General features: G+C 52.9%; 4 protein-coding genes across 6 annotated transcripts in view; 1 reads left to right on the top strand and 3 right to left on the bottom strand.

Annotated features, from left to right (window-relative positions):
* Nucleotides 1–5,131: 5,131 nt before the first annotated feature.
* Nucleotides 5,132–9,489, bottom strand: SLC39A3 (solute carrier family 39 member 3). Its single transcript, XM_033136719.1, has 3 exons — nt 9,413–9,489; nt 6,330–6,624; nt 5,132–5,941 (listed from the first exon to the last, which is right to left on the bottom strand). Exons 2-3 carry the CDS (start codon nt 6,534–6,536, stop codon nt 5,192–5,194), a joined length of 957 nt encoding a protein of 318 aa, XP_032992610.1. The 5' UTR covers nt 6,537–6,624; nt 9,413–9,489; the 3' UTR covers nt 5,132–5,191.
* A 5,242-nt stretch (nt 9,490–14,731) lies between these two features.
* On the bottom strand, nt 14,732–21,837 carry SGTA (small glutamine rich tetratricopeptide repeat containing alpha). The gene is made up of 11 exons (XM_033136671.1): nt 21,715–21,837; nt 19,576–19,705; nt 18,775–18,878; nt 18,458–18,542; nt 18,019–18,118; nt 17,246–17,350; nt 16,923–17,061; nt 16,398–16,460; nt 16,106–16,143; nt 15,778–15,867; nt 14,732–14,852 (listed from the first exon to the last, which is right to left on the bottom strand). The coding sequence occupies exons 2-11, from the start codon at nt 19,673–19,675 to the stop codon at nt 14,738–14,740; spliced, it is 939 nt and encodes a 312-aa protein (XP_032992562.1). The 5' UTR covers nt 19,676–19,705; nt 21,715–21,837; the 3' UTR covers nt 14,732–14,737.
* Nucleotides 21,838–24,157: 2,320 nt separating this feature from the next.
* THOP1 (thimet oligopeptidase 1) lies at nt 24,158–35,684 on the top strand. Its single transcript, XM_033136649.1, has 13 exons — nt 24,158–24,250; nt 25,122–25,325; nt 26,007–26,155; nt 28,398–28,505; nt 28,908–29,010; nt 29,669–29,829; nt 30,329–30,464; nt 31,127–31,493; nt 32,304–32,505; nt 33,206–33,392; nt 34,113–34,241; nt 34,666–34,802; nt 35,474–35,684. The coding sequence occupies exons 1-13, from the start codon at nt 24,235–24,237 to the stop codon at nt 35,630–35,632; spliced, it is 2,058 nt and encodes a 685-aa protein (XP_032992540.1). The 5' UTR covers nt 24,158–24,234; the 3' UTR covers nt 35,633–35,684.
* Nucleotides 35,685–41,086: 5,402 nt separating this feature from the next.
* Nucleotides 41,087–50,590, bottom strand: part of LOC117039587 (serine/threonine-protein kinase PLK2-like) — a 15,514-nt gene continuing 6,010 nt past the window's right edge. For 2 of the 3 annotated variants that reach the window (XM_033136751.1, XM_033136749.1), the window contains 12 exons: nt 50,545–50,590; nt 48,672–48,759; nt 47,419–47,514; nt 46,921–47,119; nt 45,908–46,046; nt 45,199–45,266; nt 44,364–44,460; nt 43,545–43,616; nt 42,425–42,587; nt 42,154–42,283; nt 41,765–41,875; nt 41,087–41,666 (listed from right to left, as the gene is read on the bottom strand). The exon at nt 50,545–50,590 is cut by the window's right edge and continues 84 nt beyond it. In XM_033136751.1, coding sequence (XP_032992642.1) covers nt 41,478–41,666; nt 41,765–41,875; nt 42,154–42,283; nt 42,425–42,587; nt 43,545–43,616; nt 44,364–44,460; nt 45,199–45,266; nt 45,908–46,046; nt 46,921–47,119; nt 47,419–47,514; nt 48,672–48,759; nt 50,545–50,590 — 1,398 coding nt within the window. In that variant the 3' untranslated portion in view covers nt 41,087–41,477. The remainder of the gene's footprint in view (nt 41,667–41,764; nt 41,876–42,153; nt 42,284–42,424; nt 42,588–43,544; nt 43,617–44,363; nt 44,461–45,198; nt 45,267–45,907; nt 46,047–46,920; nt 47,120–47,418; nt 47,515–48,671; nt 48,760–50,544) is intronic. The other variant, XM_033136750.1, reaches the window with a different exon arrangement.

A 50,590-nucleotide genomic window follows, 5' to 3' on the forward strand; every position in this document is an offset into this window, starting at 1 on the left:
GCTGCCATGGGGCTATGGCAACATGTCCCTAGCCCTGCACATGGGTCAGGCCACACGCTGCCCCTTGCTCTCTTGACGAGACAGGGTGATCTGGAAATGGGGGGTGTTGACGCCAGTACCTGGTCATGGCCAGATCACTTTGTGGAATCATAGAAGCTCTTCTTGTTAGACCTTGACTGCTGTTATAGCAGATGAATCTCATGGGGGTCCAGTCTAGCCCTGTTGTGTTGGATGAGTTTCAGTTCGTAAGGCCTGAGGATGTGGACAAGGTGCCTGGATCAGTCGGAGCGACCGCTTGCGCTCTAGACCCCTGCCCCTCTTGGCTGATAAAAACCAGCAGGGAGGGAACAGCAGGCTGGTCCAGGGAGGTGATCAATGGGGTGGTCCCTGCCTGCGTGAAGGAGGCCGTGGTAAAACCACTTCTGAAGAAACCTTCCCTGGATTCGGAAAACCTAACTAACTACCCTTTCTTGGGCAAGGTTCTAGAGCAGGTGATCACAGACCAGATCCATGCACTCTTGGAGGGAACTGATTTTCTGGATCCATTTCCATCGGGGCTTAGGCCCAGTTTTGGCACAGAAACTGCTTTGGTCACCCTAAAGGTAAAGGTAAGTCCAGTTACAAATGACTCTGGGGTTGTGGCGCTCATCTCGCTTTACTGGCCAAGGGAGCCAGCGTACAGCTTCCGGGTGATGTGGCCAGCATGACTAAGCCGCTTCTGGCGAACCAGAGCAGCGCACGGAAACGCCGTTTACCTTCCTGCCAGAGCAGTACCTATTAATCTACTTGCACTTTGATGTGCTTTCAAACTGCTAGGTGGGCAGGAGCTGGGACCGAGCAATGGGAGCTCACCCGGTCATTGTGGGTATTTGAACCACCAACCTTCCGATCGGCAAGCCCTAGGCTCAGTGGTTTAGACCACAGCGTCACCCTGCATGATGACATTTGTCAGGAGACAGACAGGGGAAATGTGTCCCTCTTAATTCTCCTCAACCTCTCAGCGGCTTTCGATTCCATCAACCAGGGTCTCCTTCTAGGATTGCTGTCTGAATCTGGGGTGGGTCGCACTCTGCGGTGGCTCCAGTCCTACTCAGATGGTCGTTCCCGAGGGTGTTACTTGGGAAATGCTTTTCAGACCCATGGAACCTTCAATCCTACCCCCCACATTGTTTAACATCTACAGGAAACCGCTGGGACACTCAGCTCTACTTCTCCTTATATCTGCAGGTGAGGCAGTGGAAGTGCTGGACCAGAGTCTTGCCTCAGTCACAGACTGCATGAGAGCCAAGAAACGGAAGCTCAATCCAGATAAGATGGAGGCACTGTTAGTGGGGGGTTCCCTAGACCAGATGGGCAGGACCAGGTATGCCCCACCCTGCATAATTGATCACAAGACACAGCGTTTGAATATCCATTACTTTATTGTGGGGACCAAAGGGACCTTGGCCCCCAGGAAGCGGCTCCTATACGCCAGGCTGAGAGGCGGCAGCTGGCCCCCAGCGCCACCCCAGCGGTCCCCCATCTCCAGCACTAACCACTACACCCCACTGCCTCTCAACCCCACTTTCGTGCAAAGTGTGGCAACTGTGACTTAGGAAAGGCTTCCCATGCGCAAACTGTGCCCCACTGCATGGCTCTTCCCTCCGCATTTCATCCCCACAACAGATCTGCCAGGTAGGCCAGGGTGAGAGGCAGCAACCGTCCCGCACCCACGGTCACAGCCAGGGAGTGTCAGGGCCGAGGAGATGCAGACGCTGGTCTCTCGCGGCTCCCAGCCCAACCCACCTTTTACTTGGTATCATAGCACTGTAGAGTTGGAAGGGACCCCCAAAGGTCATCAAGTCCAACCCCCGCAAGGCAGGGTGTTGCTGGACTAAACAGTCAGGGATGATGGGATTTGTAGTTTAAGGGCACCAGGGTTGAGAGAGGCTGCACCACTCTGCTCTTCCTAAAACCCCACTTTTCTGCCGGAATTTGGACTCAGCGGGGCTAAAAAAAACAACTAATGCAAACACTGATAAAACACGGAAAGCTAAAAACTTAGAACAGGTAAGAGTGAAGAAGGGATTGAACGGCCACGGAAGAAAACCGTCTGCACCTCCAAGAACAAGGAAGGTTCCTGCCTAGTTTCCCTGGGCAGGGAGTTCCAAAGGTGCCTGGGAGCTAGGGAGTTGCTGCTGCCAGCCAGTGTGGGCACTTCTGGTAGCCACCTGTCATGGATGCTTTAGATGAGATTCCTGCATTCCACAGGGTTGGACTAGATGACCCTGGGGGTCCCTTTCAGATTTCAATTCTGAGATTCTATGGTGCTTCTGCCAGGCCTTCTGCCCTACTCTCCTTCCCCCTTGCAGTAACCGTTAGGCTGCACTGCCTTCCCAAACTGGAGAGGCAGAGGCCAGACTCTGGGGATACACTGTACCTCTGCAGAATTCCTCCCAGAATGACTGGAGGCAGGGTGACTCATGCAGCCAATTAATTAATATCTGGGTTCGTTATTAATATAGCAGCCGGCTGTGGGGAGCAACAAGGAGCCCCTACCCCCAAGAGGCAGAGGACAAGGCGGCCCACTGGTCTGATCAAAGCCCCCTGCGTGACTCCTGTGTTGGGTGTCAACAGCTCTGGAAGCCAAGTGGGGAGTGGGCAGAGCCATACTTGTGTACGCGCAAGGAACATCTGCAACCTTCCAGATGTTGTCCCTGACTGTGCCGTCTGCTGGGGATGGAGGCAGAGGGGGTGGGCCCTGCAATCTCTGGGTGCCCCTGCTTCCCACTGCCTCGCAGGGTTGTTGTTCGCAGTTCCACCAAAAAGGTTATCAGGATGAAGGTTTACTTCAGAGAAAGTGTCCTTGGTGGGAACCGGCTCCAGCAGATGAATAAAGATTTGACAGAGGCTCTTCCTGTGCTCTTATGGAGCCTTCAGGCCCAAAGGCAGTCTATCTGGATTCCCGAGTTCTAAGGAGAGCCAGATGAGACCCCAGAGCCCCCCCTCAAGAAGCAGATGGCAGAGACAGCCAAAAGGAAGCGGTGCAGCTCTCTCCGACAGTCACTTCCACAGGGGGTGGCTCAGAATTTGCAACCCCCCACAAAAACTGCAGGACCCCATATATTTAGGCTAAATTTCGCTTTCCATTGTGCTCAGGATGGTGTTGGGGTGCCTCAACAGAACCCCCACTTTTTATGCATTTTGTGGTGTAAATTTAACACATTTTGAAATCTCTTTGCACATGCAAAGTTGTTGGGGTGCTCAGTAACTTCCATGTGCAACCTGGTATCTTTTCAACCAGGCCACAGATGCTCCGGTTTATTTTTCTGGCCCCCCCCCCCCCGTTTTCGCTGCAGAACTGGACCATTTAAGCCCATGCAATAATGGGGTCACATTGGAGGGAAGCATTGCAGGAAAATGAATAAAGCAGGTTGGAGTCTGGACAGTCCAGTGTAAATCCACCACTGTTGCACTTATTCCTGCACAAACAACATCTTGGAGGAAATCGCCCTGCAAAGAAGAACCCAAACCTCTCCGGAGTTTGGGGGTTTTATACTTGCAAAAACTGGCCTGGAACAGAGTACAGCTTCTCCCCCACCCCCAAAAATAAACAGAGCCAGAGAAAAGGGGCGGAATTTGAAAGGTGTTTTATTTAAAGAGCGGCTGAATAAAAGGCCGGTTACTGTTATTATCATTTTTTAAGCACAGTGGAGATTACACTGAATTATCAAAATAAAATAAAACACCCTGCCCCCAGAGCAGAATGCAAAAATATCACGTGTGCAGAATTGCCTCTGCGCTAAATTAAAAGTCCTGGTGGGGGGAAAGGATGTGGATTTAAATGGAAAAGCAGAGCCAACGTGTTCTGCTGGGTAACTTTTCCCAGCATGAAGCCCCAAAGAGTCCAAGGCTCCCTCTCTCCCCCCACCCAAGGAAAGCCAGGGAGTCAGGTAGGCATCTGGACCCCCTGCAAAAGGCCGAGATGCCCCCACCTGGGCTGCAGCATATCCTTTGCAGAAAGTGCACAGCCAAGCCGAGTCAACGCAGGATACCTGAAGACTTGGTTTGGGGGGCGGCGATAGAACCCTAATCCCAGACCCCTAAGACAAAGAGAGAGATCTGCCAGAGATACGGCTGCTCTTTCATTTGGTGGGGCCAAAGGACAGTGCAAGCTTCCGGGTCACAGCAGGTCCCCTCGACTGGAAGGAGAGGCTCAGGTGTCGTCTGGTGTCTGGCTCACCTGCACACTCAGGCGCAAAGAGGGAGAGGAGAAGCAGCCAGAAGGAGAAAGCAGAAGGAGACTGCAAGTGGGGTTGGGGACTAGGGGGTCGGCTTTGGCAAGGTGGGCATCAAAGGAGAGACAGAGACAGACTGGATTTGGGCTTCCTGGCAAATCTGCTCACAGCAAAAGAGAAGGAAAAAACGAGTCTTTTGGAGAGAGGGGAAAGCGAGCATTTGCAGAGAGAGAGACTGTGAATTTTGGCTTCCTGGCAGCTGGTGAGCTTTGGTTGGGCCAGACCACCGGCCAACCGCTGGCAAAAGCCCACAAGGGGATCTCCTCCCGGCAGCCCCTAAGAAACCCAACAAACGACCCAGCAGGATTTTGCATCCACAAGAGCAAAATCGGTGAAGAAACTGCACAGGCCTGGAGGGAAACTCTGCGCAGCTCTGTCTCCCTCTTGCTGCCACAATCCTCACCTCCAGGAAAGGGGGGGGGGGAGCCACAGGGGAAAGAGGCCCTTTCTGTGCCCGCCACAGATTAGCCGGCTGCCACAAGAGCTTTGCCAGGCGGGCAGAAAAAGGAGCTGGAACTGATCAGGCCCAGGTCCTGTTGTGGCTCTGCCACCTTCCGTGGCCCTTGCCACCGTGCTCCTGACTGGTTCATGCCTTGCAGGAGAGGGTTGCCCAGGATCTTGGGAGGAGGAAAGCATGAGTGCCAAGCTGCCTCAGGGACTCGGGTCTCCTTGAGAGAGAGGGAATCTGAGCAGGGCAGTGCCATGTCCCACCTTGGTCCCTCTGGCATGGTCCGGAGTGCGTGTGTCTAAGGGGGCAGTGGGAAGCGTCCTGTTTCCCCACCGGGCCTCGAGGCCACGGAGCCAGTGCCATGTCATGCCAGGGAATCTGTGTGCGGCCCCTCGAACCCTTTGGCGTGGCTTGGTGCATGCGGCTCAGCGGTGGGGAAGAGCTTCCCTGCCTGGAGGCCACGGCGTCACCACTTGAAGAAGACGAGGGTGGCCATGACGGCGTAGCCCAGGACGAGGAAGAGCACCTTGAGGAGGCGGTTGTTCTTTTCCTCCAGCTCCTTGGCCAGGATCTCAAAGAAGGTGACGAAGAGGAAGGTGCCGCTGGCAATGCCCTGCAGCAGCACCGAGGCCACGCTGGAGGCCACGCTGTGGCGGCTCTCGATGCCCATCCCGATGACGATGCCCAGCGGGATCATGATGCTGACAGCGCCCGCCAGCTTGGCCGCCTCGCGCAGGGTGAGGCCCGTCTTGGTCATGGTGATGCCCAGCGCCACAGCCACCAGTGTTTCGTGGATGGCCACGCCCAGGAAGAGGCTCATGACCTTGTGCCCTTCCTCCTGCAGGCCCAGCGCCAGCCCCTCGAAGATGGAGTGGGCCGAGAGGGCAAAGACCAGGCTGAAGAGGCGCAGCGGAGTTGAGCGCGAGAGTTCGTGGACGTTGAGGCCGCAATCGCTGGTGCTGTGGCTGGTTGAGCTGCCCTGGTGGTAGTGGTGGCACTTGGATGGGGGCTCCAGGAAGGGGCTCTCGAACTCAGAGTCGCTGCCCGCGTCCGAGCCAGCATTGAAGGTCTCCAGGTCAATGAGGGACGGCTGCTCCTTGCGCACCGTCAGAACCAGCTGCTCCACAAAGACTGTCATGAAGAAGCCCAGCAGCATGATGGTCTCAGCCAGAGGGTAATCCGTCACCATGTTGCCCACCTTGAGCACCTCCTCCAGCTGCGGAGGGGAGAGGAGAGGCTGTGAAGCAGCGGAACTCCCTGCCACAAGGAGGAGGCAGCATACAATTGTAGAGTTGGAAGGGACCCCTGAGGGTCATCCAGTCCAACCCCCTGCAAGGCAAAGATCTTTTGCCCAACATGGGACTTGCACCCACAACCTTGAGATTAAGAGGCTCATGGTCTGCTATCTTCCCAAATATCCCCCCTGCCCAGCTCAGTGGAGATCAGCTTGGCTGGATCAGGCCAATGGCACCCTGAGACCTGGGGCCTGAGACCTGGGGGCCTTAGGTTTCCTGATGGGGAAGCCTCAGGCCCCGGGAGGCTCAACGTGGCCCTCAAGGTCCTCTCCACATGGCATAGCCCTGCCCCCACGATTTGCGCCCCACCTTCTCTCGCACAGCCGGCAGCAGGGCATTGAAGATGGTGCCCAGGAAGACGCCGCCTCCGAAGGAGTTGCAGATGGAGATGATGCGCTGGGAGCGCTCTGCCTTCTCGCCGTCGGTGGCAATGAAGCGGACAGGCAGCAGAGACCCCCCCAGCATCAGCCCAAAGACGCCCACCAGGCACAGCACCTTGGTCACCAGGAGGTTCATGGTGGCGTGGCGCCCGGGGCATCTGTTAGGAGGGTGCCAGGGGCTCCGGGTGGCAGGAGTAGGGGGCGGCCGTCAAACCCATGGAACTCTGCAAGGGGGGAGGAGAGAAAAACAGATGGGATTGAAACCCCTTGGCAGTGAGACTGTGGAACTCACTGCCACAGGAAGAATAGTTTGGATTTGATATCCCGCTTTTCACTACCCGAAGGAGTCTCAAAACGGCTAACATTCTCCTTTCCCTTCCTCCCCCACAACAAACACTCTGTGAGGTGAGTGGGGCTGAGAGACTTCAGAGAAGTGTGACTGGCCCAAGGTCACCCAGCAGCTGCATGTGGGGGAGTGGAGACGCGAACCCGGTTCCCCAGATTCCCCAGATTACGAGTCTACCACTCTTAACCACTACACCACACTGGCTCTCATCCTGGGTGGCTTTAAAAGAAGACGGGACACATTCCTTTGTTAATGCTGGAGGGTTTTACGTCTTACTATTCTGTGGCTGGGGCAACACAGTCAGATGGGTGGCATAAAATAATAATAATAATAATAATAATAATAATAATAATAATAATAATAATATAAAACTGAGGAGGAGGAGAGGGCTCTGAGAAACTCCTTTTTCTGGAGAGAGGGAACCAGGATGCAGATTTTCCTGCAGCAAGAAAACAGATCCTTTCTATGAATAGAAAAAATGATTACTCCTGACTGTTACAGTTTTTGAACGTAAGAAGTTCCGGAAGACTGTTCAAGTTCTGAAATGTTCGAAAACCAAAAACTCAGTAGCCAGCAGCTAGGCCTCAGGATCTGGCACTCACTGGAAGCCGCGTGGCATGTTCGACTTCCGAGTTGTGTTCGAAAACCGAAGCATTTACTTCTGAGTTTACAGCATTCAAAAACTAAAATGTTTGTCAACGGAGACGTTTGAAAACCGAGGTACCACTGGATTATTATTAATATTAAAATCTGTACACCTCCCTAGACCCATAGATCTCAGGGCAGTTCACAACATCAAATTTCAGTATAAGAAACACAAAACACAATAAAAATTAGAAGAAAAACAACCTAATAACCCCGTAGTACTACTGAAGTCTTGTTTATGTAAAATACTTTAAAGCAGACTTTTGGGGAATGCAGCCCTCAAGACACAGGAGAAACACACCAGCTGTGAAATATTTGTCCAGGTTCAATTGAGCTCAATGCAGGCTTGGCCCCATGTGCACCAGATGCATTTGTAATAACTCAATCAGTTAGTATGGCAGCGCCTAGACTTTGGAACTCCCTGCCTCTTGATAGCAGGCAGGCATCTTCCCATTTAGTCCAGCCTGTTCGGATGCTTGGAAAGTGGGGGTAATTTGAATCTGTTTTAGTACTTGAAACAAACTTTTGTTTCTTTTAAAGCGGGGTTGTGTATTTTTCTTGGTTTTATGGCGTTATTATTTTGTAAACTGCTTTGAGGTTTGTTTGTTTTTAACTATCAAGCAGTGTATAAATTTTACTAAAACATAAAACTAATGTATCAATAATAACTAGTTATTATGATGACTATTTCATGAACAGGCTGCCTGTCAGTATGCTTTTTGTTATGTTTTTATCCTTGATGTTCTGTAATGTGTTTTTAATGCTGAACACCACCTGGGATCTTCTGATAAAGGGCAGAATATAAATTATTATTATTATTATTATTATTATTATTACTACTACTACTACTACTATTATTACTAATCCATCTTCAAGGACAATCCCACAAAGAACAGACTGTGATACTCTATCCAGGGTGTAATTCAAGAGAGCACCAATAATACTAATATTGGAAAAGCAGAGAATCACTCAGCGCTCTAGGAAGGCTTCAGAGCAGAGTCACATACATTCAAAGCACATTCAATGGCATTCAGAGCACATGGCTTCCCCCTTGCAAAAGTATCCTGGGAATTGTAGTTTGTTAAGGGTGCTGAGAAATGCAGCTCCCAAGAATCTTTGGCAGGGGGGATTTCATGCTTTGAAGGCATGGAGTGGATCTATGCTCACAAATGCATTTCTTTGTTATTCCCGGGCTTCTCCTTCCTTGGAGGTCTTTGAACAGTTTGGGCAGCCGCCTGTTGGGGATCCTTGATCTGTGATCCCTTGGGTGCCCTTTGGCTGACCCTCCCAACCCTACAATTCTATGATTCACTGGAGGGTTTTCAACAGAATTTGGATGGCCTTCTGTTGGGAATACGGGTACTTTAGCTGTGTGATTCCTGCATTGCAGAGGAGGTTGGAGAGGATGACCCTTGGGGGATCCAAACCTTCAAATCTAGGATCCTACAAATCACTGGCGGTTTTTAAGTGGGGTTGGGATGGCCACCTGTTGGGGATCCCTGTGTTGCAGGGGGTCAGACTCGGTGCCCCTTATTATTATTACTGAGTTACACCCCAGATAGAGTACCACAACCTGCTCTTCATGGGGCTGCCCTTGAAGACAGTTCAAAGATGATGATGATGAAGTTCCGACCCTTCCAAACCACACAAGCTGGGTTTCTCTCTCTCTCTCCTCTGCTGGAGGCTGTTCAGCAGAGGTCCGTCTGCTGGCAATGCTGGAGTCCTGCGACTGCTTTGTGCCAAAGTGGGGGCTGGACTAGATGGCCCCTGGGGGGTCCCTTCGATTGCACAACCCTATGAGCCTGCTCCTCCTCCTCTCATGCCCCACACCCCGACGGCGCATCACTGGCTGCACTTTGGCAAAGCCATTCGCAAACCCAAGCGGCTAGTCCTCACGGAGGAGGCGAAGGGGAGGAGCCCCGCCCCGGCGCCCAGGCCCCGCCCCCTCCAACGGTCCTCAGCGCTGGGACCCCCGGGGGGGCAGGGGCCCATCTCCTATTTCTCCCCCGCCCCCTCCTCACCTGCGCGGCCGCTTCCCGTCCTTCCTCCTTCCGCCCCTTTCCCATCTCGCCCGCCTGCCTTGGCAACCGCGGCGAACCGGCGCCTATTGGCTACCACTGACGTCATGGCGGCTCCCGTTGGCTGAACAACCCGCCCGTCCTCCGTGGACCCCGCCCCTTAAGCGGGCCTTTTCCTCCCTCTCGCCCCGCCCCTCTAGAGCCACCTTTCCGCTGTACAGCAAGTAAGGGTGTCCTCCAACCTTCAGGGGAGTGGCTGTGCGTGCGGAACGGCGGCCGGTGCGGAACAGCAGCCCCCACATGCCTGGTTCCGACGACTTTTGAGTGTGCGGGGAGAGACCCACCCTTACCAATAATGCGATTTTATATTAATTATATCATATTATTTATATTTCGGACCCCGCCCACACACTTTTCTTCAAATAAACATGGGAGAAACGACATGGTCCTCCCTCCATGAGACCTCTAGCCCCTCCCCTTCCCATCCTCACAACAACCCTGCAAGGTAGGCCTTCCATGAATTGGCGGGAAGACTTGAACCAAGGCCTCCTCCAGCCATAGTCCCAACACTGTTATGCTGTGGGGCAGGTGCCCTGATCTGATGTCCCCAGCCCCACAGGAGCTAAGCGAAACTTTCCTCAGTGTTACAGGCAAGCTAGTCTATCTGGGATAGCTGAGTCAGTACAGTATGAGGCTCTTAATCTCAGGGTCACAGGTTTGAGCCCCACATTGGGCAAGATTCCTGCATTATGGGGGCTGGACTAGATGACCCTCATAGTCCCTTCCTACTCTACAATTCTGTGAATTCTCTAAGATTCCTAGGAATATATATTTGTTTTTTTGAATATATATATATATATGTTTTATATTAATTTATAGTCTATCCTGACCAGGAGCCATGAGTTAAATAAATAAAACCTCCAGGCCAACAGGCAGTCTACCTCGGAATAATTTGAACAGATAAGAGATCAAGATGAGTCAGATATAAAAGCAGTGTGGGAATACTTTGGCAAATATTTAAAGAAATATAACAGATAAGCTTCCAAGTGGGGTTAGATATAGGAGTAGCAGTTAAAAATAAGCAGAAGAGAAGAGGGGTGGTAATTAAGGAGATGCAGCTAAACAAGGACTAAGTTAGACCCCCACCCCCCGGGAGGGATGTGTGTGGAAGCCAAAGAGTGTACGAGAAACATTGACAATTATGTAACAGATGTATTAAGATGTGTAAAATGCATTTTTAAAAACCACACACACACACACACACACAGACAGAGGGAAGTGGACAGGTTGGTGCTCCATGGCAGTGCACCTGCTTGGCATCCAGAAGGTCCCAGGTTCAATCCTGGCAGGGCTGCAAATCCCCTTTGCCTGATGCCCTGGAGAGCCGCTGCTGCTGCTGCCAGCCAGTGCAGAGGACACTGAGCTGGATGGCTCAAGGGCCTTACTCTGTCCCAAGCAGCACCCTGTGTTACGGGGCAGGGATGTAGCTCAGCAGGATCTGAGCTCTTCTACAACCTCCTATTCCTAGAGCCAGGTTAGATAAAAGTTTGCCTAAAGTAAAGGAATGAACGGTCATTTCCAAATATTTTGAAAAAAGGTCACCCCAAAAGCAATAAAGCGATTTTTTGCTATGGAACTGCATCATGTATGGTGTCATATGCATAGCATGCATTACAATACAGGGAAAAACAGAGGTTGCAGGTTTTCTAATACTAGTATATTCTTTTGTACGTTGCACAACCCACTTTACTGCTTGCAATCAACCGAGGTTGCAGTTTGCTGCGCCTTCTGTCCACCGATCCCTTCTTGGGATCTGGAGGGCGGGTGGCTCCTGCTTCCAGGGATTCTCCCAAACCCACAATGCTTTTTTGCAAGGTTTCAACATTTCTGACAAGTTCTTGAAGTCATTTTCATGGAGTAGTAAAGTTACATAGTACAGCGATTCCAACTGTTCCTTTTGGGGTCCCTTTTTCAGTGCCTTTCAGAGAAAAGTTCAATACAGGTTTGTTTGTTTTTTTACAGGAGTAAAAAGGGTTATAACCCTAATCCACATATCCTGCTTGCAAAAAAGGGTTGTGTCCTGGCAGCTTCCCCAAATGAGGCTGGGAAGGGGCAGGATTCTCCTACGGTACTATCCCTGCTTAATCCCCATCCCAAGACATCACCGCCAAACAACACGCCCATGAGGACTGGCACCTTTCTTTTCATTTTAATGCAGGAGTAGAGCCCAGGGCCATCTACAGCTTCCCCAGGAAGGGCAAGGGAAGAGAGTGCCCAGGGAGCCACTGCCAGTCAGAGCAGGCAGCATCAGGCAAATTGGGGAGAAAGAAGCATTGATCAGGAGGTGGCATGGGTTTGGACTAGATGTCCCCGGGGTTCCTTCCAGCTCTACAGGATGGTCAGTTAAGAGCGCTCCCAGTTCAGGGGCATTCTATCTTGAAGCACCGATTCCTGCAAAGAAACAGCTCCTTCCTGCCCTCTCTCCAAACTGGGCTGTTCCCAGTTGAAACCAGGATGCTGAGCAGAGAGCCAGTGTGGTGTAGCGGTTAAGAGCGGTAGACTTGTAATCTGGTGAACCGGGTTCGCGTCCCCGCTCCTCCACATGCAGCTGCTGGGTGACCTTGGGCCAGTCACACTTCTCTGAAGTCTCTCAGCCCCACTCACCTCACAGAGCGTTTGTTGTGGGGGAGGAAGGGAAAGGAGAATGTTAGCCGCTTTGAGACTCCTTCGGGTAGTGAAAAGCGGGATATCAAATCCAAACTCTTCTTCTTCTTCTGGCTCTGAGCCAGATGTTCGTTGGATTTTTAAAAAGGGCCGTGCCAGAAGGGATTCCAAGAACCACCTAGTCCAACTTTTCTGTGGCTAAGAAAAGGACGCCCCTTCCTCCCAGAGGGAACCGTGGCTTGCTCATTTTCATGTATGCTAACTCGCCTCCTGCAGCTTGCAGAGGGTTGAGCTGGAGGACCTTTGGGGTTCCCTCCCAACTCTGCAGCTGTCAGTTGCTGCTCATTCTTTTCCTTGTGACTTTTCTCTGCAACCTCCCCCCTCAAGTTGTGCTTTTAATATTTCATTGGGTGCCGCCCAGTGCAGCCGGGGCAACCCATTCAGACAGGCAGCATATTATTATTATTATTATTATTATTATTATTATTATTATTATACCCTGTTTTAGGTTAGACAGGGGCCAATCGAGAGGGGGACAGCAGCAAGCAACAGTGTCCAAAGGATTTTTTTTTCTACATTAAAAAAAGGAAAACGGAAACAGTGCCAATTTCTTTAATAATAATAGTAATTAAAAAAACAACACATTTTTGAAGGAATCCAAAGAAATGCTCTTAGGGGGTGGCAGAGGGGGTGGAGGTCTCCAAACCCCTTCCCCCCCTTTTAGCCCCCCAGGGATCATTTATTCCCAAAAAGGCATCTCAAAAATTGTCATTGCCCCCCCCCCCCGTTTTGAGCACCCCCTTCTCCAGATGTGGGGTACCAAGGAGGTGGGATAGAACGGCAAGTTTCTGGGTGCCCATTTGCCCCCACCCCTAATCCTGAAGATGGTCTGTGGAAGGGAGGGTTGCAGGCTGGGCAAACCAGGAGCAGAAAAGTGGGGTTGGGGTGTCGCTGGAGGCCCCCAACTGGAAGAGGAAGCCCTGACCTGGCCTCGCAGGGGGGAGAGGAGGAGAGGGTCCTCCTTTCCGCTGAGCCACTCATCTTTAGAAATCAAACCCTGTTTCTAGAAATGCAGCTTGGGGGTGTGCATGTATTCTAATTGGGGGTGGGGGGCAGGAAGCTCGTCTGTCCATCTATCCCAGAGACCTTGTAAAATATTGAGGGCAATCCTCCCCCCCCTTGCAAAGCAACTTTCTTGGCACCGGATTCATGGCGACCCTCCGTGGGGCAGGTGGGGGTGCTCAAGGGCGACGCTGGGGGGGCATTCAGACACCCTTCCTACACTAAAGCCAACTCAGCCCCCCCCCAAGATAAATTTCCTTTTGCTAACAGCTCACAAACATGCAAGATTCCCCCCCCCCACAAAAAAATTTGAATTAAAAACTATCTGGAAGCCAAAAGGGGGGGGGGCCAAGACATTGCTAACCTTTGCTCCCTCTGCAAAGAGATCTACGCATATCGCCATGATCTTTTAAGAAAGAGAGGAAACAAAGAATATCCTATTTTTCACCTTAGCTGCAATTTCCCAAAGTCGTACCCCCCCCCAAACACACATGATCCCATGCAAAAATCCCCCCCCCGGGTTTTGCCCTGTGCTAGAGATCCCAGACAAAGGCGCCTGAGAAGAGCCTGGCAAAGGGAGAAAGAATCAAAGACACAACCCAGGGAGGCGGACACAGAAATCCTTTTTGGATTTTTTTTTTTTTTTTTTGCAAAAATAAAGAAAGAGAGAGGGCTTGCTGCTGCAGCCCCCCCCCCCATCACCAGAGAAGGCCGTGGTTCTGGAGTGAGGCTTCTTCCCTGGTAACACAGCATTTCCCCGGGAGAAAATGGGATTTAAAAACTGTCGCGCCCGTCATGGATCTTCCCCGGGGTCTCAAGGGGGGCAGGAGGAAGAAGAGGAGGAGCAGGAGGAGGAGGAAAGGGAGACTACTTAAGGTGGGAGGGGCTGCCTCTCTAACATGCAGGTTTGGGAGTCCCATCCTGCTTTCCTCCCCCCCCCCCCTGCACTCCATGAACGGGAGAAACAGCAACACAAACATGGCTTTTCCAGTTTCAAATCTTCTTTCCTGTCCCGCAGAGGAAGGAGGTCATCTTCCGACAAAGGGCAGCCCTGAAAGGAAAGCAGGTGGTTTTGTTCATTAAAAAGGGACGTTCCCCATAGAACCGAAGAATCCGGATAGACTGCCTCTGGAGCAGGAGGCTCCACATGTACATGAACGGAGCGTGGGCTGTTGATTCAGGTCCAAAGGGAATCCATCCAGTCCAGCTTCCTGTCCTTCGAGTGGCCAGGCTTCCCATCCTTTGGATCAGGCCAAAAGGGGCTCACCTGACCAGGCTTCCTGTCCCTGCAGGAGTCCGGATAGACTGCACCCTGCACCTGGAGGCTCCACAGTAAGAACCTGGGTGCCGCATCAGGTGCAAGAGGGCACATCCAGCCCAGCTTCCTGTCCCCACAACGGCCTAACGCTCCATAGGACCTAGGAGCCCAGGTAGACTGCCTCTGGAGCTGGAGACCCCACCAGAAGCCTGGCTGCTGTCCGCTCCTGCGTCTGATCATTTCCCAGAACGCCAGAGACCGTCTCACCCTGCGACAGCTAGCACATCGGCCCCCTCCCCAGGGAGCCCCGCACATGGTCCCCGGCACACACCTTCCAACCTGCCTCATTCCTGCTGCTCCTCGTTGCTGGCGCTGGGCGTCCGGCTGCGGATCTGGCTGCGCAACTGCTCTATGAGCTCCGGGTTCTGCTGCTGCATCTGCTGCGCAAATTGCTGGCCCCTGCAGAGGGAGAGAGGCGCATCAGGGGGGGGCCCTGGTCAGGATGTCAGGCGTTTTCCCACTGCGAAGGCAATCGGATCAATTTAATAAATCCATAGCCGGCCAACTGCCCTGGGGTCTTCGAGAGATTTAATAACCGTAATAAATCCACAGATTAATAAATGGACAGAACGGAGAGAGAAAAGGACCCTCTGCACAACTTGAATTCCCTACTGAAGGGTAAAGAGTTCATACCACAAACACAGGCAGAGACTGCAATATTGTGACTTGAATTCAGAGACACCACCTGCCGAAATATTTGAATGGGAAGCATGTATTTGTGGTCAAATTACTGCAGGTTCATCTTATGAAAATAGATTTAAAAATAAAAGGGAGCAGCAGTTCTCCAGGGGTGTGGCGGGAAGTTTCAGGGGAAACCCAAGAAACATTATTTTATTTTATTTTATTGATTTATAAACCACCCTTCATCATAAGATCCCAAGGCGTTTACCATTCAAACATTTCAGTCTAGGAAACTACCAAAATCGTGTTTTCATTGCAGAATATGGATGGATATCTTTTCAAAATTAAGACCATCTTCACTGTGTTTTCCAACGCGTATCTTACCAATAAAAAAGTCTGGTTTGGTGCAAGCAAGTTTTTGTTCTGCAAATGTGGCCCAGAGAAAAAAGTTTGGGCGCGGGACTGGGACCTGGGAGAGACCAGGGTTCAAATCCCACCCACTTGGGACTCAGGGGTCAGCCGCTACCTCTCAGCCTAACCAACCTCGCAGGGTTGTTGTGAGGGGGGTTAAATGAGGAGGGAGGGAGAACCAGCTGGAGATCCTTGAGAAGAAAAGCGGGGAGGCAGATGCAAGGCTGCTGGCCAGGTGCTGTTGCTCAGAGCTTTGGGGGGGGAAGACCCCCCCCCCGGCCTTTGTACTCACGCTTGGATAAGGCTGGCGAGGTCATTGGGGGACGCGCTCGCTCCTGGCGCTGCCATGGGGTTGGTGCCACCCGAGATCATCCCAGACATCCTTCCAGCAAAGAGGGCAGGAGAAAAGAAAAGGGGTCATTGCCACAGGTTGCGAGAGGCGGAAGGGACCCCCCAAAGGTCATCCAGCCCAACCCTCGGAGGCTCTTCTGAATGGCGAGATGGCTCTCCTTCCAGCAATTCTGAAATCTGCAGGGACCCTGCCATTTGGGGGTGTCAGAAGAAGCTTTAAAGAAAGACCCCCACCCCTTCCCTAAAAATCAGGGGTTTCACATACTTACAATTGCTGTACCTGCGGATTGTTCATCAGGTTCGATGCCTGTTTTTTAAAAAAAATTAAGGTGAAAAGTGGAGGGGAGAGAAAAAGAGAGAGTTGTTGGGGAGCCTTCTTTTTACTATTAAATTTTTATTATGAATTCTGTATTTTTTCTATTGCAGTTTTATGTTTCAAAGTGCCCAGAGATCTAGAGGGCAGCATACAAATTTTAACAACAACAACAACAACAACAAGAAGAAGATCCTTGCCCCTCCAACAAATCAAAACAGCAGCTCAGCATGCAGGGCTAGACTCACCATGCTCATGAACCCGGGGTTGTTGAGCAAGCCAGCTAAGTCGAAGCCTCCAGCACCCCCTGTCTGAAAGGCAAACAGAACCGCAGAGTCGGAAGGGACTCCCAAGGATCATCTAGTCCAGCCCCCCGCAAAGCAGGAACCTTTCGCTCAATGTAAGAGCAAAAGGAGGATTTACACACCACTGTTCCCTCCTAGGAGCTGAAGGTGGTGTGCACAGTTCTCCCCTTCCACTGACATCCTCACAATGACCCTGCAAGGCAGGCGGGGCTGAGAGGTGGCGATTTGAGCCCTGGCCTCTCCCCGTTTAATCCCCACAGCCACCCTGCAAGGGAGGCCAGACCAGGAGAGGCAGTGCCTGGCCCCCTAGGTCACCCAGGAGGCTCCATGGAAGTGGGTGGGGGATGTCTCAACCCTCCCTGCTGTTTCCCAATGCTATAATAAGGGAAAGGTTGACAGCTATGACTCCCTCGTGGGTCCTGGCCCAGGTGCTCTAACCACTGCACCACTGCTGCCTCTCCTTCTCACCGGGCTTGGAGCCTCCTTCATTTTCTGCTCCGTGACTTTGAGGTTGGACTTGTACGTCTCGTTATCCGGGTCGAGCTCCAGAGCTTTTCTGTAGTAGACAATGGCGTCCGAGAGTTTGTTCAGGCTCGACAGGGCTAAGCTGGAAGCAGGAGAGAGAAAGAGAGAGAGAAGGTAGGGATCTCCACCAGGTTGCCTGACCGAGAAGGAGCACCCTGAGGTCCAAAAGGCGTTCCCCGGCTGCATCCTGGGTCTCCCACTTAGGCTGGAGAGGCCAGTGGGGAGGGGGGGATTACCTCTCCCGCCCCCCCCCCCAAGATGCTCACCCCATCCTGCCATAGGCCTTGCTGTATTTGGGGTCGATGTGGATGGCTCGTTCGCAATCCCGGACGGCCCCGGTGTAGTTCCCCAGCTTGCTGTAAGCGGCAGCCCTGCGGAGGAGAGAAGGAAAGACGCTCAGCACTCACGCAAATGGGACCCTGGAATCGTGGAGTTGGAGGGGACCTGGAGGGCCATCAAGCCCAACTCACTGCTGTCCAATGCGGAAATCGAACCCGCAACCTTGGCGTTCTCAGCACCACACTCTAGCAATGGAGCCCTCCAGGCTGAGAGGAAGGGGGAATAGAGAGAGAAACAAACATACAGAGAACACACACACACACACACACACACACACACACAGGTAAAGGTAAAGGGACCCCTGGCCGTTAAGTCCAGTCGCAGACGACTCTGGGGTTGCGGCACTCATCTCGCGTTACTGGCCGAGGGAGCCGGCGTACAGCTTCCAGGTCATGTGGCCAGCAGGACTAAGCCGCTTCTGGCGAACCAGAGCAGCGCACGGAAACACAGTTTACCTTCCCACCAGAGCGGTACCTATTTATCTACTTGCATTTTGACGTGCTTTCGAACTGCTAGGTTGGCAGGAGCTGGGACCGAGCAACGGGAGCTCACCCGATCATTGTGGGTCTTCGAACCGCCGACCTTCTGATCGGCAAGCCCTAGACTCTGTGGTTTCGCCCACAGCGCCACCCGTGTCCCATATACACATACACATAGCTACACATGTGGAGGAAGATCTGCCCATCTCCCGCCAGCTCACCGATTGCAATAGTAAACTGCATTGGACGGATTCAGCTCAATGGCTTTCCCATAGAAGGAGACGGCACTTTCAAAGTTTTCCGCCTTCATCTGCTCATTTCCTATTGAGAAGGAAACAAGGAAATCCTAGAGTTGGAAGGGACCCCGAGCGTCATCCAGCCCAACCCCCTGCAAGGCAGGAATCTCAGCTAAAGCATCCAGAGCACCACTATCAATGCTTTTTTTCTAGATGATGTTGTTTCAGTAAGTGGCACACTCTTTAAGCAAAAGAAAGAGGTGCTGGTACTGCAGATCCTTGAGAACCCCCTGGAAAAAAAGCACCGAGGATGATGGGGGTGATCCCTGGCAGGCTCCCTCCCCACAGACATGCGCCTGGCCCTCTCGCTGTGCAGCAGCCCGGCTGGAGCTGGCATGGAGTGCGCGGAGGGAGGGCCTCTCACCTTCGGCCTTCAGCCTTTCTGCCTCTGCGGCCTCTTCTTCTGAGGGGGTGACTGGCTCTGAGGGGGGTGGGCTTGGCTGCGGCTCCTGAGGGCAGAAAGAGAGAAAGTCAGAGCTCAGGAGGTGCCTGCCCAATGGACCCTTCTTGGGGCAGGCAGGATCACCAGGAAGGGCCCCCAGAGGTCATCCAGACCAACCCAGTCGTGCTGTCACCACAGGCTACCTGCTGCCCCCCCACCCCGTCTCCCCCCACTCTGCCAGCAACACCGCCTGCAAAGACACCCCGTTCTCCCCTCCTCTTGCTCCCACAAGCACCCACTTTTGCTGCAGCAGCTTCGAAAATCTCCGGCAGGGTCTGGGACAAGGCAAGGCTGCGGTCGTCCGTGGAGACACCAAAGGCTGTCTCGAGGCACTGGATGGCAACTGCAGGGGAGACAAAGGGCCCTCTTAACCCTGCTCCCCTCATTTACTGCTCCACAAGAAGGCTGGGGGGGGGGGCGTGCCGGTAGCAGGACACGTTCCTGGCATGAAGAAGGTCCCAGGGTGGCAGAGACACTCAGCTTCCAATCTCAAACGCCTGCGACTACTCAACAAAGACAAGCGCGGATGGGGCAACCAAGCCAGATGGGCAGGGTATAAATGATAAGATTATGGTGACTATTATTATCAATCAGATTTGCATCCCGCCCTGCAAAACAGACCACTTTTAAGGAAGCAGTGGTGCCGTGTTGTGTGTTTTAACAGATTAGATCGATTGATTGATAGCTACATAGATGTAGCTTCAATTTCAATGATGTTTGATGACTTTTTAATTTGTTAATTTGTTGGGAGCTGCCCAGGGTGGCTGGGGGAACCGAGTCAGATGGGGGGCATATAAATAATAAATTTGTTGTTGTTGTTTTCCTTTGTTTTTAGCGGTTTCTGTTTTATTTGCAAGCTGCCTTGTGTCCTGTCATGGCAAAAGGCAGGATATAAATTATTATTATTATTATTGATTTATTTTTAAGAGTCAAATATTGGGTGAGAAGGTTGGGCCAAAGGGTCCCCCGAAGCCTAAACAGAAAAAAATAGAATAAAACTGAGCTTTTTCCACCTCCCATCTGCCCGTCCTCTGCCCCACCTTCCAGGCTCTCCTGGGCGTCAGGTGAGAGTCCGCCATGATGCAGCTGGTCCTGGAGGAATTGGATGATAGAGAAAGCCAGGCGCCTCTTCTCGGCCATGCTGGGGCTCCAGGGAACTCCTCTTGGCGGCTGGCAAAGAACAACAGCACACAAAGGGTTAACAGTCAGCGTTCAAAATCTGCCAGGTGCGTCCAACTGAGGCCACAGGGAGATCTCTGGGCACCTCCGTCTGGCTGCTCCCCCTGGCTTTCTTAAGCAGGTCAGCGGAAGAGCTCATTTCTACCCATGGTTCACCCCCTCCTCTGTTAATCCCTACAACGACCCTGCGAAGGAGGCAAAGAGGTTGTGACTGACTCCAAGGTCACCCAGTGAGCTTCATGATGGAGTGGGGATTCGAACACTGATCTCCCAGGTCCCCGTCCAACATTATCACCATTACACCCCCACTGGCTTCCCAGAGCACTTCTGCAAATAGATAAAATACAGTGGCACCTCGGGTTAAGAACTTAATTCGTTCCGGAGGTCCGTTCTTAACCCGAAACCATTCTTAACCTGAGGCAGGCTTTCGCTATTGGGATTCTGCTGCCGCTGCATGATTTCCGTTCTCATCCTGGGGCAAAGTTCTCCACCTGAGGCGCTACTTCCGGGTTAGCGGAGTTTGTAACCTGAAGCGTTTGTTACCCGAGGTATGAGGAAAGCCAAATGTCACTTAGAGAAGGACCTGAAATATTCTCCCTGAAGCTGACAAAGAACAGGACATCATTGGATTTCCTTCTACGCCTTCCTTCCTTTCTTGCAGATACGGTGACGCTATAGAGCTGACGGAAGGTTTGTCTGTTTGCACTGGGATGCCTCTTTGGAAATCATCTCCAGATTCTGCAGGGCAGCTCCCCAAATCAAGGAGCAAGTTGTACCTCTGGGCTTGGATCCCGTCAGGTGACATTTTGGATCAAGACCCGGGACTCCACCATTCCAAATCACACTGATTTCAGAACAGTGCTGATTTTTAACCGCTGGCGCAAAGACTGGGCTGATTTTAAGCCACTGATTCCAAAACTGCACTGATTTTTACCTGATTTTAAAGCCTACTAATTTTGACTACTGATTCCAAAACCATGCTGCTAATAATAATAATAATAATTATTTATTTATACCTGCCCATCTGGGGAAATCAATTTCTAAGTGCACTAATTTTAACCAGTGACTCCAAAACCACCACACTTTTAAAAAACCGATTCCAAAGTGCACTGATTTCACCAAAACTGCCTTGATTTTTTTCTTGTTTGTTTCTCAGAATTGCTGAGGCCATACCACATATCTTCTGCTCCCCGCTCCAGTCTAGGGTGAGGGTGCCTCCCCCACCCCAAACCCCCTCCAGCCCATGGATGGTGCTGCATCAATAAAACTAGCCATGCTGGTGCCCCCACCCCACCCCCTGCTCCCCAAAAGCCAAAGAGACCATCATCCTCACAAGAGAAGTAGCTGGGGGGGGGGGCGCAGAGGGGTCTGCACAGGGGTCCCTCCAACGCCTCGACCTTCTCAGGTGGGCACCCAGGAAGGCAGGCTTTGCAGCCCACCCTGTCTCATGGGATCTGGGGGGCTTTTGTTGAAGGAGGGAACATAGCATAAAGTGAAACAGTGAAAACTGGGACCTCATGGTTCTCCCAGGGGTTTTTGGCTGGACAGGCAGGCATCCAACAGGCACGTCCTTCTCCTCCCCATGTACCACGTGGAGATGCAGGCATGGAAAAGGGCTGCACCTGCTGGAGTTCTGCCTGTTCTGCCCCCCCCCTCCATTATGGTCTGGGGAAGGGGAAAGGATGCCCTCCTCCGCGCCCACCAACTCTTTCTCCAGGGAAGAGGCAGGAGCTCAACAGGTACAGCCCCGGATACACAGAGACAGAGAGAGAGACCCCCGCCTTCCCCTCTCAAGGACCCGGCTGCCTCCAGGGAGGAGGAGGAAGGGGCAGCCCCCCACTTGCTTCGAGGGAGACCGGGAGAGGGGCAGAAACCCAACCGGTACAGCACCCTGGCCACCACCCACCCCGAAAGTCTCAGGGCAGCCCCTCCCCCTCGGAACAAAAGGGGGGCCTTCCCCGGGACCCCCACCCTGCCCCCTTCGCCCTCCCCCCACTCACCAGCCCTCCGTCGCCCCCCAGCAGCGCAGGAGCCAGCGAGTCCGCCTCCCCCCGGTGCGCATGCGCGGAAGGGGCCCCTTCCCTTGTTCTCCGGCCTCCCGGCCCAACTGCGCAGGCGTGACTGAGAAAGGACTGCGCCTGCGCCCTGGAGCAGGTTCCGCCAGTCGCCGACGCCCAACTCTCAGTTCCGTCGGGCAAAGCGCTCATCGAAGCGCATGCGCAAATACTCCCCTCGCCGCGCTCAGGAGCACACGCGCGAGAGTGACGTGGCTGACTCTATCATCTCCAGTGCATTACATTCCAGAGATAGATAGAACATGTAGAGTGACACAACTCCTTGTCTGCATAGGGTGTTTTCGGGTTCGCAGTGGAGAAATCATTCTCCTTCGAAGAGGTTACTGGAGTTTTAGGTCTGCGAGAGGCAAACTACGGTTACCAGATTCTTTGGGGCGCGCACGGGGGGGGGGGAGGGTGTACTTTAAATGCATGCTGTACATATACACTGGTCTTGTTAGCTAGGGATGATGGGAGTTGTAGTCCCGAAACAGCTGGAGACCCAAGTTTGTGAGTTTGGGAAAGGGTATCAAAGTCCAACTGAACATATTTTTCAGATTGGACACACCTCGGACTTCAGTGTTGTGGTTTTTAAGGGTTATTATATATTTTATTTAATTTTTTAGAGTAGAGGGATGCGGGTGGCACTGTGGGTTAAACTACAGAGCCTAGGGCTTGCTGATCAGAAGGTTGGTGGTTCGAATCCCCGCGAGTGACGGGGTGAGCTCCTGTTGCTCGGTCCCTGCTCCTGCCAACCTAGCAATTCGAAAGCATGTCAAAGTGCAAGTAGATACCAGTAAATAGGTACCACTCCAGCGGGAAGGTAAACGGCGTTTCCATGCGCTGCTCTGGTTCGCCAGAAGTGGCTTAGTCATGCTGGCCACATGACCCGGAAGCTGTACGCCGGCTCCCTCGGCCAGTAACGCGAGATGAGCGCTGCAACCCCAGAGTCGTCTGCGACTGGACCTAACGTTCAGGGGTCCCTTTACCTTTACCTATATTTTTTAGAAAACATTCCAGAGCATCTCAGTAAAAAAGAGCTCAAGCTGTGAGTTACAAGAGACTTACTATATTGTCCAATGTTTGCGGAAGGACTAGCACACAACGGCCCTGCAGTGTTGTCCAGTGTAATTGTCATAAGCATGTTGCGAACCTACAGCTGGCCTAAGACTAGCAGAAAGCCCTGCAATCTAGTCCACCGCCAGTGCTACCAAGTGGGCATCTGACAGTGGTTGTCCAACAACCTTGCAAGGTAGTACACAGCTACTCTTCTTCTTCTTCTTTGGCGATCCCTCATAGCTGAGTAAGATTGTCTTCCATAAACATGGTTTTAACAGTGAGTCCGTAAGTGACTGTGGAGGCCGATTCTGGATCCACACACCCTTCCACGGTGAGGACATAGGTTTCTGGGTGGGAGTTGATCATGGTGAGGGTTTGCCAAGCGTGCTTTCCTCTTAGCACGTTTCTCCCTTGTGTCCTGAGTTCGAGTGTCTTCAAAGCCCATGACACCTTTGGTAAAGGCTGTTCTCCAGTTGGAGCGCTCGCAGGCCAGTGTTTCCCAATTGTCTGTGTTTATACTACATTTTTTTTAGATTTGCCATAAAAGAGTCTTTAAACCTCTTTTGTTGACCACCAGCATTACGCTTTCCATTTTTAAGTTTGACAGAAGGCTTAGGGATGGAGCGGATACCCAGCCAACCTTCCAATTACGAAACGCTCCCGGTTCAGTGAGCAGTAAACGACGCCTTCCTTAAATTGCGCACCCCCCTCATCACTCCGCGCGTTTTACCCTTTTTATCCAACAACAAAAGGTTCTCTCTTTACGTTTCGTATGTCTATGCTCCCCTTCCACCAACTGAGGGAGGAAAGCAGGCGAGTCGCTGCTATGGGAGAGCGGTGGATTGTGGGAGCAGGAGGTGGAGCCTGCGCAAAGGCGGAGAAGCTGCCCCGCCTTTGTCCGCTCCTCGCCCAAAGGGGATGCGGGAATCGAGTCTGTACAAGACAACTTCCGGCTCTCTATTAAAGGAAAGAGGCTTGCGGGCCATTTCCCTGTCCCCACCTGAAGATGCGGCCGGGGGGAGAACCAGGGACCCTTCAGCTTGCCAAGCTCAGCCACCTTCCTTAAAAAAAAAAAAAAAGGTTGCTTGTCCTCATGGTTCTCAAGGAAGGATGCACGCATATTCCTGCATTGCAGCGGGTTGGACTGGATGACCCTCAGGGTCCCTTCCAATTCTATAAGAGATTATCTCCTAGTGGGGTTTGCAATGGGGAAAATATGCGCATGCAAAGCAGGTGACAACCCTCCGCCCTCTGTTTTCGAGGTGGGCGGGGCTGCCTTCCTTCGCCCCGCCCCATCCCATAATCCCACTCGCTCTCCGCTCCCTCCTCCTTCTCCTGCCTTTGCTCTGGAAAGCTCCATGTGCCCGGCTGAGCAGGAGCGGCAGGAATAGCAGCAGATTAAAGCGGATGGCTCCTCCGACAGGTGATCTTGGGGGTGCAAAACAGGTGCGCCGCGGGGTTGCAGCTGCCCTGAGGTCGGAGCTGCAATAGAAAGTCCGGGAAGGTGGGGGGGGGGTGGTCAGAGCCAGGAAGGCTAGGATTCCCCCCCCCCCAATCTTCCCATTTGGACTTGTCCCGGTGAATTTCAGCCTTACCTGCCAACAGGCTTCCATCCATCTATCCCTCTCTCTCTGTCTTTCCACAATTCGTTCAAAAAAACTTCACCGGTTGGATTTCTGTCCTTCACCGGTTGGATTTCTGCTTGAGGTGCACAGGGGCAAGGAGTGGGCGCCCCCTTCCCTTTTCCGCACCAGATGCCGAGCATGAGCAATGTGCCAGCCACATAAGAATGTCAGAACCATGTAGCCCAGCATCCTGTCCTCATAGGGGCTCAGCAGATGCCCCCAAAGGGAAACTCCACCGGCAGGATTTGAACACAAGAGTGAATTTCCCCTTCATGGTGTGGTTTCCAGCAACTGGGATTCAGAAGCAACTGGGGAGGCCAGAGCAGAGACACTGTGGCTAACAGCCATTGACAGAGCATGAATTTTTCCAGTCTTCTTTTAAAGCAGTCTAGTTCCTTTGGCAGGGAGTTCCGCAGATCCCCAGCAGCTGGCATGCAGAAGTATTGCTGCCTCCAACTGTGGAGGCAGAGCTATCCTGGCATTGTCTTTCTCCTCCATGAATTTGTCTGACCCTGTTTCTAAGCCGTCTAGGGGGCTGGCTGCCTCCTGTGGCAGAGAGTTCCGCAGATTCCCAGCCACTGATCCTACTAGCCTTGGCAGTGGCGAGTAGCCCTTTGTTTTCCCCTTCCTGCTTGCTTGATGCCCCCTCTCTGCCCCTTCCCTACCCAGACAGCACCATGGAGGCTGCAGCCCACCCGTGCCCGGCCATCCGCCTCCGCTGGGACCTGACAGCCGCGCAGATCCAGGACGCCACAGCCGAGCTGATCGAGAAGACCAAGCAGGTGTACGACACGGTGGGTGCCCTGGCGCAGGGTGACATCTCCTACGAGAACACGCTGGGTGCCCTGGCCGCTGTGGAGGTGGAGTACACAGGTAAGTCCAGGGGGGGCCCTTAAGGCGCATCATTTCCACACAATAGGAATCCTGGAAGCTGTAGTTTGCTGGGAACTTTGGCACTGGGAGAAGCTGCGGTTACTGAGATTTTTTGTGTGGATCTGCCCTATCAAATGAAAGGTTGGGGGGAAGGAAGGTTCTTCTTCATCATCATCATCATACGTTAAATTTGTATGCTATTCATCTATAGATCTCAGGGAAGTTAGGATATATAATTACGTATAAATTAGTGTGTTTTTGCTCTAGTTTTTAGTATGTCTTTTGTGTTTCTATCTTGTATTCTTATGGTGCAAGCCTCCTGGAGGTAGAATCACAGGAGAATACTTTTGGAAGGTACCCTAGGGGTCATCCAGTCCAACCCACTGCAATGCAGGAAACCTTTTGCCCAACGTGGGGCTCGAACCCATGACCCTGAGCTGAAAAGTCTCTTGCTGTACTGACTGAGCTGTCCTCCTTTTGCTCTATGGATGAAAGACGGGAGACAAGGATAAAATGAAACGAACTAGCTTCCAGGGGGCTGGAGCCGTGATACTAAATGCCCCATTGTTAGTCAAAGTGAGCGTAGCTCTGGGGCACAGGCTGTTCTCTGCGTGGGTCCGTGAGTGGGTAGGGGGCCGAGAGGTTTGCCCTGACGGCCCCCTTTTCCTCTTCCCTTTCCAGTTCAGCGGAACATGCTAGACTTCCCGCAACACGTGTCTCCCTGCAAGGAGGTTCGTGCGGCCAGCACTGAGGCCGACAAGAAGCTCTCTGAGTTTGACGTGGAGATGAGCATGCGGAGGGACGTCTACCAGCGCATCATCTGGCTGCAGGTCGGGATGCAGGCGGCACCCCAAAGTGGGGCGGGAAGGGGGTGGGACTGGTGCTAGAACTCCCCCAGGGGTCAGGCGCTCACCCAATTGCAACCGTGCAGAGTTCTTTGGGCACCAGGTTGGCGACTGACGTCTCCCTCTGGCTGGCCTCTCCAGGTTTCTTTTTTCTTTTCTTTTTAAAATAATTTTTATTGAATTTTACAAAAAAAATCATCGTCACAATCATTATTTCAAAAACAAAAGACATTACAAATCCTCAACGCCCCCCCTCGCCCCACCCAGTGACTTCCCTCAACTTCCTTTTCTGGTTTTTGGGCATATTATCTCTCCCTGTTTATTGGTTATTCCTTATTCTTTAAAAAAAATTAAATCATTATTCTTCTCTTATCATTTTAACATCGTATTTCTATTTCACATTTGTTATGTTGATTGCAAGTATTTAATCAAACCCTGCATGTGAGTCTGTTTCTTTACATCTGTAAATATTACATAAACGGTTCCCAGTCTTTCTTAAAATCTCTGTTGTCTTTTGTCTTTCCATTAGTTTTGCCATTTCAGCGTATTCCGTCCGTTTCCCTTGCCATTCTTCTTTAGTTGGTATTTCAGCCCTTTTCCATCTTTGTCAGGCTTCCTCATCCTCGGCCCTCCAGATGTTTTTGGCCTACAACTCCCATGATCCCTAGCTAGCAGGACCAGTGGTCAAGGATGATGGGAATTGTAGTCTCAAAGCATCTGGAGGGCCAAGGTGGAGGAAGTCTGATCTTTGTGCTAGCAATATCCTAGCCCTAGTTGCAGCAAACATGAAAAGTTTTTTTTCTTCTCTTTCAGCAAATCTTGGCCTGAAATGCCTCACAAAAAAACTTCAAAAAAGTTAGCTTAAACATTTTCTTCAATTCATTATAAATCATTTCCCAATATTTTTTAATTAGTTTACAATTCCACCACATATGAAAGAGCGTACCCTCTTTTTCTTTACATTTCCAACACTTACTGGGGGAAATAATTAATTGCCTAGGACTTGCAGTTATTATCTGTTGTTCTTTAGCATTACCTGACCTTTTCTGCTGACCTGCTTAAGAAACTCAGTTTGCAGAAATTAAGCTTTGCCCTACCATGAGCTTGAACTGGGTGTAGGTGTTTCTCTCAGCCCTCGGGGCAGAGCATGGGCTGTGAGCCTGGAAAATCCAGTTTGCATAGCAGCTCTCCTCTGAAGAGTCATCTTCGCCCTTTGGCTGGGTAGGCTCATAGCTCCTGACCAAATTTTCTCAACCTTATAGAGATGAAATAATAATAATAATAATAATAATAATAATAATAATAATAATAAAATAGTTGTTATTACCATCGTTGTAACTCCTGGCCTATTTTCTGAACTGCTTTAAGTGGTTTAGAGATGAAATAACAACAACAGCAATAATAATTATTAGTAATACAGCCGTAACTCGGGTTGCGAACGGCGCGGGTTACGAATGCGCCAAACCCGGAAGTGCCGGAACAGGTTACTTCCGGGTTCAGCAGTTCGCGCATGTGCAAAAGCAGCGCTGCGGGTTGTGGACTGCTCATGATGTGAACAGGGCCCCGGAATGGATCCCGTTCGCGTCCACTGGACAGTGGTACCTTGGTTCTCAAACTTTCCGTTCGGGAAGTCCATTCCAAAACCAAAGCGTTCCAAAACCAAGGCATGCTTTCCCATAGAAAGTAATGCAAAACAAATTAATCCGTTAAAAACAACCTCTAAAACAGCAATTTAACATGAATTTTACTATCTAATGAGACCATTGATCCATAAAATGAAAGCAATAATCAATGTACTGTACTATGAAATAAATAAGACAGTATTGTAGATGATAAAAAATATTATTTTTTTCTTACCTGCACTGATGACAGTCATTGTTTGGATGGGGGGGCATTTATCCATTTCTGCAGACACACAATCGATCGGTAGCTGAACTGGGTTCCACAGAGTCACCGAAACAAAAGAACCGAAAAAGCCTCAAAAACCAAAACACAAAATAAATAGCAAAAACAAAAGCGCCAAATTTAACCCATTCTGGAAGTCCGTTTGACTTCAGAACTGTTCGAAAACCGAGGCACGGCTTCTGATTTGTGCAGGCGCTCCGGAAACAACAGCCGACAGCTGCATCAGATGTTTGCCTTCCGAAAACGTTTGAAAACCGGAACACTTCCGGGTTTTTGGAGTTTGAGAACCAAGGTAATTACTTGATTTGTTTCTTCCTTGCAGGAGAAGCTGGAGAACACCTCCCTGAAGCCAGAAGCGAAGCGATACCTTGAGCGCCTGATCAAGCTGGGCCGGCGGAGTGGCCTCCATCTCCCTGAGGAGACGCAGGAGGTGGGAGACATTTGCCCAAGGGGGGGGGGACCCTGAGGGTCCTCTGGCCTCCCAGGGGCACGGCTGGGGGAGGCTTGGAAGCGAAGGGAACGGAGCTGGCCAAACGCTGCGATTCCTGCCTTGCAACGGGTTGGACTGGATGACCCTTGGGGGTCCCTTCCGGCCCCACCATTCTCTCATCCCAGCAGGGCTGGAGGGACGCCCCTGCGAGGTCAAAAGAGGCGTGGAAAGACGATGCGCAGCCTGAGAAGAGGGGCCTTTCTCCCTCTTGTGAATTCTTGCAGGCCTTTTAGCGACTAAACCGCCCTGTGTGGATGACTGCAGGGGGGGCGTTCTTGGGGGGGAGCCGACTCGGCTCGGGGCATTCTGCTGCCTCCAACCCCGTTTCTCCCTTTCGCCCAGAAAATCAAAGAGATCAAAAAAAGGCTGAGCGTTCTCTGCATCGACTTCAACAAGAACCTCAACGAGGACACAACCGTCCTGCCCTTCTCCCGGGAAGAGCTGGGTAAGGGCGGGGCAACGGGTGTCCCTCGGGTGCCGTGGGTGGGGGGGGCAAAGTGGGTTGGACTAGATGAGCCTTGGGGTTCCCTTCCAACTCCACCTTTCCATGATTCTTCATATCTGGGATAGCTCAATCGGTAGAGTCTTAATCTCAAGGTTGTGGGTTCAAAACCCACCTTAGGCAAGATTCCTGCCTTGCAGAGGGTTGGGCTGGATGACCCTCAGCCAAACCCAATAATTTTCTCAACCGTTCCTCCCAGGTAAGCATAGAAATAATTTAAAATACTTGTCATTAGATTACGGATTAATGTTACTTTGCTTAGAAATGGTAAATGATTGCCAAGTACTTGCCATTATATTACAGATTAATTTTGTTTATTATTATTATTATTATTATTATTATTATTATTATTATTCCTGACCTTTTCAGGGGGTACAATTTGAAATCCTTTGCTTTTCCAGAAGCAGATTAAGTGTATAAAAGCATCAATTCATAGCGTAATAATGAAATAACCGCAGTGACCCAATAACGGGCGCCAGGAGCGATGAAGCCTGCAATCCTCACATGAAACTTGTACAGCTAAAGCACCCAGTCCTCTGTGAGGCTCGCCCCCTGGGCCCCTTTGCCCGCCACCCATGGGTGCCCTTGTCCTTCCTTGCAGGGGGTCTCCCTGAGGACTTCCTGAGCTCCCTGGAGAAGACGGAGGAGGGGAAACTGAAGGTGACCCTGAAGTACCCCCACTACTTCCCCCTGATGAAGAAGTGCCACGTTCCAGAGACCCGGAGGCGGGTGGAGAAGCAGTTCAACTCCCGCTGCAAGGAGGTAAGAGGCAGCACAGACCCAACAAACAAACAAACAAACGCCTTTTCTGCTTTCTGCCTGGAGAGTGGCTCCCTTTCTCCCTGCATATCTCTGCTGCCGCATGAAAACTCGGCAGGGACTCGTCCAAATTTTGTCCCTCGCTCTTTAAATGCCGTCCGAGTTTGTGGCTGTCCGTGCCTCCTGTAGCAGTGAGTTCCACAGGTGAAACCTGCGCCATTTCGCCCGCCCTGACCCTTCCCGGCATTCCGCTTCCTTGCATGCCACGAGTTCGAGTTTACGATAGAGGGAGGAAAACCTCCCTGCACGATTCCATTTTCTTGGTTGAGGGTTTTGCTGCAGACTCTTATTTCCTTACGTTTCTCAGAGCGCAGCAAGAATGTCTGTTTCTCCATGTAGTTGATGATAAAGGTCTTTCTGAAAGTGGGGACATAAAGGGGGCTCCTTTGCGGTCCGCCCCCCACTGGCTCCCTCACCTCCTCCCTGCCTCCGGTTCCCGCAGGAGAACTGCCAGATCCTGAAGGAACTGGTGGTTCTGCGGGCGAAGAAGGCGGCTCTGCTGGGATTCGAGACGCACGCCGACTTCGTCCTGGAGATGAACATGGCCAAGGACTGCCAGACGGTGGCCTCTTTCCTGGGTAAGGCGTTTCCGCAGGTGGGGAGCACGTGGCTTCGGCCCCAAAGAAAGCGGGGTGGTTGAAGGGCCCCCTAGGACTGCAGAGGTGGAAGGGACCCCGGGGGGTCATCTATCCCAACCCCCTGCAAGGCAGGAATCTGCGCTAAAGAATCTGTTAAAAACCTCCAAGGAAGGAGAGGCCTTCCAGTAGGTGCAGGGGAGTCTCTCCGTTGTTTGTGTTTCTTATTTGCGTGTTTAGACAACCTTTGACTAAAATTCTTTATTAATAATACCGGTAGTTAATATTTTTGAAAGCCAGAGGAGGTTCACAGACCCCTTCCTGGAGCTGCTTTTCTGTTCCAGAGGGCAGGACCCGAACCAACGGATTCAGAAGGTGGTGGACTCTGTTCTTTGGAGGATTTTAATCAGCTGTCTGTCAGGGATTCTTTTGCTGAGATCCTGGCCTCGCAGGGGGGGTGGGTCTAGATGTCCCCTGGGGGTCCCTGCAACCTTCCGTTCTGTGCTTCTTCAGCTCAGCTCCCTGCTCGGCAGGGGGGTGGCCTAGCTGACCCTGGGGTGCCTGTGGTTCTTCGGCCGAGCTTCCTGCCCAGCGCAGGGTTGGTCTGGATAACCCCCGGGGGGCCCTGCAACCCTCCCGCCCTCTGCTTCCCCCCCTCCCCGCAGATGAGCTGGCGGCCAAGCTGCGCGTGCTGGGCGAGCAGGAGCGGGCCCTGATGCTGTCCCTGAAGCGCCAGGAGTGCGAGCAGCGCGGCCTGCCCTTTGACGGGCACCTCCATGCCTGGGACCTGCGCTTCTACATGAACCGGGTTCAGGAGACGCTCTACCAGGTGGACCAGAACCTGCTCAAGGAGTTCTTCCCCATGGAGGTGGTGACGGCCGGCCTGCTGGGCATCTACCAGGAGCTGTTGGGGCTCACCTTCCGCCTGGAGGAGGGAGCCCCCGCCTGGCACCCCGACGTCCAGCTCTACGCCGTGCAGGATGCCCAATCCGGCCAGGCCATCGGGAAGTTCTACCTGGACCTCTACCCAAGGTGAGTCCCGGGGGGGGGGGGGCAAAGGGTCAATGAGCGTGCAGAAGGTCCCACGTCCAGGGGTCAGAGGGAGAGTGCGGCTTCCACATCGGGCCAAAGAATCTGGGTAGACTGCCTCTGCAGCTGGAGGCTCCATAGTAAGAACCCGGGGGCTGGATCAGCCCAGCAGCCCAGCATCCCGACCTCACAGCAGCCAAATGCCCCATGGAACCGAGAAATCCAGATTGACTGTCTCTGGAGCTGGAGGCTCCATCAAGGCATCCAAAGACTCCCGCCACTGGATCAGGCCCAGAGCACCCTGGTCCCAAAGTAGCCAACCAGATGCTGTCCAAGGGAAAAATTCTGGTTGCTCTGTTAATAGTTAGACAGCAATTGTTTCATCAGTGATTTGTAATTGCTTCACTGGTGATTTTTTGCTGCATTTGGGATGTTATTTTCCGCAATCACCAATTAATGGTTGTAAACCGGTTCGCGATTCATCAGGATGGGAATCGGCAGAGAAATAGAATCTAGCAATCAGTCCAGAAGCCCCCAAGGGGTCCTGAGCACAGCAGCCCTGCCCCCAGCTGCTCTTCCCGCCTTCTGGTTCTTGAGGGTAGACTGCCTCAGGCCAAAGGGGGTGCATCCAGCCCTGCTTCCAGTCCTTGCTGGAGTCCAGATAGACTGCCTCTGGCCCTGGAGGCTCCAGGATGTGGACATCCAGCCCAGCCCCCTGCAATGCAGGAAGCCCAGAGAGAGAATAAGAATCGTAGCGTTGGAAGGGGCCCCAATCCGTGCTCTGCCACAGACTCTCCTTTGTCCCCGGGGCAGGGAGGGCAAGTATGGCCACGCCGCCTGCTTTGGTCTGCAGCCCGGCTGCCTTCTCCCCGACGGAAGCCGCCAGATCTCGGTGGCAGCCATGGTGGCCAACTTCACGAAGCCCACGCAAGACGCGCCTTCGTTGCTGCAGCACGACGAGGTGGAGACCTACTTCCACGAGTTTGGGCACGTCATGCACCAGCTCTGCTCGCAGGTTAGAGCCCTTGGGAGGCAGGGTGGGGAATCCCTTGGCCTCGGTCTTCTGGGCTGGAAAATGGGTCCCAGGCTGAGCTGCTGAATTTTCCAACCTTTGAAAATGAGGGGTGCTAGAAAGTGGTAAAGGGACCTGGGATTGGAAGGATATTTTGGCTAAATTAGTGCGATTTAGTGTTGCCTGTTGGGTAAAACGTGTGAAACTGTGTGCAGAAATTGCCAAGTATTGAATAGTAGAGTTGGAAGGGACCCCACAAGGTCATCTAGTCCAACCCCATGCAGGGCAGGAATCTACACAAGCATTCATGGCAGATAGCCCCCCATGGCAGCGTCACATAGTGGTTAGAGTGTCGGACTAGGTCCTGGAAGTTACCAGGGCTCAAATCCCCCGCACTCAGCCATGATGCCCACTGTGTGACCTCTCAGCCTAGCCTGCCTCACATGGTTGCAGAGATGAAAAGAGGACAAAGATTTGGGAGAGACCAGTGTTCGAATTCCCCCACCTTGGTCATGATGCTTAATGGGGGACCTTGGAGTTATTCAGAGCCTCTATCTCGGCCCCAACCTACCTCACAGTGTTGTGGTGTGGGTTAAATGAGGCCTGAGCGAGACCAGGGTTCAAATCCTTCCTACTTAGCCGGGAAGCTCGCTGGGTAACTTTGAGGACAGTCCTGCAGCCCTTCCTCTCTGCCCCCTGGCAGGCGGACTTTGCCATGTTCAGTGGGACCCACGTGGAGAGGGACTTTGTAGAGGCTCCGTCGCAGATGCTGGAGAACTGGGTGTGGGAGAAGGAGCCCCTGCGGCGGATGTCCACGCACTACAAGAACGGCGCGCCCATCCCAGACCAGCTGCTGGAGAAGCTCATCAAGTCCCGACAGGCCAACACAGGTAGGCAGCATCCCCAGGTGGCTTCATGGGGAGGGTGGGAAGGAGCAATATTGCCTGCAAAAAGCATGCCTAGAATCGTAGCATCCATCCAAACCCCCCTGCAAGGAAGGAATATTTCACCCAACGAAAGATTCGAACCCGTAACCATGAGATTAAGAGTCTCAGATTCTACTGACTGATCTCTCCCAGATCAAAAGCTTATCAATAAAAAATAACTTGCTGCCAAAGAATCTTGGATGCTGAACAATCCAGTAGCTTTCTTTCTCCATTTAAAAATGTTTTTTGTATGTGTGCGATAATTTGAATTAAATCCTTTTGATGCGTAATAGCAACACCATAGAGATAAGCAAGGAAATGTCCTCTTTAACCTAGAAGCCGGTGTTTGGGCAATACATGCAGGACTGATTAGTTTATTTTGTTTCATTTATTAAATTTATTTATTTAATAGTTAATCAGCTTCCTCATCCCAGACTCCCCTTCATAAAGAAGGCGACACACAGTTTCTGAGAACCAGGAAGTTTCCTAACCCAAAGTGGCTCCTCTTGCCTTTGTTCTTAGCTCTTTGAACCTTCTGCCTACTTTATTTCAGTTTTCGGCTTTCCCCCCAGAGCTGGATGGGCCAAAAGGCTCCCTGGCCATTTGGGGCAGGGGGGTGGGGACCCCAGAGCCCTCTGCCCCACTTTTCTCCTTTCCCTCCTCCTCCTCCCTCTCTCTCTCCAGGGCTCTTCAACCTGCGCCAGATCGTCTTGGCCAAAGTCGACCAGGCTTTGCACACACAGACGGACGCCGACCCTGTGGAGGAGTACGCCCGGCAGTGTGACAAGATCCTGGGCGTCCCTGCAACCCCAGGTAACGGGCAGAGGAGGCTGCGGGGAACAAGGCTTTGTTTTCTGCTAAATCTGGCCAAGATCAATGCAGTTTGGAAATCTGGTCAGGTCCCTTGCTGTTTGGAAAGGTTTCACCTGCCCTCTTAATCCATTGCACGAGGCAGAAAGTGAAGGAAGACCAGATTATATGTCACAAAGGAATGTCAGATTCTAGTCCTCACTGAAATCTCCACCGAGAGCTCCTTTTCTCCATTGCGTTTTCTCTTCCAGGAAGATTGTGTGGTGGGATTTGGGCTGTTTCCCATGGAGATGCAATGCCCCACGCAGACCATTCCTGCATTGGGGGGTCCTTGGGGGTCCCTTCCAGCCTCCAGTTCTGTGTCTAAGGGAAGGGTCCCCACCCCCCAAGGCTCTCCTGACCTTCTCCCTGCATTGCCCCTTGCAAGGTACGAACATGCCGGCGACGTTTGGCCACCTGGCAGGAGGCTACGATGCCCAGTACTACGGCTACCTCTGGAGCGAAGTCTACTCCATGGACATGTTCTACACCCGCTTCAAGAAAGAAGGCGTCATGAACCACAAGGTAGGCCCGGAGCCCTCCATCCCCCATCCCCTCCTGCCCTTCAAGCCAACCAGAGCTGCCTGTGTCGCTCACCTGCCAGCCAAGAGCCTGGAATGGCCTTCGCCAAGCACCGGGTCCTGTGGAACTCCCTGCCACTGGGGAACTAAGTGAAAACCCTTCTACTCCACCAGGACTATTACAGTGAACAGTGGTGAATGGACAGCCATGTTCAACTTTATGCAGTTTTATGAGACAGCCATGTGCATTTTTTAAAATATAAAAATAAATTTTATTAAGGTTAATAGAGAAAAATACAAAACTTAATATCCTTCCCCCTAGGTATAATGAAAGCATAAAAAGTGGGGGGGGGGGAGAAATAAAAGGAGTAGAAAAGAGGGGAGAGGGGAGAGAGAGAGAGAAATGAGCAATATGCAAATACTTTTATGCTGGAGAGAGGGCAGAGCCTCTGCAAGGGCTGCTTTTCCCATTGCATGTCCTGGAAGTGGCAGTTTATTGCATGGCTTCTCTGGAGCTTCTAGACTCTCCTTCCCTGGAGGTTGGGTGGTCACCTGTCTTGGATGCTTTAGCTGAGATTCCTGCCTTGCAGGGGTTGGGCTAGATAACCCCTGGGGGTCCCTTCCAACTCCCGAGTCTCTGGTTTTGACCCGGGCTTCTCTCTGGCTCTTTTCTAGGTGGGCATGGACTACCGCAACTGCATCCTGCGTCCCGGCGGCTCCCTGGATGCCTCCGACATGCTGCTCCGCTTCCTTGGCCGGAATCCCAAGCAGGACGCCTTCCTGGCTAGCAAGGGTCTTGCCGCTGACCCCACCAGCCTCCCCTCATCCTGCTGAGACCTCCCCCTGCCCGCTTCCCAGCCGGGGGCACTTGCAAGTCCTGCCTGGTGGTGGTCTGCTTGTAGAAATAGCCTTGGGAGGCGGGGGGGGGGGCGGTCCGCCTTGCCTCCCACCCGGAGTTCTGGAGGGAACGGGTCTCTCGGCTTCCTGATTCCCTCCTTGGCCCACCCCAGAGCCCCAACAAACAAAATTTCTCTAAACCCATCTGGCTCCTTTGCTTCCCCCCCCCCCGCCGGAAAATATGCTTTTAATGGTTGGTTTTGGAGCTCTGATTCTTTCCTGCCCTTGAGCGAGGGCTGGAGTTTGCAGCCATTTGCAATCAGGCTCTGGGTTTCCTGCCACTTGCAAGTGGATCCCTGGCCTAGATCCGTCAGATCCAGGGCTCTTGCAGAAGTGTAAAGCGCCCAGCAGAGTTGCCCAAGGCAAGGCGGGAATGTGCTGCCCTGCCCTGTGCCTTCTGGCAGGATCTGGCAAGATCTCCCCAGAAGAGGAAGACCACTGCTGCAGCCCCTTCTCCTTGAATTTCCTGCGGGGGGGACATTCTCCCGCAGAGGCGCCCCTTGGGTTTGCTGCCACCTGAGAGCTCCAGCCGCAGTGCACAGCGTCCAGGGGAAGGCCACATGCATTACTGCAGCCGGGGGGGGGGTCCTCTTTCCTTCCCTCCATTTCTCTGATTTCCATGGGGCTAAAAATTATTCCCATTCTTGCTTCCACACCCTTCGGAATCGATCTTAAGCCCCAAATCTTAGCTCTGTGTATCAATTTAACGGTATAGGTTTGATGCAGTTTGCACAACAGATCTGGGTGCATTTGAGGCTGTTCTCAATGCTAGGTATTTGGGGGGGCAGGGAGCAAACCCCAGTTAACGTCCCCCCCGTGGGGTTTTTTGCAGCACAAAATGACCCCTCTTTCCAAAGGAGGGCAATCATCGCCTGTTAGGAAGTGGCCGTCTCTCAAATCTAAAGACTCTTCCGTTTTTTAAGATGGGAGGGAAGCCATCGTGGCGCAGAGATCTGGTCTCGACAGAGATCCTGAAGGGGACCCCCCTAATCTCTGCCTTGGCCCGGCCAGCCACTCCATGCAGCAGCTGTCTGGGCCCCCTGTTTTCATATCCGCCTAAGGTGGGTTGTGGTTCGAGTTCTCTCCCGGCGCAAGCAAAAGGGTCCCACGGACACAGAAGCTCCTCTTCTTCTTATCAGCAGCAGCCGGGGCTCAGGTTGGACGGCCAATAAAGGGTTTTTGAGATTTTCGTTTCAGCCTGGACTTGGCATCCTTGATGGAGGGGAAGAGGGAGCTTACAAAGGTGCTAGACCACATTGTCTTGGGTGTGATTCTGTGGAGAGTGTTTGTGTGTGTAAGGGAGAGAGAGAGAGAGAGAGAAGGAAGGAAGGAAGGAAGAGGGGAGACTCTAAACCCCCAGATTGTCTGAGTTCCCCTCTTGTACTTCCTTGCAATGGACCTGATCCTTTTCATAGAAGCGTAGTGCCGAGAGGGACCCCAGGGTCACCCACTGCAATGCCCACCACTGCCCTTTAGGGGGCAGCCTGGGCACTTCCATGCGCTCCAGAGACATCTCGGGGGGGGGGGTGTGTCCTGCGCATCCTTTGTCTGCAAAGACCCAGATCTCTGAGGAGGTCGGCGTTAATTTTAGGCCAGGCTCCATTTCCAAACAGTGTTTATTAAAAGCCAGATGGGTGTTCCTTCGTGCACACAGGGGGGAGGATTAAGTTTGTGGCTGGAGTGGCCCCCAGGGCGCCTTATTCTGGGCACGCAGACAGGGCTAAATTTGTCCCTGGGGCGGGGGTCAGATTCCTGGGCTGCCGGCCTCCTCGCCTGTCTCGCCTGCCTCTGGGTGCCTTGCCCTTCCTAGCATGTTGGCCAAATCTCTGCGCTTCCACTCCTAGCATACCCCCCAAAAAACCCTGACTATTTTTGGCCTGTGGGTCTCCGCATGCTGCTCTCCTTGGGGGGCCTTGCAGTCATCTCCCAGCTTGCATTTCATGCCTGGACCCCTGGAGATGGAAGAGTGGGGGGTGCTGGCAAGTGGGTGGGTGGGTGGGGGTCCATATCAGGTCCAAAACAAGTTGACCTTATTAGGGCACAGGATTGAAGCGGGGGGCGGGGGGTGATTGTTCCCGCAATGTTGGCATGCCCTGCAGCTCCCGATTGGGATCATGGCCTCTTAAACACCTAATTATTTTATTTTGGGTGAGGGTCCCTTGATTCCCTAAACCCCTCCAGCATTTCTCCTATAAAAATCAGTACACCAGGAAGCTTCTGGCACGTTTGAGCTCAGCACACACATCGGCATCATAGAATCGTAGAGTTGGAAGGGACCCCGAGGGCCATCTAGTCCAACCCCCTGCAAGGGGGGGATTGAACCGGCAACCTTAGCATTATCAGCACCAAGTACTCGCCAACAGAGCTGTCGTTCTGTCCTGTCCTGGCAGTGAAGGGGCAGGCCAGAAATTGTAAAAACAAACCAAATCTTGCTGCCCTGGGAGGGCCCCTCATCCTCCTTTCTGGGGCTGCTGTCAGGAATTGAACTGGCGACCTGCAATGGAAAGCTGGCGTCCGCGTGGCGCTTGTGGCAATAGGCTGCTGGGCTAGATGGGCCCCCTTTGGCCTCTTCCAGCAGCTCTTCTCCCTCTCTCTTCCGTAGGGGGCCTGGGCTAGCTCAGTCAGTAGAGCAGGAGACTCTTAATCTCAGGGTCGTGGGTTTGAGCCCCACATCGGGCAAAATATTCCTGCATTGCAGGGGGTTGGGCTAGAATGATGACCCTCAGGGGTTCCCTTCCATTCTATGATTTTGCAGGCTTTGGGGAGGGGGCTTTGCTGCATCTCTTTTCTCTCCTCCCTGCCTTGAGCCCAAATGACCGTGTCTGCTCCTTTCCCTCCCCATGCCTTTCTCTGGCTTAAATAGCAGGACCAAATTAACTGCACTCAGGCAGGAGTTCACAGGGTGGTGCAGCTTGGCTCTGTGTGCATTGAAAGCACTGTATCCGGGGGGGGGGGGGTTGGACTGGATGACCCTTGGACTGGCTGTTTCTGTGGAATTGCAGGTTCCAGGAGTGAATCAGGTGCATCTCACCAGGGGACATGGAGGCCCTTGCCCCATATGTGCCAGCCCAGAAGGCGCTGAGCCCCCCACCAGGCCCCCCAACATCTGTTGGCACGGATCCAGCAGCCAAGACTGGTGGGATTGGGGACGAGGGACAGGACCCCCGGCCTCCTTTTTAACCCAGAGAATGTTCAACGTCCCGCTGGGTCTGGCCGTACTTATTTCAGGGCAGCTGCAAACACATTTAGCAAAGTTTACTATCTGGGAAGGGAAGGCATGGGCCGCGTGTCTGAGCCTGCAGGGTGCCCCACACCATATCCACCCCAGGGCCCTGTCCTCACAGGGGCCAAACACCTCAACAAACCTTGGGATCCCGACGGACTGCCTGTGGGCCTGCAGGTTCCATAAGAGGAGCCTGGCTGTGGGATCAGGACAAAGAGGCACAGTACCCTGTTCTCTGCAGTGGCCAGATACATCTAAGCACCTAGGAATTGAGAGACTGCCTCTGGAGCTGGAGGTTCCATAGAAGAGAATATGGCCAAAGGGGGCCCATCTAGTAAGCCCCCAGTCTTCAAAGAATAAGCCCCCAAGCAGGACATGAGTGCCAGGCACTCCCCAGTGGTTGATTCCATTGTCTAGTATTCAGTGGTAGACTGTCCCTGGGCTTGGAGGCTCTACTATCCCATCCTGGTCTCATTCAGAAGCATTTGCTGCCTCCAAGAGGGGAGGGTGAGTGCAGCCATCATGGCTAAGTAGCTGCAGGTCCCAAACTGATCCCACCTGTGGTTTTGGCACCGCAGCGGGTTGCTGTTGCAGGGGGAGGCAGCTGGTGGAAATGCAGCCCTGGAGACGACAAGGAGGGCTTGAGCGGGACATGTCTCTCTGGGGTACAAGCAGAAGGTCTCAGGTTTGATTCCTGACATCTCCTTGCCTGAAAGCATGTACAGCTGCTGCTGGCCTGTGCAGACAATATGGAGCTCAACTCTGCAGCTTCGTGTTAAGACCATGAGGACCAGAATCTTTATTTCCAAAGACAAGCTTGGTGGACGAGCACCTGGCTTTGCACGCAAGTCCCTCTGAAACCTCCCGAGCAAGCGGGGGAGGGCCTGATCCTCAGTGGAGCAGCCAATGCACGTCCCCCACAGCAGTCGCATTCCTGCGATGTGTTTCCCCAGGAGGTGGTGACATGCTTGTTCCAAGGACCTTGTCGCTCCTGGAAGTTTAATCTGCAAAGGGGGGGGGGGAGGCAGCAATTGGGGGGGGGCAGACGACCTTGGCTGGGGTGACTTTTTTCCACAGAGGGTGCACAGCATCACCCTATAGGGTCAAAAGCCAGAGAGGGCCCCACTTCTCCACTGCGCAGGATCCGCCCCTCGAGGATGGGTTCGCCCACCTCCCAGGGGAAGCCGATGGGGCAAAGATGCAGGGAGGGTGTTTGCCCCCCCCCCGTTGGTCGGTACTTTTGAGATTATGGGATGTCTGTAAATCAGCCCTTTAAGTCTCAGAACCCTCAGGACTGAAATCATAGTAGACCATTGGGAATAAATACAAGTTTGTCTTCAAAACAGCGAGGACTAGAATCTTGCTTTGCCCCAAAGTAAATGTTCAGAGAACCATAGAATGGTAGAGTTGGAAGGGATACCAAGGGTCATCTAGTCCAACCCCCTGCAATGCAGGAACCATTTGCCCAATGCAGGGCTTGAACCCGCAACCCTGAGATTAAGTCTCCTGGTCAACTGACTGAGCTATCAGAGCCAAGTGGCAGATTGTTGGCCGGTCCTTTTGAGCCATCTCTGCTGGCCGGTGTGGACAATATGGAAGGAGAGGCAGTGGCAGTGTAGTGTTTAGAGCGCTGGGCAGAGACCTGGGTTCGAATCCCAACTCAGTCGTGAAGCCCCACCTTGGGGGCCAGTTGCTGGCTCTCAGCTTCACCTACCTCTTAGGGTTGTTGTGGGGACAAAACAGGAGAAAGAAGCCTGAGCCACATGGTCTGAGTCACATTGCTTTAATTAAAAACAGGGATTTTGGGAGGGAGCTGCCGTATCAGGACAGGGAACAGCTTAGCACTCGCCGCAGTTGTCATCGCCGCTGCTTGCCTGAGGTCGGCCATGGGCAAGAATCCTGCTCTGCCCACTGACCACCCTTCCCCCATTTCTCCCACACTCAACTTACACCCAACAGATCAAACCCCTCCAGCCACCAGAGACCCTCCTTCCCTTTCCTCGTCCCCATACTTTTTCCTCCTCACCGGCTCCGCAGAACAACCACCCTCTGAGGATTGTGCCCAGCCAGCTTGTGGCTGGTTTGCACCCGCAACCAGCACAGCAATGTGTGGGAAGCCCGCCCCCCACCAACCCCAACCCCCCCCCCCCCACCGAGAGGATGCCAAGTCAGGCTGCCTGAACCACAGCTGCCCCCTTTCTGTACCACTTGCTTATTATCCTCATAGATTTCTGGAGTTGGAAGGGAACCCGAGAGTCATCCAGCCCAACCCCCAGCATTGCAGGAATATCCCACCCAACATGAGGTTCGAACCCGCAACCCAATCTGCCATCTCCGCTACCTCAGGCCTCATCCTGCCCTCGCTTGCCACCTGCTTGCTCCTTACAAGACACAAGGATCCTGCCTGCATTTCCAACCCATGCACAGAGCCCCACCACCACCACGTGACCCCAACCCCACTTAGGGGGCAGAGCAGGATCTGGCCAGCAGCCTGCGAGTGACAGGGCAGGGAGTGTAAGTGGGCTCAGGGAAAGTGGGGTGCTGGGGGGGGGGCGTCTGCTACAGGCAGTGCAGCATGCTCCGGGCATAGCTGAGGCGCTCTCGCAAGGGGATCGTCCAACCTCGCAGGACCAGCGTCTCCAGCGGGAAGGTCCTGCTCTGGCGCTGCCGGTCCACAAAAGTCAGGAGGTATCCCCCCGCGGACGTGGGGCTCAGCACGAGCTTGGTGCGGTCGTGGTAGAAGTTGACCTGGGAATGGGGGGCAGAAAGGGGAGGAAGTGAGGGGAAGAAAAACTGGAAGACGGAGACCCCTCCTCTCCACCCCACCCCACCCAGGTGACTCTTACCTGAAGGGTCCCGTCGCTGAAGAGCATCAAAAGTGCCTCCTGGGACTTTGCAAAGTGCAGGAGGCAGAGGTTGTCCAGCGAGGTGGCGGGACTTGCCTGCTGGTGACCCCCCTGGGGAAGGAGGAGCGGAAGTTGTAAAATGGTAGAGATGGAAGGACCCCTGAGGTTCATGTAGCCCAGCCCCATGCCACGCCAGGAATCCTTTGCCCAAGCAGAGGCTTGAACCCACAACCCTGAAATTATGGGTCCCTTCCATCTCTACAATTCTGCAGAAATTTATTTCATGTTGGATAAAATTTTTAAAAAGAACTGGGTTTCAGAGGGGGCACAAGCTCTCTTCTCCAGGCGGGGGCCCCCTGGTTGCTCGCCTCCCACCCTGCTCTGCTCACCTCCAGGAGCCGCTGCTGCATGTACCGACTGAAGAAGTGGAGAATCCCCATTTTCATGGTCAGCGAAGGCGGCACATCTCTCCGTGGGAAGGATGAGGCCTCATGGAGCTCGGGGCAGTAGCAGACGCGCCTGGGACCGGGGGTGGGGGTGGGTGGGGGTGCAGGGAGGAGAGATTTTAAAGACACCAGCAGCAGCAGCTCAGGCCCCGCTTCTTTTCCTCTGCCCTCCTCAGCCCCCTCCGCGCTCACAAAGAGAGCGGGCAGCACTCACTGGCGTTGGGGGCAAAGCGCGATGTGGGTCCCATCGGCCAGGAGCACTCCGGTGGAGCCGCCCGAGAGCAGGTAGCTGAAGCCGTACTTGTTGGAGTAGTCGACCCACTTGGTGACCATCTGGATGGGTCCAGGCCTTGGGGGCCCCTCGGGATCCTCTTCTGCTGTGGGGAGAAGGCAGGAAGGAAACGTTCAGTCAGGGGGTGGAGGGAGGAGCTCAACTCCCCCCCCATATAAAACCTTCCTCAGGTTTTATCCCCTTCCCTGCATTTTCTAAAATCAGGTCTTTGTAGCCTCCTAGGGATACAGCAAAAAAACAAAAACCTGCTAGCCTATTTGCAAAGCTAAGCAGGGTCTGCTGTGGTTACAAATTGGGTGGGGGGATGCAAGTTGAGATTCTTGGGGACGCTTCTGATTCTACGATTCTGTTTCACTTTCCCATCCCGTCCTGCACCCAAAGATTGCTGGGTGGTTCAAAATGCAAAATGTGCAATTAAATTCAAACAAATCAATAGCACCCCTTTTGCAAACACATTTAAAAGAAGGGGAAATGTTTCTTTCTTGTGCTTATTTTGTTATGTATTCCTTGGTTATTATATTGCAATTTAACATAGCGAACCACCCTGAGATCTGCAAATGAAGGGCAGGATACAGATTTAAATAACAACAATTCTGCTGCCCTGCTGCTGCTGCTTCTGATCTGAATCCAATAATGGCAGAGTCAGAAGGGACCCCAAAGGACATCCAGTCCACCCCCTGCAATGCAGGGATCTTTCACCCAACGTGGGGCTCAAACCCATGACCCTGAGATTCAGAGTCTCCTGCTCTCCCAGGTCAGAATAATAAGGGGCTCCTTTACTGACACTCCCCCCCCCAAAAAAAAATCTGGAAGAAATGAAGTCTGAAGATGGGATCCTCGACCTTCCTTTCCAAGAAAGAGGTCCAGTTTCTCACTCCTCCAAGGTGCTGCGCAGACATTTCCAGGCTTTGTGATGACATGAGGGTGACCCCAAAGCTGGCCATTTAAGTCCGGCAGAGACAGTGTCTTCCAGGGACAGGGGGGGTGGGAGGTTCCTGGGCCTGGGCATGCAGAAGATAGGGAGCCCCCCCCCCAGCCTCACCCAGGGGGATGGTCTTCAGGCAGGTCCGCAGAACTTCATCCACTTTCGCTATCATGCTCCTCTCGGCATCCGCTGGAGGAGAGACAGAGATGGAGTGAGAAACAGCGGGCGCTGGGGACAGCAGACCCTCCACCCACACCTCTGCCCCGCACAGGCTTCCCCAACCCTGCTGGTTCCTGGCCCCCCATTTCCTGAGTGCTTTGCTGCATCCAACAGCCCAGGATCCTGCTTCCTACAGAGGACAGCCGAGATGGGAAGCTGCTGCAGCCTTGTCCTGAGCTGGGCTGTGCCTGCATATGGAGGTTCATCCCAGACCCAGACCCACCCCGACCAATAAGGCACCCTCTTCTCCTCTCTTCCTGCCCCAAATTCCAAATTAGAGGTTTTGGGGTTCAAATATTGCAGTTCCCTTTCTGGAGGCCTCTTGGAGCCACCCCAGAACAGCCCAGAAGGAGGGTGCTGAGTTTGGGGTTCCCTTTGTTACTGACCCCCACAAGTCTCTTCCCGGCTCACACCTCCCTCTGTTTCCATAGCCCAATTTTTCTGCATCTTTCAGATCTGATAACCCCTGGAATCACAAAATGGTAGAACTGGAAGGGGACTCCAGGGGTCATCGAGCCCAACCCCCTGCAATGCAGAAACAGAGGACAGCCTCCTGTCATCCTATCTGTTTGGGCCTCTGGCAAGTGGCCTTCAGGCAGGAAAAAGGAGCTTCCCTCACTCCTGTTCCCCCCAATCCTTGTATTAGTTGGGATCACGAGATCCACCAGACTCTCAGCCGCAAGCACCCCAGTTCTTGGCCTCTGTGGCGCCACTCACCCTCCTCCCGGCTGACGTTCAAGGAGCCCCTCATGAGCAAGCAGACAGGGAAGGTGGCTGGGTCCTCAGTGCCATTCTGGCTCTCCTCTTCCACTTCCTTTCAGAGGGCAAGAAGAAAGAAGCAGCCCGTAAGGCCCACAAAACAGGGTGGACTGGGAAGCCCCACTCCAGACCCCACTGAGGATCTTCTGCATATGGGGGTGGGGGGGGGAGAACTTCAGATATTGTTTGTGTCTGGGCGCCATTTTGAATCGCCAGATTTGTATCTGCCGTGTGTTTCTGTTCATCGCATCCATAGTCCACCTTGGAAGGGTCCCCCCAAGGGCCATCTAGTCCAACCCCTTGCAATGAAGGAATATGGGGGATTGCACCTGTAGCCTTGGAGTTATCTGCCCCATGCTCCAACCAAGGGAGCTATAATCTCATTATGTCCCATTTCTGGTCTTTCAGATCAAATGATTTTCCAGATTATTTATGGATGCTGCCTTTGTCCTGCTCCCCCCCCCCCGGGGGGGGCATGTTCTCGCTCACCTTGGCAGCCATAGCTGCTCTCCCCTTATTGCAGGAGGAAAGACAGAGGCAGGGCAACCTGAGCTTGCCTCCAGCCAGTCCTGTAAATCCAGTGAGATTCTAGCCAGGGACTTCCTGGCTGCTCAGTCTCACAAACCAATCCATCAATTGATCAATCTCCATGATATGGGCAGTTCCCACACACAAGGACGCCAAGAAGATCCATTTGGGGGCACCAGATTTTGGCCTCACTCAGGGCGCCCTGTTACCCAAGACTACCACAGTCCAACCCTGATTGATTGACACAAACAGAGCCATTTCTTACCAGGCTGGGGGTCTCGGCAGGCGTCCCAGGTGGCAGCATCCCTTCCGCTTCCTGGGGTGGGGGGCTCACTGGGGGAGAGGCAGAAGAGGGGCCCCATTAGATTTGCAGCCTTTGCGGGGCCGCACTCCCTGATGGCTCAGCCATCCAGGGGAAAGAGGAGGGGGTCATGGGTGGGACCCTTCCCTCTGCCCAGTAATGCCAATTTAAAACCAAAATAGATTTTACATTTCAATTTGTTTCATATTTGGGGTCCCTGCCCTTTTGCATGGCACCTGACTCTCCCCTTACTTGGGACTGAAGGATTAATTGAGGAAAGCAAGGTTGCCTCTGAGCCTGTGGAGAGCGCTGTCCCCTTCTTCATACAGTGTGTCATTAAACTGTGGAACTTGCTGCCACAGGAGACAGCCATGGCTCTTCTGAGAGAACCTCCAGGTCTAGAGGCAGTCTATCATGATCCCTAGATTTTTAGGGAATTTGGCCACTGTGGGGACAGGACCCTGGACTAGAGGGGCCCCCTTGGGCCTGATCCAGCGGTTCTCCTGTTACATTGCCTCTTACCCAGAGTTCCATTGAAAAGCGAGGTTGACTCTCATGAGTACATGGAGAGCGCTGTCCCCTCTCTGCTAGACTGTGGAGGATGGTCTGTCTCCCATTTGGGGGAGAGTCCCTGATGGACGCCTCACCCCACCCATTGCAAGCGAAGGCTCACCCGTCCGGGTCTCCTGGCACAGGGTGCCACGCAGGAAAACCTTTGCCACTTTCTGGAAGAACTTCCTCAGCGGGTTGGGAAGCATGAAGAGGGGGGCAGAATGACAGGCGCGGGAAGGCAGCTGGGTCGGGGTGAAGCCCTGGCAAGAGAGGAAGAGCAGGGTGAGTCCCTTCATGCTCACAAAACGGGGAAGCTGCAGAATGCGAGAGAACATCCCAGCTGCTCAAGGCAAAAGCAGAGTCGCTTGTGGGCAAGAAATGTCGGCCCAGATTGGAAACTGGACCCTTCCCCTTTTCTCTTTTCCCCTTCTCCTTTTCCCCTTCCCCTCTTTTCCTTTTCTTCTCTCCACACAGGAAGAAGGCTCAGAGCTCAGAGAGGGATGGCAATGAAGGGTCAGAGGAAGAAGAGTGGGAGGAGGTGGTGTTGGAAGCTGAAGAAGTAACAGGTCTTAGTGAGCGGGGAGAGTCTGTGGCAGAGAGAAGTCCAGACTCAGAGGCAGGAGAGGAAGGAGCCCAAGAGGCAGAGAGGGGAAGAACCACAGGGGTCTCCCCCTCCTGCTGCAAGAAGCTCCCCTCCCCACTGGACTCCCAGAACCAGGAGAGGCATGAAAAGGGCGGAGGAGAGGTTGGCTTAGTCTCTGATTACTTGGGAAAGACCCTGGAGAGGAGGGGACAAAGACGGCTGTGAGGAGGCAGGGAGCTTCCATCTCAGCAGCTGACTTTCATGCAGTGAGGCCACCAGGAAGGAGCTGTTCTACTCACTAGGCCAAGTCTGTGCAGATGGTGGTTTTGCTAGCAAACAGTTCACTCCAGCTTTGAACTGCAGTATGAGGGTAGAGCCTAAGACTCTGCCAGTCAGTGTCTGGGTAGTCTCCCTGGGTGCAAGCTAGTTTCCCACGGCCTCATGAGAACTGGGATCGTAGCTCATGTTCATCTGCCCAGCCTGTTGGGAGGGATCCCGAGTCAGAGCCACCGCTGCTGCGCCTGGGAGATGCTTTGTCCCTGGGCACCTACCTGGGTGAAAAACTCGTGGGCGAGGGTTTCTTCCAGGGTGGGCCGTGATTCAGGGTTGGGGGCCAGCAGCTTCGCAATGAGGCCCCTGGCGCTGGGTGAGAGGCGGCTGGGAGTGGGGTAGCGCCCTTCCCGGATGCAGCGGTACATCTCCTGCTTGTGGGTGATCTCAAAGGGGGAGCAGCCAGTGAGGGCCGTGTACCTGGGGGGGGGGGGTGTGAGGAAAAAGAAGCAGTGGGTGGGCCAGAGAGCCATGGACGGGACCCCATAGATCCTTTATTTCATTTTGTACATAAAACATAGACAATGACTGGCAAAAAAGCAAAAACAGACCTAGAGGCATGGCAGAGCAGGAGACTTAATCCCAGGGTCGTGGGTTCGAACCCCACCTTGAGCGAAAGATTCCTGCATTGCAGAGGGTTGGACTAGATGACCCTGGGAGGTCCCTTCCAAGTCGGCAATTCTGTAATTCTATTATTCCTTTCCACCAGAGTTACTTACATGATGCAGCCAAGGGCCCAGACATCCGACTTGAATGAGTGCCCCTTTTTGGCAATGACTTCGGGAGCCAGGTAATTGGGGGTCCCACAGACCACTCTGTGGGGAGAGGAAAGGCCCTTTAGGGAGGGGGGAAAGCAACAGCAACACCAAGGAAGCAAGGCTTCCCTTCTGCATGCAGAACAGGTGCTCTAGAGCTGCAAATCCAGCAAGATGCTAGTCCTCATCATTATGGGATTAAATAGGAATAGAGGAAGTTTCCTTATAGAGAGTCCAGCCATTGCTCCATCTATCCCAGCGCTGACCGGCAGCAACGACTCTCCAGGATTTCAGACTCAGCCATCTCTCTCAGTCAGCCCTGCCACCTTCTGCATGCCTAGCAGCTGCTCTGCCCCTGGGCTGCAGCCTATGAGGCTTCTACCAGCAAGAAGGTGGGAGATTTGAACCCACAACCAGATGAAAAACTGGATCAAATTTGCTGCAGACTCCTCCTCCTCCATGGAGGTCTGGGCAGGGATCCCAACTCTGGAAAGTTGATGGATACGGGGGATTTATGGTATGATATGGTATTTATATTTATGATGTAGTACCTCGGTTTATGAACTTAATCCGTTCCGGACGTTCGTTCTTAAACTGAAACCGTTCTTAAACCAAGGCGCGCTTTCCCTAATGAGGCCTCCCGCTGCGATGCCCTTCCACCACCTGGATTCTGTTCCTAGACCGAGGTAAAGTTCGCAAAATGGGACACTACTTCCGGTTTTGCGGAATTCGTAAACCGAATCGTTCGTAAACAGGACTGTTCTTAAACTGAGGTACCACTGTATAAGGAAGCTGGCTTTCCTCCCCACCCTGGGAGAAATTAGGGGTCCTTCTGTGCCCCATCAGAAACAGAGGCTGCAGAATCACTCAGGAGCAATCCCCTTCGGAACAAGGGGTTTCCCTTCCGAGGAAACATACAAGAGTGTCAGACTAGGCCTTGGGAGAGGCCAGTGTTCAACTCTTGCCCCTCAGGCAGAAATCTCACTGGGTGAGCTTGGGGTCCAGTTCCTGCCCCTCCGTCTGGCCTACCCAGTGGTCATTGTGTGGCTCAAGCAGGGAGGGAGGGAGGGGAAAGAACCAGGCACAGGGCCCCCTGAGGTCCTTGGAGTTAAGAAATGCATCAAAGGAATGAATAACCAAATATTGCAACTCTAAGGCTTTACCCCACCAGGAAATCCAGGTTCCCCTTCTCTGCCCAGCCACCCCATAATACTCACCCTCTCCTCCGGCTGGCCTGCTCCTCACGAGTCGCCAGCCCCAGGTCCCCAATCTTCACCTGCATGGTCTTCGTGATGAAGAAGTTACCTGAGCACGTGAAGAGTTCAGAGGGATAGAGAGTCCCATCCTTTCCCACACTAAATGCCCGACGGTTGTTCCCAGAAAAGAGCCAGTGGGGTCCAGGGAGATCCGGGTTCAGATCTCCCCACTCAGCCATGAAACTCCCTGTGGGCCAGTCTCAGCTTGGCCTGCCTCGCAGGGCTCTTGTGAGGACAAACCGGGCCAAAGTTTGTGCTGTGTGCGCTCCTTTCAGAAAGGAAGGAATAGAATGAAGAATGAACTTGGAGGCTGCACTGGGCAACAACTGCGGTGGTCAGTGGGTGCCTTGAAGTAATGTTATTATTAACAAATAATATTATGGAGAGCTCTGTTGGTGAGAGCTTGGTGCCGACAATGCCAAGGTTTCCGGTTCGACCCCCATCAGGGACAGCTGCATATACCTGCATTGCAGGGGGTTGGGCTAAATGACCCTCAGGGTCCCTTCCAATTCTACAAATCTATAATTCTATGATTGGAAAAGGGAGGTGTGTGTTTTTCAAAGAATGGGTTTCCTTGTGCAAGAATGGCCTGTGACCTCAATTTTCTGGCACGGGACCCCAAAATAGTGACAGTCTGGTCTGGAGGCCCTGCAGAAGCAAAGCAGGATGGGTGCTGTGGTCTGCCAGGAAAGGTCTTCATCTCCCCTCCCACCTTTCCCTTGTTAAATTTGCAAATAAAAATAAATTTTGCAGAAGCACGACTTCTTGATAAGCAGGCTGTGTGGAAGACCTCGGTCTCTTTGCAAATGCACGATGCCGGCTGGAGGCCCAGGATACAGACACGCTTGTGCATGTGTGAGAGAGAGAGATCCTTGCTCTGCCCTTGCAGGCTAAATCAGATCAGTGTTTGCACTCAGAGCCTCCCGCCCCTGGCAATAGTGCCATGAGCTCACCCTGCAGGCATTCGCTCTGCCCCCACCAGAGTTGTCCTGGGCTGCTGTGTGTATTTTTAACCCCAGGACGGTCCCAGGACAGAGAGCGAATTGGGGGCACTGGGTGATTAACTCTTCCTGCACTGCAGTGCCAATAATGGCATCCCACCCCTTGCGTGGCAGGTGTGAGAGCAAATCGGCTCTTCTGGTGCAGAAACAAGGAGCGGATCTCTCCGGGAGATGAAGGCAGAGCAAGGACCCCTCACAACTTGCATGCATTTCTCAGCTTTCACATTCAAAAAAGAAGAGGTGCTAAAAAGCTGCAACATGATTTGAAATATGTTTTGCTTAAGTTAATATAGTTTAATTTCACCTGGTAAGTGAAATGCATAGAAATAATTAAAAATGACTGCCAAGTACTTGCAGCTATATTATAGATTGTTGTTTTTATTTGTTACCTAACATTTTCAGAAGGCAAAATTTAAATTCTTTGGTTTTCCAAAAGCCATTTAGGTGCATCTTCATCAAACATAGACTTGCCAAGCTAAATGTTGTCCCATTACAAAATGTTGTCCCAACAAAATTCCTCAGGCCCCAGAGCATATTTCGAAGACCCATCACTAAACAAATTTGCAAAAATTAAGTTTCGCCGTCTAAAATGACACGACCTGTCATGAACCTTAAAAATCTACAGGCGATGCACTGGGGTGTGTGGGTGTGGGTGTGTGGTTGTTGTTCTGAGCCATTGGGGCAGAGCTGATGCCTGGTAGTGGTGTGGAGCATGGGCTATGAGGCTGGTGGTACCCCATCAGAGGTACAACTCCTCCCCTGGCACCCCATACAGGTCCCACGGATGCGATCGCAGCACACCCAGCTCCCTCCCCCAGCCGCCAGACACCTACTCAGCTTGAGGTCCCGGTGAATGATGCCTTGCTGGTGGAGGTACTG

This window comes from Lacerta agilis, chromosome 18 (assembly GCF_009819535.1).
Source record: "Lacerta agilis isolate rLacAgi1 chromosome 18, rLacAgi1.pri, whole genome shotgun sequence".
Classification (NCBI taxonomy): domain Eukaryota; kingdom Metazoa; phylum Chordata; class Lepidosauria; order Squamata; family Lacertidae; genus Lacerta; species Lacerta agilis.

What these genes read in the sequence shown, in the direction of transcription:
- SLC39A3 (XM_033136719.1), bottom strand. Translation starts at nt 6,536, where the DNA reads ATGAACCTCCTGGTGACCAAGGTGCTGTGCCTGGTGGGCGTCTTTGGG. An exon ending in TGCCGGCTGTGCGAGAGAAG is followed by an intron (nt 5,942 to 6,329) that starts GTGGGGCGCAAA and finishes TCCCCTCCGCAG; the next exon opens with CTGGAGGAGGTGCTCAAGGT.
- THOP1 (XM_033136649.1), top strand. An exon ending in CTTCTCCCGGGAAGAGCTGG is followed by an intron (nt 29,011 to 29,668) that starts GTAAGGGCGGGG and finishes CCTTCCTTGCAG; the next exon opens with GGGGTCTCCCTGAGGACTTC. An exon ending in TCAACTCCCGCTGCAAGGAG is followed by an intron (nt 29,830 to 30,328) that starts GTAAGAGGCAGC and finishes CGGTTCCCGCAG; the next exon opens with GAGAACTGCCAGATCCTGAA.
- SGTA (XM_033136671.1), bottom strand. Translation starts at nt 19,675, where the DNA reads ATGGCCGAGAAGAGGCGCCTGGCTTTCTCTATCATCCAATTCCTCCAG. An exon ending in AGAAAGGCTGAAGGCCGAAG is followed by an intron (nt 18,119 to 18,457) that starts GTGAGAGGCCCT and finishes CCTTCTCAATAG; the next exon opens with GAAATGAGCAGATGAAGGCG. An exon ending in AATCCGCAGGTACAGCAATT is followed by an intron (nt 15,868 to 16,105) that starts GTAAGTATGTGA and finishes CTTTGCTGGAAG; the next exon opens with GATGTCTGGGATGATCTCGG.